This window comes from Diceros bicornis, chromosome 34 (assembly GCF_020826845.1).
Source record: "Diceros bicornis minor isolate mBicDic1 chromosome 34, mDicBic1.mat.cur, whole genome shotgun sequence".
Lineage (NCBI taxonomy): Eukaryota > Metazoa > Chordata > Mammalia > Perissodactyla > Rhinocerotidae > Diceros > Diceros bicornis.
Genome location: NC_080773.1, coordinates 33,008,829 through 33,080,691, shown reverse-complemented (window position 1 = coordinate 33,080,691; position 71,863 = coordinate 33,008,829). Strand labels below are relative to the sequence as shown.

General features: G+C 41.4%; 3 protein-coding genes across 3 annotated transcripts; 1 reads left to right on the top strand and 2 right to left on the bottom strand.

The window, feature by feature from the left end:
* Positions 1-4,441: 4,441 nt before the first annotated feature.
* GP6 (glycoprotein VI platelet) lies at positions 4,442-14,087 on the top strand. The gene is made up of 7 exons (XM_058530777.1): positions 4,442-4,535; positions 4,653-4,910; positions 7,659-7,943; positions 8,843-8,896; positions 11,330-11,389; positions 12,249-12,299; positions 12,847-14,087. The coding sequence occupies exons 1-7, from the start codon at positions 4,442-4,444 to the stop codon at positions 13,095-13,097; spliced, it is 1,053 nt and encodes a 350-aa protein (XP_058386760.1). The 3' UTR covers positions 13,098-14,087.
* Positions 14,088-25,844: 11,757 nt separating this feature from the next.
* On the bottom strand, positions 25,845-50,871 carry NLRP2 (NLR family pyrin domain containing 2). Its single transcript, XM_058530275.1, has 12 exons — positions 50,579-50,871; positions 48,560-48,604; positions 46,818-46,895; positions 45,440-45,514; positions 43,690-45,292; positions 39,986-40,156; positions 37,758-37,922; positions 35,935-36,105; positions 35,423-35,593; positions 33,244-33,414; positions 28,622-28,792; positions 25,845-26,207 (listed from the first exon to the last, which is right to left on the bottom strand). Exons 1-12 carry the CDS (start codon positions 50,856-50,858, stop codon positions 26,069-26,071), a joined length of 3,240 nt encoding a protein of 1,079 aa, XP_058386258.1. The 5' UTR covers positions 50,859-50,871; the 3' UTR covers positions 25,845-26,068.
* Positions 50,872-60,304: 9,433 nt separating this feature from the next.
* Positions 60,305-69,248, bottom strand: LOC131397422 (leukocyte immunoglobulin-like receptor subfamily B member 4). Its single transcript, XM_058530269.1, has 9 exons — positions 69,115-69,248; positions 68,977-69,012; positions 68,509-68,793; positions 67,958-68,257; positions 67,638-67,685; positions 67,506-67,562; positions 65,431-65,559; positions 60,828-60,880; positions 60,305-60,747 (listed from the first exon to the last, which is right to left on the bottom strand). Exons 1-9 carry the CDS (start codon positions 69,146-69,148, stop codon positions 60,607-60,609), a joined length of 1,083 nt encoding a protein of 360 aa, XP_058386252.1. The 5' UTR covers positions 69,149-69,248; the 3' UTR covers positions 60,305-60,606.
* Between the last annotated feature and the right edge of the window lie 2,615 nt (positions 69,249-71,863).

The following is a 71,863-nucleotide window of genomic DNA, read 5'->3' as shown; positions in this document are numbered from 1 at the left end:
GGAGCTTATGGGAACATGGGAACACAGACAATGCCTCAATAGGCAGATGTGGTGCAACACTGGGCTGGTAACAGGAGATAAGTGAGGCTCCTTGGAGCTTGTTTGCAAGTCATTCCACTGAGGGGACGGCTCCAGCTTGATGAGTCTCAATTAGGAAAAGCCAGGGCTGATGGGGGAAGAGAAGAGAGTGTTCTTTGCCTTTATCACATCCTGTGTCCCTGCTCCAGCCCCCCACGGCTTCCCTCCTGGGCTACAGAGCTCAGGACAGGCTGAGGAACCATGTCCCCAACCCTGTCTGCCCTCTTCTGTCTTGGTGAGTCCTTAGGGTCCATCTGGGAAATGCTGAGGGACAGGCAGTGGGCTATGAGACAAAGAATTTTTTATTTTTATTTTTTTGATGTCATACTAGTTTATAACATTGTGAGATTCCAGTTGTACACTATTGTTTGTCAGTCACCGTATAAATGCACCCCTTCACCCCTTGTGCCCCCCCCCAACTCCCCTGGTAACCACCAAACTGTTCTCTCTGTCCGTGTGTTAGTTTATATTCCACATATGAGAGAGGTCATACAGTGTTTGTCTTTCTCTGTCTGGCTTATTTCACTTAACATAATACCCTCCAGGTCCATCCATGTTGCTGCAAATGGTACAATTTTGTCTTTTTTTAATGGCTAAGTAGTACTCCATTGTATATATATAGCACATCTTCTTTATCCAATCATCTGTTGATGGACACTTGGGTTGCTTCCACATCTTGGCTATAGTAAATAATGCTGCAATGAACATAGGGGTGCATAAGCCTCTTTGGATTGTTGATTTCAAGTTCTTTGGATAAATACCCAGCAGTGGAATAGCTGGATCGTATGGTAGTTCTATCCTTAATTTTTTGAGAAATCTCCATATTGTTTTCCATAAAGGCTGCACCAGTTTGCACTCCCACCAGCAGTGAATGAGAGTTCCGTTTTCCCCACATCCTCTCCAACATTTGTTATTTTTTGTGTTAGCAATTATAGCCATTCTAATGGGTGTAAGGTGATATCTTAGCGTTGTTTTGATTTGCATTTCCCTAATGATTAGTGATGTTGAACATCCTTTCATGTGCCTATTGGCCATCTGTATACCTTCCTTGGAAAAATATCTGTTCATATCCTCTGCCCATTTTTTGATCGGGTTATTTGTTTTTTTGTTGTTCAGTTGTGTGAGTTCTTTATATATTATGGAGATTAACCCCTTGTTGGATATATGATTTGCAAATATTTACTCCCAGCTGGTGGGTTGTCTTTTCATTTTGATCCTGGTTTCGTTTGCCTTGCAGAAGCTGACAAAGAATTTTTTTTAAAACATTGCATCAGCGATGAATTTCAAGACAAGAGGGGACCTCCGAGGGCCCCTTCATCTGTTGGCTGGGAAAATTGGGAGCCAGAGAGGTGAAGTGTTTGTCTGAGTTACTCTAGTCTATTCACAGCTGGGTCAGGAAATGAACACAGGTCTCCTAGTACGGCTGCAAATTTCTCCCACAAACCACATTTTTTTTTTTTAAATGTGAACTTGGTAGTTATAGATTAGAGGACTAGATTATAGACTTAATTTGTCAGAATCCCTCATGATACTGGAGCAAATAATCCTGCCATTTTTGACAACATGGATGAACCTGGAGGGCATTATGCTAAGTGAAATAAGTCAGACAGAGAAAGGCAAATACTGTATGATCTCACTTGTATGTGGAATCTAAAAAAATCGAACTCACAGAAGCAGAGAGTAGAATGGTGGTTACCAAGGGTAGGGGGATGGGGGAAATAGGGAGATGTTGGTCATAGCGTACAAACTTCCAGTTATAAGATGAATAAGTTGTGGGGATCTCATGCACAGCATGGTGACTATAGTTAACATTACTGTGTTTTATGCCTGAAATTTGCTATGAGAGTAAATCTTAAGTGTTCTCACAAAAATAAGATAATTATGTGAGGTGGTGGGAGTGTTAATTAGCTTGATTCTGATGATCATTTCACTATGTGTAAGTATATAAAATCTTCATGTTGTGCCTCTTAAACACATACAATTTTTATTTGTCAGTTATAGCTCCAAGTAGCTGGAAAAAGAAAGAGTCTCCCATGAGGGGTTGGTGGTGGGATCAGATGCATTTTTATCGCCTGCTCGTCATCAGGCTTTGTGTGAGGTGTGTCATATGCATGATTTCCTTATTTCTTCAAAAGAACTTTATCACTAAAGGGATAGAGGCTCCAAGAGACCAAGCAGGAAGGAAATAGTTGTGTCACGGGGGATAAGAGGGCATACTATGAACACAAACAGCCTCTTATTCATTCATTCTTTAACACACACTTATGTAGCACTTACTATGGGCTAGATATTATTCTATGTTTTTTTTTCAATAGACACTTATTTAATCCCATAACAGCCTGATGAGGTAAGGCCTATTATCATCCCCATTTTACAGATGAAAAAACTGAGGCCCAGAGCGATCAAGTAACTTGTTTAAGGTCACACAGTTAGGGCTCGAATAAAAACTAAGGAATTTTGGCCCAAGTCCACGTTCTTCACACTAAAATATGCAGCCAGTGTTTGAATCTACCTCCTACCAGCTGCAGGACTGTGAACAAGATACTGTCACAATAGCCTGATGTATAAAATAGGGTTAATAATAGTACCTAACCAGTGGGATTGTGGTGACCCCGAAACCATTCACAAAACTCTCAGAATGGCACATGGAATATTTCCAGTCATGTTGATGGGCTGCGTGGAAACCCACGGAGGGACTGAGGTGGGGTTGTGTTGGGCAGTGGACAAAGACATGGGTGAAGCTTGGGTACAGGATGCGGAAGAACCTGGTGTGGACAGGATGGGGCTCAGATGGAGCTGGTCACAAGTGTGTCACCCTGAGTTCTGGAGTCAGGGATGATCTGGGTTCACCACTTCCTAGCTGTGTGTGCTACAAGAAATTGCTTAGCCTCTTGGCCCAGTTTCCTTACGTTTATAATGGAAACAATAACAGTCCTTCCTTCCAGTGTGTGTGTAAGGATAAGGGTTATCAGATGGAACACGGGCTGCCCAGTTAAATCTAATTTCAGATAAACAACAAATACTTTTTTAAGCCTAAGCACACCAAATATATCTCACAGAACATACTATGCAAAAAAATATTACTCGTTGTTTATCTGATATTCAAATTTAACTGGGAGTCCTATGTTTTTATTTGCTAAATCTGGCAACCCTAGTGAGACAGATAAAGCTACCAACTCAGCAGAAAAGGGAAAGAAGAGTCTTAGTTTGAGAGAAAAAGGACAATTGTTCAACCTAGGGAAGAATTAGTTCAGATAGAAGGAGAACGGGGGGGAGGGTAACTTCAAGGGAAAAGTGGAATTTACAGATTATGCAGTTTAATAGATGTTGTGTGAAATTACAAGGAGAGGCTATTGAAAATTGTGGAAAAACTATGCAGATGGAACTAAATTGGACATTTGTTGATTTTGAGGGAAAAACAATAGGAAAAATACGTGGGTAAAATATTATAATCCTCAGGTGTGAATAATATTTGTAGAGTCATAGTAAGGTAATTACAAAATATTGATTTAATCAAAAAGTTAAAATAGTGGGAAATCTATGATTAACACACCCTGAGCTCTCTTGACTTATGATATAATGCGAGAGACCCCCACCGGGATCTAATGTACAGCATGGTGATTATAGCTAGTAATAATGTATTATATACTTGAAAATTGCCAAGAGGGTAGATTTTAAGTGTTCTCACCACAAAAAAGAAACAGTAATTACATGTGGGGATGGAGGTGTTAGCTAATACTAGGTGGTAATCATTTTGCAATACATAAGTGTACCAAATCAATGCATTGTATACCTTAAACTTACACAATGTTACATGTCAATTATATCTCAATAAATCTGGGGGAAAAAAAAAGGAACTCCATCAGGCACACAGCCTGCTTCTCAAAGAAGAGGTAATTCTCTTTCCAGTTGTCAAAAGTGTGTGCGTGGGGAGTGGTACTGGAGGGAGCTGAGGGGTGGAGCAAGGAATCCCTATTTTTTTCTTTTTTTTTAAATTGTAGCAGAATAATATATTTAACATAACCTTTACCATTAATGACTTTTAGTACATGCACAATGTTGTGCAATCAGCACCTCTATCTAGTTCCAAGACATTCTCACCTCTCCAAAAGGAAACTCCACACCCATCAGCAGTCACTCCTCAATCTCCCCTCCCCCAGCCCCGGGCAACCACTAATCTATTTTCTGTCTCTGGACAGATTTACCTATTCTGGACATTTCATATAAATGAAATCATGCAATATGTGGCCTTTTATGGCTGGCTTCTTTTACTTAAATTATGTGCATGTGCGTCTTTGGGAAAAAAAAATAATTATGACAAAAGAAAGCTAACCCATGCAAATATCTTACCACCGTGCCCAGCATGCAGGGAGTGTGGGTTCGTGAGGTTTTAACGTTTGGTCCTTTTCTTCTATGCTCAGGGTTGTGTCTGGGGCAGGTGACACAAGCTCAGAACGGTGAGTCTTAATCCCTCTTCCGGGTTCAGCCCCTGCGAGGGCAGGAGCGGGTGAGAGGGTCCAGAAGGAGGGGTCTGTTGGGAAGATGACCTCTGCTAGGCTCTGCTTCCTTTCCAGGCCCACTGCCCAAGCCCTCCCTCCAGGCCCAGCCCAGCCCCCTTGTGCCCCTGAAGAAGCCGGTGACAATCCGCTGCCTGGGGCCTCCGGGTGTGGACGTGTACCGCCTGGAGAAACTGAGAACCCGAAAGTACATGGACCAGGCCATCCACTTCATTCCGGCCATGAGAACAGACGACGCTGGACGCTACCGCTGCTCCTACCAGAATGGGACCCGCTGGTCACCCCCCAGTGAGCAGCTGGAGCTGATTGCCACTGGTAACAGGAGGGGCGGAGGTGGGATGTGGCTGGATGTGTGGCCTGAGGGCTACACGGTCCTCAGTTCTGGGCTCAAAGAGGGTGAGAACTGGGATGCCCACGATAGTAAATCTGAAGTCCCCCTGGGGCAGGGATTAGGGTGGGGCAAGAGAGCGCTGGCCTTGAGTGCTAAATTTAGGGGTGGTTCCCAGAAAACTCGTCAATCAACATAAATAATATGCTGAGGCAATTTTTTTAAAAAAATCAAAATTAACTCAAGAATATCCACAATGAACAAATATGACGATTTTCCGTAAAGACAGGCTCCAACAGTGCTGTGCCAAGCCACAGCCGAGCCTGGCACAAAAGGAAAAATGTGCATTCCTCTGTTCACATTCTAATGCATTTTTGTTTTTTATTTTTTGATGGAATAAGACAGTCTCAGCTTATGCTTTTATTTCTAATGAATTTTTTAAATGTTTTTTTTTTTTTTTTTTTGTGAGGAAGATCAGCCCTGAGCTAACATCCATGCTAATCCTCCTCTTTTTGTTGAGGAAGACTGGCTCTGAGCTAACATCTATTGCCAATCCTCCTCCTTTTTTTTCTTCCCCAAAGCCCCAGTAGATAGTTGCATGTCATAGTTGCACATCCTTCTAGTTGCTGTATGTGGGATGCGGCCTCAGCATGGCCAGGAAGCGGTGCGTCGGTGCGCGCCCGGGATCCGAACCGGGGCCGCCAGTAGCGGAGCGTGCGCACTTCACCACCAAGCCACTGGGCCGGCCCCTCTAATGCATTTTTAAATGGTTATTTTCCGCAGCAGATTTTGAAAATATCATTGATGAGTTTTCTTCTGTGAAAGCCAGGAGAGTAAAATGATAACAAATTCTGTGGGTTTTTTTTTTTTTTGGTATAAATAAAATATTTAAACTCAAAATAATGTTGCGTACTTTAATAACTTTCTTTAAAAATTTTCAATATTTTTTCAATTATGTTAATAGTATGGAAAAAATTAACCATAAAAATACATAAAAATGTGTATGGAGGGGTGCATAGATTCCTTTTTGCCTTAAGCTTCAAACAGCTTTGCTGGGCACAGTTGGATTCTGTCTTGGTTTAAAATCTTGATATTTTGGTTATTGTTGTGTTCGCATTAGTTGTGATTTAAAAATTACCTTAAAATATTATTTATCTTCATTACTGACAGTTTTTTTTGCACCTGCTTACATTTTGCCTCCAAGGAGAGTGTCTCCTCTTATTATCTGATCAATTATTATTTGCTAATACTTTGTTGAGGATTTTTGCATCTATGTTCATCAGCAATATTGGCCTGTAATTTTCCTTTTTTGTGTTGTCCTTGTCTGGTTTTGGTATCAGGGTGGCGTTGGCCTCATAGAATGAGTTAGGAAGCAACCCGTCCTCTTCAATATTTCAGAAGAGTTTGAGAAGGATAGGTATTAAATCTTCTTTGAATGTTTGGTAGAATTCAACAGAGAAGCCGTCTGGTCCTGGACTTTTGTTTTTTGGGAGGTTTTTGATTGCTATTATTTCAATCTCATTACTTCTGATTGGTCTGTTCAGATTTTCTATTTCTTCTTGATTCAGTTTTGGGAGGTTGTATGTTTCTAAGAATTTATTTGTTTCTTGTAGTTTATCCAGTTTGTCGGCATATAGCTTTTCATAGTGTTCTCTTATAATCCTTTGTTTTTCTGTGGTATCTTTTGTAATATCGCCTCTTTCATTTCTGATTTTATTTATTTGAGTGTTTTTTTTTCTTAGTGAGTCTGGTTAAAAGTTTGTCAATTCAAATGATAGCTTCTCTCTAAGCATATCCCTCACCACCCTATTTAAAATTGCACCCAGATTTAAAATGGCACTCATCACTATCTGGTATGCCACACATTTACCTATTTATCTTTGTTATTGTCCATTCTTTCTTCCTGATGGGATTCTTGTTTCTTAGAGCAGAGACTGACATTTAGTTGCTAAGGAAAAAAAATTTTTGAATGAATGAATGAGACTTAATTATCAGGCAATGTTTGTTGTTGTGAGTACTGTGTGGCAGGCGTGGATTGCCATGACTGACGATGATAATGCTATCAAATTACATAGTAGTGGAGGTTCGTGTTTAAGAGTGGAGAGCCTGTAGTCAAACTCCACAATTGCAAATTTCAGTTCTGCCACGTACTGTCTTACGACCTCAGACAATTTATTTAGCATTGTGCGCCTTAGTTCCATTTATAAAATAGGGATATGCGTAGTGATGAATTCATAGGTCTTTGTGAGGATTCAATGAATTGACATATGTCATGAGCTTAGAACAGCACCTGGAAGCTGGCACTTTAACACAAGTTTACAATATAAGTATTGTGTTCCCTAATACAAGCTTACAGTGCAATATAACCTTAAGCTATTTTGTTACTACCATCATATTTTGAGTGCTTAGATACTCTGCTAAATGCTTAATATTTATTGTTTCATTCAATCATTCCCATTTTATGGGAGAGAACACTGAGGCACGGATATAGGGGGAATTTATCTCCAGGATCACACTACCCCTAAGCAACAGAACCAGGATTTGCGCCCAGGGACTATGATGTGATCTCAGTCATTCTCCCTCAACCACTCTGAGCTGGTGATGGGGAGAGTGGGCGCTCTAGGATGGACACAGCTGGAAATTCCTTAGCTCTTAAGGAGGTGGGGGGAACTTCCCACTCCCCAGCTGAGACACCAGCCACTGTCTTTAACACCCGGAGTTCTCTTCTCTCCCAGGAGTTTTCAGCAAGCCCTCGCTCTCAGCCCAGCCAAGCCCGGCAGTGTCCTCAGGAGGGGACGTGACCCTGCAGTGTCAGAGCCAATATGGCTTTGACCAATTTGCTCTGCACAAGGAGGGGGACACTGGGCCCTACAAAGGACCGGAGAGGTGGTACCGGGCCGATTTCCCCATCGTCACGGTGACTGCTGCCCACAGCGGAACCTACCGATGCTATAGCTATTCCAGCGGATCCCCATACCTGTGGTCGGCCCCGAGCGACCCCCTGGAGCTTGTGGTCACAGGTAAGGGGGGTGCAGAGCAAATATTTTTCCCCCAGCCTTTGCAGGCCGTGATGCAAGTTCAAGGGGAGGGCCCAATAGGTGTGAAGGATGTATGCCATACAGTTCCACTCAATACACAGCATCTTTTTCCTTACACGTACACACATGCATACACACATATAACATATACATATAGTCACTGGTAGAGCAAACAGTCTTAAATCAAAGCCGCATCCAACACGTGTAATTGTGACTGTGATAAGCATTATGGATTAGAAGTACACAGTGCTGTTAGAACCTAGAAGGGGAGGCAGTTTGGGAAGGCTTCTCCGAGCAATCAATGTTTGATCTGGATCTTAGGGCAGGGTAAGCGTCAACTGGGAGGGTGGAGTAGGTGGGGTGGGCTGCAGGCAGGTGGAATTGTATGTGCAAATGCCCTGTGGTGGGGAGGAGGTTGGCAGACGGGTGTAGCTGCAAGGCCAGTGCGGCAGGAGGGTGGCAGGAGGTGGTGAGGGGCCGTGTTTTATTCCTTATTAGGCATCTCCTTTCCCCCATATGGGACGCCTTCTCCATTCCCCAAACGTATCCCTTGGTTCCTGTCTCCTCATCTACTTCCCAGGAGACAGGAACTGCTTTTGCTCCCAGGGCCAAAGTAAGGGGGCAGGTCACAGAGATCCAGAAGGAGGCACAGAACTGAGGCTCAAAAAGCCAGAAAGGCAGCTGTAGGGCTTGTTATTAATCAGCCGCAGTACGTCCTAAGCGTGCTTTTCGAATGCTGTTGACCCCCAGGACAGTCCAGTGATGTAAACGTCTTTGTATTCATTTTCCAGGTGAGGAGACCGTGTCGTGGAAATGTTTTATTATTTGCTCAGGACCCACAGCTAACAGAACACAGAATTCTCTCCTTTCTGATTTCTCAGGGACCTCTGTGACCTCAGGCCACTTACCCAAAAAACCACCTTCCTCCATCACAGGTAGGTTCTGGAGGTTTCACCCCGGTCTCTGGGGTACAGGCAGACGGGCCGCTTCTCTTCTTTCCCCTCTTCGTCTAGATGTCTCAGTTTAATTCACTTGTCTCTTTCACAAATTTACTTTATTAAAAAATATCCCTAATTTATGCCTAGAAAGAGGGTTGGTATAATCAATAGATAGATTGTACTCTGCTATCCCACAGCCCCACCTCTATCCAGCCTTAGGGGGATGCTTTATAATGTCTAATGTGTAAAAGAATAATCTGAAGGGCTTGTAAAATTGTAGATTCTGGGCTCCATTGCTGAGCCTCTACACCACTGGTCAGTGGTCCTCAAACTGTGGGCCAGAAAATCACCTGGGGGGCTTATAAAGGACAGATTTCTGGACCCCCAGAGTTTCTGATTCAGAAGGTCTGGAGTGGGGCCCAATAATTTTCATTTCTTACAAGTTCCCAGGTGATGCTGATGCTGTTGGTCTGGGGGTGTCACTTGGAGAACAACTGCACTAAATTTTGTGTGAGGCATCGTGTTCCCCCATTTTCAAAGGCATCTCAGCTGATTCTGTTGTGTCGGATGACAGCCTGTGCCTTAAGGACTAATGCGCTAGGCTGTAGCCTCTCCAACATTTCCTGTGTCTCAGGGTAGACCCGAATCCCAAGGAACAAGAAGCATGTTGAAAGAGCCAGGGTTGACAAGAAGGTGGTGACACGTGGGGTTGAGGACAGTATGGGGGCTGTCATGCCGAATGAGGTGCACTGTGTCTGTGTGTTTCTGATTGGAATTTTTAAACTTTTTATTTTGAGATATAGAGTCACAAGAAGTTACAAAGATAGTACGGAATGATCCCATGTACCCTTTGCCTAGATTTCCCCAATAGTTACATCTTACTTGATTATAGTACAACATAAAGACCAGGAATCTGACATTGGCACAATATATGTGTATAGTTCTATGTTGATTTATCACACATGTAGATTCGTATAACCACCACTGCCCTCAAGATACTATTCCAAGAAACAAAAAAGATACTATTCCATTCCCATGAAGATGTTCCTCAGGTTACCTCTTTATAGTCACCCCTCCCCTCCCACTATCCCTAACACCTGGCAAGTACTAATTTGTTCTTCCTCTGTTTAATTTTTGTCATTTTGAGGATATTATATATAAATGGAATCATACAACATGGAATCTTTTGAGATTGCCTTTTTTTCACTCAGTATAATGCCCTTGAGATCCATCTAAGTTGTTGCATATATCAAGAGTGTGTCCCTTTTCATGGCTGAGTAGTATTCCACAGTATGCCTGTACCACACCATATTTAAATCTAAATTCAAAAATTCATTATTGAGGGCCGGACCCATGGCTTAGCGGTTAAGTGCATGCGCTCCGCTGCTGGAGGCCTGGGTTTGGATCCCGGGCGCGCACCGACGCACCGCTTCTCCGGCCATGCTGAGGCCGCGTCCCACATGCAGCAACTAGAAGGATGTGCAGCTATGACATACAACTATCTACTGGGGCTTTGGAGGGGGGGAAATAAATAAAATAATTAAAAAAAATTCATTATTGAAACTCACAGAAAGAGAAACAACAGAGAACAAACAATACTCAAGCTCTGATTATACCACAGGTATGTGAGTGTAAGGTAGGCTTTGATGAGCTGGTTCCACCATCAAAATGTCCTCAGAGACTGTCCCTATACTAAACAGGAGCTACATATTTATAGGCTGAGGGAGTTCAAGAAATATTTTGGTGGACATGTAAAAATAATAGGAGATCCCACATTAAGAAAATGGCCTTAGTTGGGAGGGGAGCCTCTTATGCTCAGAGGCTGGTATCAGCTTGTTGTTCCGTTGAGCTCACACAGACCTGCTGATCCACTTCATATTTTTAAAATTGAGATATAAGTCACACACCATGATTTTACCATACCCACCAGAAGAGCTATAATCATAATAAAAACAAGCACAACAACAAGTGTTGGTGAGGATATGGAGAAATTGGAACCCTCATATGTTACTGGTAGGAATGAAAAATGGTGTAGCTATTGTGGAAAATGGCTCAATGGTTCCTTAAAAAGCAAAACAGAATTACCACATGACCCAGCAATTCCACTCCCAGGTATATACCCAAGAAAATTAAAAATGTATAGTCACACAAAAACTTGTACATAAATGTTCATAGCATTATTCATAGCCAAAAATGTGGAAATAACCAATGCCCATCAATGGATGAAGGGATCCATTTCTTATTAAGCCACTGAGAGATAGAAGACAGCATGTCTTACGGCCTTTTGTGTTTGTCTCTCTTCAGTGTCTGTGCAGTGTGTGTTAGAGAAATGGGTTCCAAGGAGCCCAGATATATCAGAAGGGGTATGGAGAGTAGGGGCTCCCTGGGCAGATCTGACATTATCCACTTCCTTGTAATCCTCCCGCTTAGAATTCCCAGAAGCCTCCAGAAAACTGAACATCTTACTCAGGAACAAAGTCTCCACAACCAGTGAGTAACCAGGCACTTAATGCTCAGCAGAAATGAGTATGAGTGTTGGGCTTTCTCTTCCATCATCTGAGGTTGTAGGCTTTTACTCTGATTCACAAAACCACCTGACTCTTCCCAGGAAAGTCTTTGGTTTGAGGATGAAGATGGGATGGAGGTGGGCTCTGAGTTTGGGAATAGAGGAGCATTCTGGGTAATGTGGCTATTTCCAAGATGGCGGAACCAAGGCTATCATGGGAAGACCATCACTTGTCCCTACACAGTGCTCTTCTGACTTGGCTTTGATCCATGTAAGTAGTCTTGCTCCCATTGCTTCCATGCACAGCCTGTGCTTCAGCCCCATATAGATCAAAGGCACCTGGATGCAATGTACCCTCTTACCACTCCAGCCCAAGGCAATACCCTTCCCTCATCCTGTGGTTCTCTTTGACCTTGCTTTCTCTGGAAAAAGTCTCCATTTCTTTTAAGACAGAAATTCTCGACAGATCCCCCAAGGATAGGTTGTATATCTCCACTGGGCCCACACAACTCCAGCTTTCTTTAGGCTCGTGGCACTAGCAGATTCTTTCTAAGACCCTGAGGGAGTTCTTCTCTATCCTCTCTTCAAAATCTTTCTGGGTTCCCAATCACCTTCGGGACAGATGGGAAAACTGGCTCACAGATGTTAAGTTATTTGCCAGAGACTCTGCATCTAACAAGTGATGGGTCTGGGATTCATATCTGGACAGCTTGACTCCATATTTAATTCTCTTCTTATAGCCCCAGAATTCTGCCTCCCAAGTGCATGTGTTCAGGGTAGGGGCAGGAACAGGGGTAGGAGAGATGGTCTCGTCCCTTCACATTTACACTTTTTGATTCCCAGAGCCTTCTAGGAATATCACCGTCTTTCCAGATGGGTCAGGCACTCCAGCTGGTGAGTAAGTGGTGCTCTCTGGACACACTCCCTTCCCACCTCTGTGTCTTTACCCAAGCTGGCTGCTCTCTCTGTACAGAAGCAGCAGCTCTGTGCTCTTGGGTCCTGGTGTGTAAAGTGTTAAGGGGAGGGGGAATATCAGCATGTGGAGCTCAGATTCGGGCAAAGATCAGGTGAGAAGGTTGAGATTTTCTAAAAGGTCAGAGAAAAATAAATTCCATCTCTCTCCCCACCCCTTTAACAGTCTTCTCTTCCACAATTAGCCAAATAACCAGGTAGTGTCTGTGTGTGGAAAGGGGTTGTATCAGAGGCCTGTGAGGGTGTGTATGGGAGAGGTGATATTTTGAGAATTGGGCTTATCTAGTCCTGAGCCTTGGAGGGGTGAGGAGGGGAGGGACTCTCTAGGAAGGAGATTGACATCCCAGCTAGCAGAGAATAATGGGATCTCAGAGGAGGGACATGGCTATGAGAAACCCAAGATGTGGCTTGAAGTGGGTCCTGGAGATGGGCTTTTATCATCTGCTTCTGTCTCTCTTCACTCCTCAAGGTCTTGCCCACCAGAACTACACTAAGGGCAATCTGGTCCGGATATGCCTTGGGGCAGTGATTCTAATACTCCTGGTGGGACTTCTGGCAGAAGATTGGCACAGCCGAAGGAAACCCCCGATGCGCTGGGTCAGAGCTGTCCACAGGCCACTCCCACCCCTCCCGCAGACCCAGAAATCACGTGGTTGTCAGGATGGGGGTCGACCAGATGGTCAAAAGCACGGGTGCCACCATCAGAATCCCAAGGCTTAAGGGATAGGTCGTGGGAGTGGAGAGGGGACTTGTGTGGAGTGTGAGAGTGAGAGGCTAGAGACTACAGCTGTGGAAAAGGAGGGCCAGGGCCTCTTCTTGGTGCTCCATCAAGGAGCTGTTGAATCAGTGTCTGTTTGGCGCTCTGCCCAAGGACTCCTTTTGTTTGGGATGGAAGGAATCTAGTGGATGTCAAAGTCTCCACATTGATATCTTGCACATTGTGAATTTTATGGCGCCCTAACTGGGCCATCATACTTACCTCTTTCTTCAACCTTCTCTAATAATAATAACCTTCTAGATTGACCTCTCATATTCCCAACTCTCACAGCTGACCCTGTTCTATCCTCTGCACAAAACCTTCCCACATTTCCCCCTTGCCCACCTGTGCTCTTTTCTGGTTATCCCCAAAGCTAACCTCTACTCTAACCCTATCTTAAAAGGCAGTCTGATAAGTCTCCTTTTGTTTCTCAGAATGGACCTGCTTCTTTCAGGCTTTTGGGAATTCTATTCTTTTTCCCTAGAATATGATAATCATAATTAACATGTCAATGGCTTTCCTTCATATTAGAAAAAGTCCAAAGTCCTAAACTTGTCCTACAGGCCAGAATAGGTAAATCCATAGAGACAGAAAACAGACTGGTGGTTGCCAGTGGTTTTGGGGAGGAAAGAATAGGGAGTAATTATTTAATCAATATATTTTTTTTAAATCTTGGGATGATGAAAATGTTTTGGAACTAGATAGAGGTGGTGGTTTCATGACATTGTGACTGTACTAAATGCCACCGAATTGTTCACTTTAAAGTGGTTAGTTTTATGTTATATGAATTTCGCCTCAATAAAAAGAAGAAAAATACCTTGCTCCCTGACATCTATGCATCTCTGCGTGGGGTCACTTGTCCTAGGGAATGTGGGAGATCAAGATTCGGCCACCCTGAAATCTATCTTTTTACCGTGGTTGTTTTCTCTAGGGACATTTGACCTCCCCCACTAACTGCTGATGGTGCTCAGGGCAAGCTACCCCAGGAAGCACCACTCTGGTATGCGGATTATTTCGAGCTGAAGACAATAAGGACTCAGAGAGCTCAGGAAAAATATTTGAGTTTCCCCTCCCAAACTGCCTAAAGAATTTAAAACCAAAAAATCTGTTTTAGGAAGGGGTTATTATCATGACTGCTATAAAAGATAATTTAGGATAGAGGTTACAATAGAAAAGGCACCAACAAGCCCATCTTATCGGGAGTCCTGTCTCTCTGGCCACATTCTTTGGATGGCCCTGCGAGGAGTTGTCAGACAATCATTTACAAGGGAAGTCTCCATTTGTAAAGGTATCTCCCTCTCTGTATTGAGAAAAAGGGGGGGTGAGCTCATTTCTAGTAACTTATCAATGTGGAAGATGAGGCCCTGGGGCTGTATAATAAACCTTACTCTTGTTTACTGTGCTTTAGTGGTAATCTCCTGTAACTGACTCCCCCCACCCCCAAAATCCTCCTCTGTCATTGGCTGAAAATGATATTTAAGACGAGAATTTCTGCTATTGTGTTGAGAAACGCAGTGTCCCTGCTTTCTGCCATGTATACATCTTATTAAACTTGGTATTATTTTCTCCTGCTAACCTGTCTTGTTGATTATTTGGCCAGCCAGAAGAACCTTAAGGGAAAGGGCAGAGGGAGATTCTCCCTCTTCCCCCGACACTGCCTAAAGAGTTTGACATAGTAACTCCTTCCTGGAACAGATCTATCATGATGGCTGTAAAGATAATGTAGGATAAATGTTAGAATAGAAAAGGCACCAACAGGCCCATCTTATTGGAAGTTCTGTCTCTCTGGCCACATTCTCTGGATGGTCCTGCAAGGAGTTGCCAGGCAATCATTTACATTTATAAGGGAAATCTCCATTTGTAAAGGTATCTCCCTCTCTGTTTTGGGAAGAGAGGGGGATGGCCTCATTTCTAGAGGCTTATCAATGTGGAAGTTGAGGCCTTAAATCTGCATAATAACCTTACTCTTGTTTACTGTGCTTTAGTGGTAATCTCCTGTAACTGACTCCCCCCACCCCCAACATCCTCCTTTGTCGTTGGCTGAACATGATATTTAAGATGAGAATTTCTGCTATTGTGTTGAGAAACGCAGTGTCCCTGCTTTCTCCCATGTATACATGTTATTAAACTTGGTATTATTTTCTCCTGCTAACCTGTCTTGTTAATTATTTGGCCAGCCATAAGAACCTTAAGGGAAAGGGCAGAGGGAGATTCTCTCTCTTTCCCTGACAGTTTTGGCGTAGTCGCCAGGAGCCACACTGGCTGGCAAGTTGCCTTCTCTGGCTGGAAGACCTACCTTCTCCCTGGACTACTGCAGATGATGAGATGCGGGAACTCCTGACGAAAGCCGGCAAAAGGTAAGACTTCTTACCACGTCAGCCTCCCGGAATCTCTATCTGTGGGGTCCGGCAGAAGGAAGTGGTGAGAATTTTTTCTCTTTCTAAATTCAGATTGGCAGGAGAAAATATTTGGGAAACTAGTTTCTTGTGCTTTTAGTGACTCTTGGTTTAAATTTGGTAGAGTACTCTTGGTTTTGATCTTGATCCCTTTTCCTCCCAGAGTGGTCTTTGTCTTGTTCTGTGTCCTGAGAAAACTTGGCTTTGTGACCAGTGAGAATATTCTCCTTGGTCTCCACCATACGGAAGGTGCATTTACCGGAGTACACCTTGGTGGCCAGTCGAGTAGACTGGGGTTCCGAACTGTCTCTTTGGCTGTGCCAAGCTCTCAGGGGAGTTTGTCATAAAGGGCCCAGTCCATAAGGGCTTTTGTCGTCTTAACCTTTGTTGCTTGTTAGTGCTGGAAAAATCCCATTCCAGTATTGCCTGCCCGGTGTCACAGATTAGCGGGTCTGTGACTGGAGGCGTCCCACACTATTGTGGGAGACCAGAGACACCATCCTTACCGCCTGTGCAACGAAGGTCTTTACTTTCTCTGAATATCTTTGGGAGTGAATTCTGTGGATCATGGGGGCTACATCATCTGTGCCCTCACCAGGGACGCCTCTTGCGTCCATGGTAAAGATTTATTCTAAGCGTGGAAAGTTACCTCCGGGTCTTTCCTTAAAAAGGCTTATTGGTTCGAGTCACTATTGGAATAAATACACAAATGAAGATCCTACTGGTCAATGGCCAGATGACGGATCCTTTGAATTGGGAAAACTTCTAAATCGGGGAAAAAAAAAATGTTTTGAGAGCTCTCACACAATTGTTTAATTGGTACTGTCGGGGGAAGAGGGAGAATCTCCCTCTGCCCTTTCCCTTAAGGTTCTTCTGGCTGGCCAAATAATCAACAAGACAGGTTAGCAGGAGAAAATAATACCAAGTTTAATAACATGTATACATGGGAGAAGCTCAGAAATGAGCAACTCGTCCCTCTGTCTAAGCTGCTTGCTTAAGTATTGCAGCTAAAGGCGAAGGAATGTGTTGGGGGTGGGTAGTGGCCTGGGACTTCAGAGGGCAGAAGGACAATTCTTTTTAGGGTCATCTATTGATAATTTGGTCAGGGAGAGATAGAGTTTTTTTGATAAAAGGGGCTTGGTGCCCCTCCCATTGCAACATCTATTTTACATTATCTTTATAGCCATCATGATAGAAGATCTGTTCCAGGAATGAGCCACCATGCCAGATTCTCTAGGCAGTTAGTGGGGGAGGTCAAATATCCTTATTGTCTTCAGCTCGAAATAATCCGCATACCAGAGTGGTGCTTCCTGGGGCAGCTTGCCCTGAGCACCATCAGTACCAAAAAAAAAAATGGCCAGAAAAAGGAAGGGAAAAATTTGACTAGCCTTAAGACCTTGACTCAGGTTACAATTGAATTGAGAACATGTAAAAGTGTAAGTGTTGATAAGATTATAAAGGTTGGAATGTTTGAGCTAATTTTATATAAAGAGGTTACATCAACTTTGCCTGAGTATATTTTCAAATGTCTGACTGGGAATGCTTCCCTTGTCCAAAATTAGAAGACCAAGACCTATTGATAAAAATCTTAATAACTATGTTTAAAGGTATAAGAGGTGATGCAATTTACATGAAATTTTGTAGGAAAAAACTGATGTTATTTCTATTACATAACTGGTTAACAAAAATAGTAATTTAAATGATGGCTAATTTTATCTGAAGTCTTATGAAGTCTTGTAGACAATCTAAATAATTATTGGGAATAAGTAACTAAATAGTTGTGAAAAAGATGAATGTTGGATGAACTTTAAACAATAATTATGTGTTATGGTGGTTACAGCTTCCAAACTCTTTTTGGTAACTTAAAACTTTAGAGTTTTGCTAAATTTTATGATAAAAATTCAATTGAGTATCTAGATCGTTTCCAAATAGCATAAGATATTAGACATTGATTGCCAAATGTACATTTGTCTACTTTTGGCTTTTCATTACAGGAAAGCTAAAAGGTGTATTGGGTCTATTGGTAAACACGTGTTTTATTAAAATATTGTACTATAAAGTAACATGTTTCCAGAAAGTTTGAAGTGTTCATAAATTTTCCAAGCCACAAGATACCAATGTAAAAGAAAGTTTATAATTGTTTATTTAGTTTTTACTTATAAATTAAGGTTTCTAAGGGTTAAAATTCCTAATTAGTATATATGATTGAAGCTACTAAAAAAATTAAGAAAAACATGTCTGTGTACAAGGAAAGTTATAGGTTTGTGGAAGAGGAATTCTGGAAAACGAGTTTTTGCATGGTCAAGTTGGCTAAGATTAAAATGAATTTAATTAAGTAAATGAGTTTTAATATCAGAAGTAAGCTGGTACAAAATTACAATTTGGTCTTATTTCTCTTAAAAGGATAATTTTCTTGAACTTGATAAAGAGGTTATAAAAGATTTTTCTTTACCTTTGAGTAAGTCTACCTAAATAAAAACCTGTTAAAATAATTTCCTGTGTTCAAAAGACTGAAGTCTCTCTATTAAGGGTTTTTGGACTGTTAATGCTCTGTTTGCTGTAACTTTTTATATTTTTGACAAGCTCCCCAAAATTCATATCTTAAAGTCTTTTTTTTTACTTTTTTTTTCTTTGGGAATTTTCAAAGGGCCCTGAAACTTCTCAAAGAAATTTGCGCTCTTCCTATAAGGAGGAAGACAAAGAAATTTGCTCTCTACCTATAAGGAGGAAGATACTAAACTTATTAGGCTTATTCAGTATGTTAAACTACGTGAGAAGCATTGTCAGACAAGTGATGATAAGCCTGCTTAGGTGGTATTATGTGGGTAAATGTTATTGATATAGGTGTTTTAAAATTGTATAACATTACTGAAATGCTGATCTGTCCTGATTATCAGTCATAATTCTGGTTATTATTATTTTAAAGTGTTGTATGTCACAAAATTAACCAAATTTGTCTGTCAATTGCCATTTTGAGGTCTTGTTTACAGACATTTCTTTGCTCTAATGCTTTTGCAAAATATGTTTCAACTTAAGAAAAATTCATGAAAAGGACTCTGACATTTACACTGGAGTACAGGTTTCTGACAAACTTTCTGATCATAGAACTGAACTTGGTAAGAAATTACAGAAATCTGTTGGAGAGACTGATAACTTCATGAAGCTGCTAACAAAAAGATTGGGATCAAGAATGGATTACACAGGACTGAATGAACTGATAAGGATGATTATAATTTTTATGATTTTTCATTTGAAGTGTTGCTGAATTTTTAATGTTTTGTTTTTTCAGATTTAAGGAAAACTTTCTCTTTTCTCCTGAGCTAGCTATGACATAACAATTTGGTAAATGATATTTTTGTAAGTAAAATTGAAATATTTATCTTTTTCTCTCTATCTGATCCCTCGAATTTAGAAACTCTTAGTAAGTGAGTATTGTTGTTTTCATGGCAATATAGTTATTTGCGTAAGTTCAATAAGAATCTGTTCTCCTTATAACAGGACACAATTGGAAACACTGGTTATATTACTGGTTATATTTTCTGGATGGCCCTGCAAGGAGTTGCCAGACAATCATTTACATTTATAAGGGAAATCTCCATTTGTAAAGGTATCTCCCTCTCTGTTTTGGGAAGAAGGGGGGATGGCCTCATTTCTAGAGGCTTATCAATGTGGAAGTTGAGGCCTTAAATCTGCATAATAACCTTACTCTTGTTTACTGTGCTTTAGTGGTAATCTCCTGTAACTGACTCCCCCCACCCCCAACATCCTCCTTTGTCGTTGGTTGAACATGATATTTAAGACGAGAATTTCTGCTATTGTGTTGAGAAATGCAGTGGCAGTGTCCCTGCTTTCTCCCATGTATACATGTTATTAAACTTGGTATTATTTTCTCCTGCTAACCTGTCTTGTTGATTATTTGGCCAGCCATAAGAACCTTAAGGAAAAGGGCAGAGGGAGATTCTTCCTCTTCCCCCGACAGGAACTATGTGGGATATGTCAGAAAAGCTTTCCCTTCCCTATTACCAGGCTCCAGCAACCTGTTAGGGGCTGTCCCCTCCTGCTAAATTGAAGCCTCTCTGTTACTGACACTCACAGTCTTTAGATGAAATCCAGCCTGGTTCCTCCATGGATATGACTCTTGTACACACATGGGGTTCCAGATCCTCTTAAAGTGAACCTCAGATGCTGACCTTGGAAGATAACTTTTCCCCAGGGGCCATCTTAAAGATGGGCCATGAGGATATTCTGGGGTTGGTCATGGGATTTTCTAGAGAAAAAAAATAGGTTTATTTTTAATAGGTTAGCATGATATCTCCACTTTTCACCACCAAATTCTATGCCTGGACCTGATGCTGGGGGAGAGGAATCCTACTCCAATCTTAAAACCTTGAGGAACTCAGACAAGTACACCAGAATGTGGATAATTTGGATACTACATGATCCCACTTATATCAGGAATCTAAAATAGTCAAACTCAGAAACAGAGAGTAGGGTGGTGGCTACCAGGGGCTAAGGGGAAGGGGAATGGAGGAGATGTTGGTCAAAGGGCACATAGTTTGAGTTGTGCAAGAAGTATAAGTCCTAGATGTCTACTGTACAGCATAGTGTATATAGTTAACAATATTGTATTATGTACTTAAAAATTTGTTAAGAGAGTAGATATTACGTTAAATGTTCTTATCACCAAAAAAAGAGAGGGAAGAAACTTTCACAGGTGATGGTTATGTTACGGCATTGTTTATGGTGATGGTTTTACAAGTGTATACTTATCTTCAAACTCAAGATGTAAACATTAAATATGTATAGTTTTGTTAATCATACCACAAAAAAAGATAAAAACAACAACAACAACAAAATTAAAGAATGAGGTGGTTCTTTAATCTACCTTGATCAACCACTTTCCACAATAATCTAGCCATTCAATCTGGGATTCTATCTCCAAAAATGAAGGAAAAGAGCAAAAGAAGAAAGTGAAGAGGAGTGGTATCTGATGTTCAATGAACAGGGGCAGGAGGAGGTGTGGGCATCTGAGCTGTGCACAGTTACTCAAATGTCATATTTGATGCTACATGTCTGGTGGGGGCTGAGGAGGGGAAAGGAGGAAGGTATGGACATGTTTCTGCCACCACATCCTGTCTTCTGACTTCGCTTCCTGTCTCCTGACTTCACTTCCTATCTTCTGACTTTACTTCCTGTCTTCTGATTTTACTTCCTGTCTTTTGACTTCACTTCCTGTCTTTTCATTTCACTTCCTGTCTTCTGACTTTACTTCTTGTTTTCACTTGCACAGTAGTGGCACTGAGCTCAGCACAAGGCTGATAGAGTACCATGGCATTCACACTGTCTGCTCTACTCTTTCTCAGTGAGTTGTTAGAATGGAGAAGCCTGGGCCAGGGCTCAGGGAATAAGCAAGAGAGGGAGGGATGTGGTCACCATGAAAATTGTTTTTGGGTCCAGGACCTGGTCTGGGATTGGGGTTCATGAAAATAGACGTCCCTCACGGAAGTCTTTCTTCTAGAGCTGCGGCTGAGCCAGAGGATCTTGGCATAGGAGAGTGAGTTCTTCCCCAGACTCTCTTGCTGGGGCCCGCACAAATAGCCTTCTCTTCTGGGATAGCTGGGGAGTGAAAAGAGTGTGGCTTAGCCTGGGAGGAGCCTGTAGGTGAGGCTTGGAGGTAGAGGAAGTGGTGCAGGGGTCAGGCTTCCATGACCTTCGGCTCTTATTTTCCTCCAGGAACACCCCTGAAGCCCACCATCTGGGCTACTCCATGCCCTGTGATTCCCCAGGGTGAAAATGTGGCTGTCTATTGAAGCATCAGTGAATGGATGAAGTGGGTGGAACTGTGGTCTTTCCATAACCCTATCAAAGAACCCAAAGTGAATTATTGGTTCTAGATCATCAACATGACCAGATGCAGAGCATGTGTGCACTAATGCTGCTATGGAACCAACGCCACATTATCAGAATTCAGAGATGGGCTGAGGCTGGTGGTCACAGGGAAGGAACAGCTGAGAGAACAGTGACAGCTGTACCTCTTTGCCTCCTGACACATACAAATTCACAGACATACATGAACCCTTGTGTCCACATGTCTCAGCTTTAATTTCAGTACTAATTTCAGGTAATGAGGGTGTGGCTGGAACATATACTTTGGAGAAAGATGGTGAATTTAGTTTTGTACATGAGTTTGCATTTTGTGGGCCACTGGGTCATCAATACTTATTAAAGGTCAGGAGGGAATCAGCCCTGGAGATAAACTAGTAATGAATACAATTTCCTACAGTACAATACAATACAATACAATACAATACAACACAATACAATTTGCATGGTATGTGTCAATTAGTCTTTGTAAAAGTATCTTAAAAACAGATTGTCTACTCACTCATTGGTAATGGACATCTGGCTGCTTCTATCTTTTGGCTACTGTGGGTTTCTTTTTGGCATGATGAAAATGTTCTGGAACTATATAGTGGTGATGGTTGCACAACATTGTGAACGTACTAAATGTCACCAATGGTGAATTTCGTGTTATGTATATTTACCACAATTTAAAAAAAGTGAAGAAATGCCATAATGAAATCAGAAAATGGTTGAGCATTTTTTTTTTTTTTTGTGAGGAGATCAGCCCTGAGCTAACATCCGCCAATCCTCCTCCTGTTTTTGCTGAGGAAGACGGCCCTGGGCTAACATCGGTGCCCATCTTCCTCCACTTTATATGGGACGCCGCCACAGCATGGCTTACCAAGCAGTGCGTCGGTGCGCGCCTGGGATCCGAACCAGCGAACCCCGGGCCGCCTCAGCGGAGCGCGCGCACTTAACTGCTTGCGCCACCGGGCCAGCCCTGGTTGAGCATTTTTTAATACTTATATTTAACAAATTAACATTCTTCAAATATTAGGTCGAACCGTATGAAATTGTCATCTGTAGATGCCAATAATAAAGATTTCATAAATATCAACAATTTCATATAGTTCAACCCTACACACACAAAAATAAAATGCACTAGTCACAAATTATGTGATTATAATACTCATGGTTTTCTACAGAGGAGTGGTCCCCTAATGGAACTTAATTTTAAAATGAATGAGTTTTTTCAATGCTGGCAATATATCTCTATGATATATGAATAAATGAATCCTAAGGTAATGTTGAAAGCAAAATAACAACAAACCAGATTGTCAAACTGCAATGAAGATTTATTTGTTCATTTTACAGATGAGGAAAGTGAGACTCAGAGACATTAAATGACCTACCTGGAGCCATTCAGTTGTGGAGCTGGGTTTAACCTAGTTCTGCCACTTGACTCTGAGTTCTCCTAGAGAAATTTTTTTTTGATGGGGGGTGGTGGGTGGTTAAAAGGAAAATAAATCTGAAAGAGGACCATCAGAATTCTTAAGAGTAGGGGATTATGGTCCGTGGTATAAAAAAATGTTACAAAGGATGAGGCAAGATAGGGAAATGCGTAGAGCAGCCAGTGTGAACTACAGTATAAATCGGGTATCGATCAACTCACTATTGCAGGATTAGAAGGCAGTAAATGAAGAGAAACTTTTTGGGTGAGGTTGAAGCTGGGAGGAAGAATGGTGGTTGGCAGAAGAAGGAATACTGAGGACAAAGATTGTATTTATTCCCCAGGCTCAGAATCCAGAGACAGCCTCATCATCTCCCTGTCTGTCTCATCGCTATTATTTTCCTTTTTCTCTTGGTCTTATGTCACTGACAAGCCCAGCACAGTGAGTTTTGGAGGAGTCTATTCTCATTACATTTCTTTTTGTAGGAGCAGCACCTGGAGAGATGGCTGAAAGGCATGGAGATGGAGTTCACCCTTCCAACTCTTGTCTTTCACTCCTGGCAGTGCATTCTACACCCAAACCATGCACATGATGGCACTCACCCACAGCATAGCTGGGTAATTCAGACTGGTACTCATTTCCTGAGCCTATCCAGCCCAACCGCTCTCCATTCAACGTACAGGTTTCTAGTCCAGAGACAGCTGCAAAGATACAATATGTGAGATGGGTGGGAATAATTTGGGCACCCAGGATGCACTGAGGAGATGGACATTCTGTCCATTGGGAAGGGGCTGCTGAGAGAGTTCATTTCCCCTCTCTTCTCCAGATGCAGTCATGGATAATCAGAAACGTTTGGTTACGTGTGTGAGTACTCAGGGCTTGCCCCAGCATCCCTCCCCACCCTGAGGATGCCTTTCTCTTATTCCTTGGTCTCTAATGCCTTTTGGCCCAAGACCTTGTCACTGGTTTCATTAATTTATGGTCACGTCCTTCTCCTATCTTGCTCCACTGTTAATAACCATATTCAAAGAGCCTTTAACTTACATGTAAAATGGGCAGAGTGTCAATCCCTAAATTGATGTACACAGGTTACTCAATTTCTTATCTCTTAAAGGGGGTTGGGCTAGATTACAGTGGTTCTCAACCTAGGGGCATTTTGCACCCCAGGGAATATTTGTCAGTGCCTAGAGAAATTTTTTGCTTGTCATGTAACAGCGGAAAAACTAAAAAATCTTGCAGCTTCTCTCTTGGTGCCAGCCCTGATATCAATTCCCCTACGTTGAACCCAGCATATATGGGGTTAAAAACAAAAAGCATTCATTCCCCTTCCCTGCTTCTCTAAGGTACATTCACACGTAGATATTGGTTGTCTTGGCCTTTGTATCCCTGAATTCCACAAGGCAAATGGAGTTAATATATCGTTACACAGTGAATTTCTGGCTAATTACCAGTTTTTGAGGTTTGTTACAGGGAAACTGACATCCAAGAGTTATCGAGAAGCTGAAACTCCCCAACTCCTTGTTCCTAGTGCTGAATCTGCCATTCATCACGGAGACAGACAAACGGAGGACACCTGCAGCTTCCCTTATCTCTGCCAAATGCAGGCCCATAGGAGGACTCCGGGCTGCAAAGCCACAGCTCCCCCTCCCCTATCTAAAACCATGTAAACTTTGTAATCGTTAATTGGCAGCAGTTTCCTTTCTCGTCCCAGGGTCCAGTTTTGGGTGGTGCAGGAATATTGATCAATGAGGCCCTAAACCTCCTGCCATAGATAGAGCAGCTGTCCATGCACCAGAATGTCGGGGACCCCCAGAATATCCTCCTCCAATAAATAATCACAGTCACTAAGAGTACATTCTTTCCCACGGTCTTTCTTTTAAAAACTCCAACTCCTAATGTGTCAGGAGGACTGTGGGTCTTGGGGCACGAGGCCACTGCAGCCTCATTTTGCTGGCAAAATTAACCATTTTTCTTTTCTTCGGTCCCTTGCCATTATGTTCATTGATTCGGCTACGGTGACAGGGTCCGGGTTTTTCTGGCTCCAGTCACAACTGTGAGGGAGGTGCTGGTATCTAGTGAGTAGAGGGTAGAGATGCTGCTAACATCCTACAAATACACAGGATGCTCTCTCTCTCTCACCAAGAGTACATACTCTTGAGATACACGTAAGGTAACAAGGAATTATCAGCCCTCAAATGACAATAGTGTAGAGGTTGAGAAACCTTTGGCTAGAAGACATCTAAATTATTTTCTAGTTTAAAATTGTGTGCCTCTACTTATTTTAACAACCCCACCCATTCCCACGAAGGGCACTCACCGCTCAGAACTGAGAATGAAGATGCTTTAGGAATGACCTATATCCAGCTGAACAAGAGGCCTTGAGACAGGGACAGAAGGAAACTTGTAGGAAACCCCAGGAACCCAAACTGTGTCCAATGACATCACTGAAATGAGGGAGTATGTTAAAGCATGGTTTAAAGGTGACTTCTGGAACGTGATGTATTTGGTAACAGTGAGGAACTGATGGACCCCAATGAAGAAATAGGAGGAAGTAGGAGGATTGGAAGAAAAATTTAAAAGTTAGTGCTTATAGAAAAGTAATTATTATTTACACTGTTTCTTTAAGGAATTTTGGGATTGTGTATGTCACAAAACATTTTGGGAACTCTATGGGGAAGAGCTATGCATACCATGAAGTTCTTTGTAAGTAAAGTTGGAATTATTAGAAAGTTAATCAGAGCAATGACATGATTATATATGTGCTTCATTGAAGCACCTAAGAGTCCTACAAAATATTGTGGGTTTGGTAGGAGAAATAATCTCCTGAGGAAGAACTATCAGGCAGATATCCATGCAGGTTAAGAAATACCAGGACAGGGCAATGACTGGCAAAGTAATCAGAAATCAATGTGATCACAAATATTTCCATCCCTTTCCTCCCACCCCGGACTAAGTTCTCCCCCAATAAAATACCTCTTTTCTAAGTTTGGTCAGAATCCATTAATAAATACAACTTCACTCATGAATGCTTCCACCTTTATTCCTCTCTACATACTCAAGATACAGACACTTCATTCATAACAGAGTTAAGTGACTTGTGCATGTTTATGTAAGCCAGAGACACAACCACGGCTAAAACAACATCTGGCCCAGAAACTAGGACCGCTGAGAAGGCTCATAGGAGGTTCACCACCACCTTGAAGATCCATGACTTTACTGTAGAAGGAATGACTCCAGGGGGATTCAGAAAATGAAGTCATGAGAAGAAGGTCTGTTGTTTTTTGGATCTCGATGATCACTCTCAATAGTCAGTTGTGGGTTGCTGTCTTTGATTTCTTGCAGCAGCTTGTGGATTCGAGCATCAGATTCATCTATCTTCAATCTGGGGGTACAATGGAAAAAAAGAGTTTCTTGTTGCTTCAAGGAGATTCATTCCAAACAGTCAAGTGTCTGCAAGTCTCATGCTTTAGGGATTTGCAGAGCAGGGGCCATCTTTATTGATTATTGTATGCTGCAAAATAGAGTTCCATCTTGATTTGATAGAGACAAAAAGATATCAGGTTAGCACTGTAATGGTATAAAGCCAATCTGTGGGCGATTATCAAATCATCCTTGGTGTGAGATATGGAATTGATGAATATATCCGTGATATAGCTCCACATATGTGATATAGCTCCAGTTATGTGATATCTACTCCATAACTCACTTTGACAACTTCTCTTACTTGGTGGACCCAGGATGAGGTGCACACACTTGAACCAAGTCAGTTGGACCAGCTTTTTATCCCCTTGGCTATGTGATACTTGCTAACTACCACCCTTTATTTGACCTGCAATGATAGACAGCAGCCTCATTTCTAGGATTCATCTTTTTTTTTTTTATAATTTTATTTATTTATTTTTTCCCCCAAAGCCCCAGTAGATAGTTGTATGTCATAGCTGCACATCCTTCCATTTGCTGTATGTGGGACGCAGCCCCAACATGGCCGGAGAAGCAGCGCGTCGGTTCCCCCCCCCGGATCCGAACCCGGGCCGCCAGCAGCAGAGCGCGCGCACTTAACCGCCAAGCCACGGGGCCGGCCCCTGGATTAGGATTCATCTTTTAGTAACCATATTCAGCCATGTGAATGTGGAAATGGGGGTCAACACAGGAGAGGGAATAATTAAAGCAAAATATGTATAAAAATAAGAGACAAAGGATATTAGCTGCCACATTTCTTGTTGGCATTGCTAGTCCTGGTTTTGCTAGTACATGAATCGATTTTTGTTTTCTTGTTCACGATTCACAATACATCCATGCAACAAATTTACAGTTATAAGATGAATAAGTTCTGGAGATCTAATGTGCAGCATAGTGACAGTTAATAATACTGTCTTGTATTCTTGAAATTTGCTGAGAGAGTAGATCTTAAGTGTTCTCACAACACACACAAAAGGTAACTACGTGAGGTAATGGATATGTTAATTAGCTTGATTTTGGTAATCATTTCACAATGGACACATATATCAAAACAGCAGCCAAAATAGCTGTGGCTAAAATAAGGGCCAACTAGCTTCAAAATGTTTTAAACACGACCCTCCAAGGTCAAACATAATTGCATTTATTCATGATTGTTGGAGGTTGGTCATGTGGTAGGAGAACAAAAATAGTTCCCACAGTAGAACTGTGTCTGGCCAAAAGTCTTGAAGAAATCAGAAATGGAAGGTCCACACTGGAAGATATCAATGTGTTGCTCTAAGGATGAGGAGTAAAGGTGGGTTTCTTTGGCTGCAAGCAAGAGAAAACGACTATAGCAAACTTAAAAGGGCTTATCAGAAGGATATGGTGTAGCTGATAGAATCAAAGAGCTAAAAACCACATTTTGAAAAGGGCAGGGCCAGCGCATCTGTGCGTTTCTAGGATCTATGATCCAGGAAGAAGCCCTCCCCTTAAGCCACCCATCTTGAGATCCAAAGACCCAGGAAAGAACGTCTGACTGGCTGGTCTAGAGAAACAGTTCCAATGTTATCTTTGTGGGGGCTTTACATCTTGATTGAAACTCACCAATATTATCTAAAGCAAGAGTGCTAACTCACAAGAAAGGGGCTAGGAAAGGAAAAAAATTTAGTGTCCACACATCTCTTCTTTCGACTAGCAAGGTACCTTGGGGCCCGAGATTCATGTTAAGTAAATATATAATCTATTTCTTCTACATAATTATCGTTTTAAGCCATTAATTGTTTATGTTGTATCTGAGAATTTAAAGAAGTTCCCACACTCCTAGGAAGAGTTCTGTAGTTCTTTGTTGCCATGGTAGCAAGTAAACAACAGAACTCAATGACAGCTTGCTCAGATGAGCCGGTAGATGACAGACAATTGGTGATAGCTTCTACTGTCACAGACTACTCTCATCAGACAGCAGACACATTCCAGAGAACAGGCTTCTAAGGCTGACATTGACCTGCTAGAACTCTGTAACCAATATAGCCTGAAAACAAATGCTTTCCAAAAACATGACAGGAGAGCTGCAGTTTGATTTCCTTAACACCACAATGGCTGGCCGCGATAACACTCCCTCACTTAGAAGAGCCCCTAAATCCAGCTTCTTGGTTTCAGATCGAGTTTTGGACTTATCCTTTGACTGACCTTACCTGCCAAAGCACAGAAGGAATCGATAGGAGAGTTACCTGGTGACCAAATATCAATGGATGAGAGACCAATGTTAGCTGTGGATGCCTACAACAAATTCCTGTGGTTTGTGCCCCTTCCAGACCTGCTATTGTGGAGAAAACACCCTGGGATGTAGGAAGATCTTACCTGAGTGTCTGGAGGGGGCAACTTTGAAGTTTCAAGGCATCACACAGCACCTTTACTCCACTGTAGCCCAAGGAATTCTGGCCCAGATCTAGAGTGGTCAGGTTCTGGTTGCTGCTGAGGGCAGACGAGAGGTCTTCACAACTGAAAGGAGTGATGGCACATCCCCACAACCTACAGATGAAACACAAAAATTCATTCATTCATTCAACCAGTGCTTACTGATACCATCCTACGTGTCAGGCACACTCTTGGGTTTGGATGTCCAATAGTGAACAATAGAAGTCTCTGCCCTCAGAGCTCACCAGTAATAGGAAACAGATGCCATTGCCAATAAATAGTGTTTCATATCCAATAAAGGTTATGAAGAGTAAGGGGTGAAGGGAGTAGCTGAGGATGGTCACTACAATGGTAGAGAAGATCTGAGGGGGTTGAAGAGAATGAACCATAGAGAGATCAGGAGTGGGAGCTCCCCAGGGCAGAGAAATAGCTTGTGCAAAGGCCCTGAGGTTACACATGATTACCATGTAAAGCAACATGAAGGCAGCCAGCCTGAGAGTGAGCCAGGGAGGGTTGTAAGAGATGAGGTCATAGATAAGAGGGTGCCAGCTCATGTAAGGCCCATTGTAAACTTCAGATTTTACTTGGAATGAGATGGGGAACTACTGAAGGTTTTGAGCAGAAGCGTATTACACTTAGAAGTTATTCTTGCCGCTTGGTTGAAGAACTGTAGGGGAACAAAGAAGGCAGAATACAGATTAATTTGAAGCCTATATACCAACCAGATGTTTCCAGGACGTGTGTGGGGATGATAGCAGATTCTGGATATCTGGAAGGGGGTAGCAGGACTTCAAAAAGGATCGAACTTCATATTTGAAAGGAAAAAGGAAGACACATTAAGAATTTTGTTCTGAGAAAATAAAATAATCTTTTTTTTGAGCTGCAGAAGCAGCAGCTTTAGGCAGGGAAAAAGAGCAACTCAGTTTGGGACAGATATCTAAATTCTGCCTATCCAAATTCTCAGAGGAAGTATAAAGATGGGTATTGGCTGAGTGTAGTAGAGAGGAGAAAGCTTTCTTCCATCTGCAGTTGTCGAATGGGCTGAAGACAGAGACAAATAGGAATCCTATAAGCATTCAAAGGGCTTGCATACATATACACACACATACGTATACACACACATATGACATAAGGGAATAGGTCATGGATTTACATTTACTCCAGGATTTAGAAAAGGCTAAATATTAAACATTCAGCATACTCCCTGGCACATTGTTGAATAACATGCATACATATTTCATTATCATAATCAACTTCTCTGATGGATACAACTAGCTCTATTCACTAGAATGTATAACTGAGATTATACGGCCAGGAAGTTATAGCTGACTGGATAAAGGGCAGCCATCCTTCCCTATGCCGGTAGTATGTGTGATTAAGAGAGCCTTCCATCACCATTAACATTGCCACTCTCCTGCAAACACATACATACCATGAATTGTAACCACCAGTGGTTCCCTACCTGCGATTCCGAGGGTTTGCTCACTTGGCATTCTCACCAATGCAAATTGCAATCATGCTGAGACCTTTAAAAATACTGTTGTCTGGAGATTGGATTGGTGGTTACCACAGGGAAAGCTGGGAGGGAGGAGGGCTAAACGAGGGATTAGGTGCATGTGTGTGGTGATGGATTGTAATTAGTCTTTGGGTGGTGAACACGATGTAATCTATGCAGAAATAGAAGTATGATGATGCACACCTGAAATTTATAGTCATAAATCAATGTTACTGTAATAAAAAATAAAAACCTAAAAAAAACTGTTATCTGGGTCTTACTTTTGGAGATCTTGATCTGAGTGGTCTGGGGTACAGCCTGGGTGTCGGGGTTTTCAAAGCTCCAAGCATTTCTATGATGCAGTAGAGACTGAGCACTACAACTACGCTATATCTTCTTGTACTGTAGAGGCTAGAAAACTGGTTATCTTTCGAAAGTCCTTCACAGGTAGGGCTCCAGGTTCAAGTGCCTCTGACTGATGGTACCTAACTCACATGGGTTTGTGAGACAGAACTGAGTTGAGGCCATTTATCTGCTCGTAGAGGCAACATTTTCTGGTTCAGTGTCTAATTTCTACCTCTCTGAAGGTTGGGAGCTGGGGCAGCAGTGGCTGCTTCTTGATGCCTTATGGCATTGCATACTTGAAATTTTTAACTGCTGGCTTTTGGATGACCCAGACTAGAAGCTATTCCTTTAACCATCCTAGTGAATTTTCTCCCCCAGCTTTATGGAGGTATATTTGACAAATAAAAATGATATGTATTTAAGGTATACAACATGATGATTTAATATGTGTATACATTGTGAAATGATTACCAGAATCAAATTAATTAACACATCCTTCACTTCACATAGTTACCATTCTTAAAAATTAAAAAAATTTTTAATTGATGTCATAATAGTTTATAACATTGTGAGATTTCAGTTGTACATTATTATTTGTCAATCACCATATAAATGCACCCCTTCACCCCTTGTGCCCACCCCCCAACTCCCTTCCCCCTGCTAACCACTAAACTGTTCTCTCTGTCCGTGTGTTAGTTTACATTCCACATATGAGTGAAGTCATGTGGTGTTTGTCTTTCTCTGTCTGGCTTATTTCACTTAACATAATACCCTCCAGGTCCATCCATGTTGTTGCAAATGGGATGATTTTGTCTTTTTTATGGCTGGGTAGTATTCCATTGTATATATATACCACATCTTCTTTATCCAATAGTCACCATTTTTTATTTGTGGTGAGAACACTGAAGATCTATTCTCTTAGCAAATTTTCCCTATTTTTCATTGTTGAAAATAGAAGTTGCTGGAGTTTTTCATTACTCTTTATGGAGATATAATTGACATATAACATTGTGTGAATTTAAGGTGTGCAAACACGTTGATTTGATACATTTATATATTGTAAAGTGATTGCCACCATAGCAGTAGCTAATACCTCCATTCTATCACATAATTACCATTTCTTTTTTGTGGTGAGAATATTTAAGATCTATTCTTTTAGCAACTGTTAAGTATATAACACTGTGTTATTAGCTATAATCACCATGCTATACATTATATCCCCAGAACTTGTTAATCTTTATAACTGGAAGTTTGTTCCCTTTGGCCAATGTCTCCCCCTTTCCCCCAGCCCCTGGTAACCACCATTCTACTCTGTTTCTATGAGTTCAGCTTTTTTAGATTCCACATATAAGTGATATCATATGGTATTTGTCTTTCTCTTATTTCGCTTAGCATAATGCCCTCAAGTTTCATCCATGTTGTCGCAAATGGAAGGATTTTCTTCTTTCTCATGGCTACTATTCCATTGTGTATATGATTACTGTATCTTCTTTATCCACTCATCTGTTGATGGACACTTAGGTTGTTTCCATGTCTTAGCTGTTATGAATAATGCTGCAATAAACATGAAAATATACCTATCTCTTTGATATCCTGTTTTCATTTCCTTCAGATATATACCCAGAAGTGGGATTGCTGGATCATATGGTAGTTCTGTTGTTAAGTTTGAGTAACCACCATACTGTTTTCCATAGTGACTGCACCTATGTACATTCCCACAAACAGTGCATAAAGGTTTCCTTTTCTCCACATCCTCACCAGCACTTGTTATCTATTGTCTTCTTGATGACAGCCATTCTAACAGGTGTGAGGTAACATCTCACCGTAGTTTTGATTTGCATTTCCCTGGTGATTAGTGATGCTGAACACCGTTTCATGTATCTGTTGGCCATCTGTATGTCTTTGGAGAAATGTCTATTCAGATCCTCTGCCCATTTTTTATTTTTATTTTTGCTGTTAAGCTGTATAAGTTCCTTACATATTTTGGACATTAACCCCTTATCAGATATACGGTTTGCAAATGTTTTCGCCCATTCTGTAGGTTGTCTTTTCATTTTGTTGATTGTTTCTTTTGGTATAGGAAGCTTTTTAGTTTGATGAAGTCCCATTTGTTTACTTTTGCTTTTGTTGCCTGTGCTTTTGGTGTCATACCCAAAAAATCATTGCCAAGACCAACGTCAAGGAGCTTTTGCCGTATGTTTTCTTCTAGGAGTTTTATGGCTTCAGGTCTTAGGTTTAAGTCCTTAATCCATTTTGAGATAAATTTTGTGTATGTTGCAAAGGTTCAATTTCATTCTTTTCCATGTATTGAAGAGACTATCCACTCCCCATTGACTATTCTTGGTGTCCTTATCAAAGATTAGTTGACTGTTTTTGTGAGGGTTTATTTTTGGGCTCTCTATTCTGTTCTGTTGGTCTATTCATCTGTTTTTATGCCAGTACCATACTGTTTTAATTACTCTAGTTTTGTAATACAGTTTGAAATCAGGAAGTGTAATGTCTCCATTACACTTGATAAAGATCAAGGTTGGTTTGGCTATCCAAGGTCTTTTGTGGTTCCCTAGGAATTTTGGGATCTTGAAAAAAATTTTTTGTGAAAAATTCTACCCCAGTGGATTTTTAAAATACTCAGTTGAATTTATTCCAGTCCTTTGTATTAGAGCTGGGGGGATTTGCTCCAATGATATTTCATTTCAGATATAAAGTTCAGAAAAACATAACTCACCATAGACATCTCAGGTTACACAGTGGTTTCTTCAAAGCCTCGCACAGAAACTTCAGTCCAATAATTCCGATGTGATTCAGCCCCAGATCTAAGTGCGTGAGGCTTGAATTTTGTTGGAGAAGCGTTGAGAGATGATTGCAGCCTTCACTGGTTATGTTGCAGTACCATAGCCTAGAAATCAATCACATGATGAAAAAAACCCTGTTAGTCCCTTACCGGTGAGAGGCACCAAAACCATGATTGTTAACCTCAAGCCTCGGGTTTTAGATGAGCTTGGAGATAATGGAGACATGGAAATGAAATCATGAGATGAGGCTGGCTTTCAGTTTGCAGCCAACAAGGGCACAGGGACCCCAGTCCTACAATCACAAAGAACCAAATTCTTCCAACAACCTGAATGAGCAAAGGAATGGATTCCTTCCTCGAGTCTTCAGAAAGGATCACAGCCCTGCAGACATCTTGGTTTTATCCCAGTGAGATGTGTATTGGTCTTCTGACCTATGGAACTATAAAACAGTTCCAGCAGCAATAGAAGACCAACACAGCTGCCCTTTGATTTTGATGAACTCTAAGTGATTGTACAGGCATTGGCCTCCACAAAGGCCCCCTGTGACTTGGCCAGACCCCAGGGAATAATGGTCATGTGATATATCTAGGGATGTGGGACCACAGGCAGCCTCAGCACCTGTGTTCCCCAAGCTGAGGGCCATAGGACCTGGAGGGACAATAGGAATGGATGACAGATTTGAGGGTGACCCACATGGACAGAAAGGAGCTGATAGACACCCCCATGGCTTGGTAAATTTGTAAATTTGTAGAAACTTCCATGACTATGGGGTAATAGAGGAAGGCCCAAGCAAATTAAGTTTTGACAACTTAGCAAAATAGGGGCATGGATAAAAACACTGAGTTGAGGCTTAGAAAGAAAAGGACTTGACCTATATTTTCTGAGATTCATACCTTCTACAGGGATGCCAACTTGGTGAGATTTACTGTCTAAGTCTCAGTTTTATCATCTGCAAACTGGGAGAGATAAGGATTTTATAAGGCTGAGAGGATTCAATGAAACAATCTCTGGCAAGATGTTAGCAAAGTATCTGGCATATATTAGATGCTTAATACGTGTTGACTGTCATTATTTTGTTTTTCTGTTTAGATGTCTAGGATGGCAGCAATTTCTAACATAATTTGATTTGAATTTAGGACTAGTGGGTGGGGAACATCTTATTCCCTAGGGAACTTTATGTTATTTTAGTGTTTGGGGGCTTAGATAATGGGGAAAAATCCTTTCCTTCTACCTCTCTCCAACCATGAACTAAATACTTCATGAAATTTTAAGTGAATGAGTGGTTTTCAGATACTGGGTGCCTTAAGGTGTATCCTAGTTTAAAACTAATTTATAGGAAAAGCAGACAGTTACTAACTGTCAGAGGCAATTTTGTAGATAGCAAGAACCTCAGAGATGTTAACGCTGAATAGGATATACGAATAGAAATAATCAGTGCAGCCCCATTCATTTCTAAAAATTTGTCCTATGATTTTAGTATTAACGGGATTATATTGAGCTTGTTGGCGAATAAACACATCTACATCCAACTGCAGGTGAAGTTTGTTACATAGCTCTAAAAACACACATTAAAAAACTACTACTCAGCCATAAAAAAAGACAAAATCGTCCCATTTGCAACAACATGAATGGGCCTGGAGGATATTATGTTAAGTGAAATAAGCCAGAAAGACAAACACTGTATGATCTCACTTATATGTGGAATATAAGTCAGCACATGGACAGAGAAAACTGTATTGTGGTTACCAGGGGCAATGGGGGTAGGGGGTGGGCACAAGGGGTGAAGGGAGACATATATATGGTGATGGACAAACAAAAATGTACAACCCCAAATTTCACAATGTTATAAACTATTAAAACATCAATAAAACAAAAACAACAACAAAACAAAAAAATCAAACCTGGAAACCAGCTACTTCTCTGAATCCCTGATAGAACATTGACACCACTTGTTGTAATTTGTTCTCTCACCCTCTCCCACGTCTCACCAGATCTCACCATCAGCATCACACTTGGTATATTCAGAGGAATTATTAAATGCTTGCAACTGTCCTACTTGAATCCAGTATGTGTGTGCACACACACATGCACACAGAGCCAGCAGGGACTTACACTAGGGTCTGTAGTTGACATTCAGGGTAACTCAAGCCCTCACACAGAAGTTCCACCCCATCATCCCCCAGAGCATTCTTTGCTAAACACAGGTGTGTCAGCCTCTGGTTGACAATCAAAGCAGAAGACAGCTCCTTGCAATAGGCTTCTGTAAGGTGACAGTTTTCCAACCTGCAAAAGCACCACACAAGTGGTAAGACAGTGAGAACATTTCCAAAGTTCAACTCTCTTAACTGTCTTCAAATACTAGAGTCCACAGCTACAGCCCTTCTTGTTAATTCCCCACCCTTTCTCAATCACGTGCTAGTGTTCACAGTCATGAAGGACCAGGGATGAGAGAAGGATAAGATGTATGAGACATCTTCCTGGGACCAAAAATGGGAACCAAGTGTTGACATCAGTAGGAGGTTCCACACAGAGTGCCCAGCAAGTCCAGGTGTTACCATTGTTCTTCTCTATGTGTCCCCAGATCTAAAACAGAGATGCTTCGTGGGAAGAGAGGACTGACTTACGACAACCTCTGCAGGAAGCACTTTGGGTGTCTCAGAGTCAAGTACAGCAACTTGGCATCCTCATCCAGGAGCTCATTTGCTGTAAGGTTCAGGCATGTGAGGGACTGGTTGATTTTGAGGGAAGAGGAGAGATCAGCCCACTGCTGAGTGGTGGCAGAACAAGATACCAAACTGCAGGAGAAATGGGAACAAGTCATTCTTGAGACCAAACACTGGAGAACTGTCTCCAGTTTTATCTCTCACTCCACTGCATTATGCTACACCCGGGACTAAATTATCTGGGGCACTGGTTGTCAAAGTGGGGTCCCTGGACCAGCTGCATCAGCGTCATCTGAGGGCAACCAGATAGAAACACACAACCTCAGAAACTCTGGATGTAAAGTGATCTATGTTTCAAAGTGTCTTGCAGTCACTTGGAAGAGGTGTTAAGACAATTCCTGGGCCATACACTCAGAATTTAATTCAGAAGATCCAGGAGAGACCCCCAAACTGGGATTTTAACAAGTTCCCAGGGGTGCAGCCACTGCTGGCCTGGAGACCACACGTTGAGAACTACTTATTTAGAAATCCAGTCAATCAAGCAGAGCATGCGACATGGCACCCGTATTCTATTCCTGGAGATGGATAGTCTTATGGGCAAGTGGAACTTCTTTGGAACATTATGTGTAACATCACGGCCTTCGGGGTGAAGTTTCTAAAAAAAATCCTGATTCTACCACTTACTATATAGGAAAATGTAGTCAAATTACTTAACTTCATTAAACCTCGTTTCCATCTTTAAGTTGGAAGTAAATCATACCCTCACAGTGAGCGTTTAAGGTTGATAATTCCCATGAAGTGCCAAGTGCAATATGTGTAACATAGCTAAAATTCACTAAAATTCAGCTGAAACACTTTCTTCTTAGAGTGTAAACTATAATGGAGGAACCCAAGTTAGCTAGGGGTTGGAACACCAAGTGGAATGTTAATTGCTTCCAGTAAAATAAGCCAAACTTATATGGGCCCTCCTCCTTCCATTTTGGGTATCCTTTTACTCTTCGAGAAACAAATTAGTGACCCAAATCTTCGAATCACACAATATATGTTCCTGCTGAATCTCACAGGAAAAAGAAAGCAAGGTCATTATGAATGGTTGATAATGATAGCAGCTACTATTGAATGCATGTGTGCTTGGACTTGGTTTCATTCAATCCTCAGATCCTTGTGAGATGTGCAATATTCCATTTGCTTGATGGAGAGAAGAACTAGTTAAATAGTCCAAAATCATATGGGTAGAGGCAGAACCACAATTTGAGACAAACTGATCACCTTAAACTGTGTTCCTGTTACTACTCAAACGTGGTCAATTGAGGATCGGTGGAACCCCGTGATCAATGATGGTAATCATCACCAGAGCAACTTCCCAAGGGGAGATCTCTCAAACCAGAGGAGATCTCTCATATCAGAGGACTACCAGGAAAGGGAAAACCTGATGCTCCTGAAAGGTCCTTGCCTGGAAAGATGAAGCCAGTAGCCGGTATTGTGAATCAGGACATAGGAGAAACGTGAACCATATACAAATTATCTCTGACAGAAGATGATATCCTATTTCTGGGAGTTTCTTTGGACTCAGGGCTGTTATGTATGGTTGTCCAGGTTGTTCACTGATCAACACAAGTGGAAAACCAAACTCTAGCCCATTTTCTATTCTGGGACATGTGCCCTGGCTAGTACTATTTCCAGTTAGAATAAGGAATTATTTTTTCTAATTTACGCAGAATTGTTGTATAGGCTTGTGGCAGCTCTGTTTATATGCTGAGGACTTCAGTGATGGTGAGCTATACCTCAGATATTGCAGATTACATTTCGGGTGCCTCAAGACCATACACAAGGGGGGAAGCATATCGTCCTGGTCATTTCCTTGAAGCGTCAGATGTGTCAGAGTCTCATGACCATCAAAAGCGATGCAGAAGTTCCGATAAGCATCAGCTGGGGAAATATTTTTGAGGCTAGGGAAAAGAAAAAATGATGAGGTCTTGAGTTTCTATACCTGTATAGCATGTAAGTAGAAACATAGGACTGTCATATATTTAAGCTTTAGACAGAACTAATTTTTAATATTTTTCATCTTTATTGAGGTATTACTGACAAGTAAAAATTGTGTATATTTAAGGTGTACAACTTAATGTTTTGATATACGTATACCTTGTGACATTATCGCCACAATCAAGCTAATTAACATATCTATCACCTCAGGTAGTTACCATTTTCTGTTGGAGTGGGAATACTTAAGATCAACTCTCTGAAAATTTCAAGTATGCACTACAGTATTGTTAACTGTCGTCGAATTGCTGTACGTTAGGTCACCAGGACATATTCATCTTTTTTTTTTTCATGGAATTTTTTTCCAGTAACTTTGAGATCATAGTGTTTATAACATTGTGCAATTTCTGGTGTACATTATTGTTTATAAATTTCTTAGCAGACTTCATTGTAGTCACCCCAAGTAGTCTAATTATTGTCCATCACTGTACATATGTGTTCCTTTACCCCTTTCACCCACCCTCCAACCCCCTTCTCCTCTGGTAACCACTAATCTGCAGAACTTATTCATCTTGCATAACTGAAACTTTGAATCCCTTGGCCAACATCTCACTTTAGAAACTATTAGAAGCTCCACATTCTTTAGTTATTGCAAACTTTTGCAAAGGGGAAGTCGGTCATCAACGGTTGTTTCAGACAAAAGCTGTTCTTCTACGGCTTTTTGAAAATAAGGAAGGGTGGTATCTCTTCACTGAAGTGTCACCAGTTGGCACATTTTATGAGCACTATTTCTTGCTGCATACTTTGACTCTAAGGAATGCTCTTGCATTTAGAATTAGGATCACATGGCTGATGTAACCCTAAGTGGGCAAAAGCTCTTATTTTTCTACACTGAGAAAGAAGAGATACCTGCAGCTAGAGAAAGTGTCCTTTATCAAAGCTCACTTAGCTGATGAAGTGTGTTTACTCTCTTTCCCCAACCACCTCCCATCCCGCACAAATGTAAGCTTGCAGGACTTCACCAGCACACTATCCACAGAAATGAAACTGAGGTCCAGGGAGATTCTGAAACGCTGTCTTACATGGCAAAAGCGTTCTGTTCTGAGTATGTGTAAGTTATATAATTACCTTTTTCTGGTGTTTCTTAGCCTCATCTTTTCTTTCCAACTTTATTCAACTACATAATTTTTTAAGTTGTATTCAGACAGACATATATCCAGCCCAAGTGAATTTTAATACTCAGTTCTCAGGCCTGTTTCAGCACATCGATACTATCTCCCTATATCAGTGGTTCCCAGTCAGGGGTGATTTTGTACCCCCTGGGGATACTTGGCAATGTCTGGAGACATTTTTGGTTGTTGCATCTCAGAGTGTGTGGCTGCTCCTGGCATCTGGAAGGTAGAGGCCAGGGATGCTGCTAAACATCAATGCAAAGGACAGCACCCCCCCCCCAACAAAGAAATATACAGCCCAAAATGTCAGCAGAGGTTCGGAGATCCTGCTCTACGCACAGCCCTATGGTTGTCATAATAATATTAAAACTGTCCCCAGGATCTTGATGTTCCTCATGGTGTTTTGTGGACATCCAAACCATATTTCACATTGTGTGAAAATTACTTCATAAAAAAATAAAATGGTAGTTGCCAGGGCCTGGGGAGAAGGGGTCATGGGGAATTATTGTTTAATGGGGATAAAGTGTCAGTTTTGCAAGATGAAAAGAATTATGGAGATGGATGGTGGTGATGGTTGCATAACAATGTGAATACACTTAATGTCAACGAACTGTAACTTAAAATTGGTGAAGATGCTAAGTTTTATGTTATACGTATTTTGACACAATAAAAAGTTGGAAAAATTACTTTAGATGGTTCTCTCAGTACACAAATTTAAGGACTGGATCTCAATTCCTTGTGTATTGAGTAACCTGTTGGAGTCTGGGATAGGAATTCAAATATTCCTCCAATATTAAAAATGTCAGAAGCTTGGTCATGCCCTTGGTGTTTCAATCCAGGGATTAGCTTCTACTTACACCACTTTCTGGAGATTACAGGTAGCAGAGGCTATTTTTTCACAAATAATTCTCACTGATGTGGTACTAAGGAAGCTCTGACTGATGTCCAGAAATATCAGATTCTTGTTTGAGCCAAATACAGAACAAAAGTCCATCCAGAAAGGAAGCACGTGTTGATCATTTTGGGACCTACAGGGAAGAGACAATTAGGGTTGTTCTGGGTGTATATCCCTCATAAATAAGTATAACTCTAAAAGTTGGACGACTTAATCATTTAGCACCACTATCAGAAAACTCGTTACCTAAGACATAACACTGGAGAAAGAACTTAAACTTCTTGCACAACAATCTAATGAAGGGTTAGAATAAGTAAAAATTCCAAGCATATCATTGATAAAAGATTGAGAGAAGTATACATCATTGATAAAAAATTGAGAGTAATATACATATCAATAGAGAATATGTGAATATCTAATGTTGTATCCATATACATAATGTTTTCAAGCTAATTTACAACTATATTTGCTAACCTAAAATGACATCCATAAAAACTTGAGAAAATATAATCTTTAAGTAGTTACATATTCATATACACTGACTTCTCAAAGAATATTTATTTTTGTTCTGGTGGTTGCTTCTGGGTGGTAGGATTTGTGTGGGTGACATGGCTTATCTTTTTCAATACTGCTTTAACTTTCTATTTACATATGGGATATTTGTAATCAGAAAAAAATTATTTTGATTTTCAGGAAAATGGTGCAGGCACTTGAAACCAGGATGTGTTGGAAAGTTAAAATATTTTAGTTATTGACTAGGGGAGACTGTGAACCTGGGGAGTAGTCTAATATCTGAAGGTTTTCATGGAGGAAGACAAAAGAGCAAGTGTGCAAGGAATAAAAGTAACCTAGTAAGTTAAATATAATAAGAGATCAAAATGTAAGTGAAAGCAGCATCTAGTATTTAAGCTCCTGTATGCCAAGCACCTTGAATAATTTTAGAATTAGACTTATTTAAAACATACTACTCTGAGCCAGCCCCATGGCTTGGCGGTTAAGTGCACGCTCGCTACTGGTGGCCCGGGTTCGGACCTGGGGCGCACACTGACGCACCGCTTCTCCGGCCATGCTGAGACCGTGTCCCTCATACAGCAACTAGAAGGATGTGCAACTATGACATACAACTATCTACTGGGGCTTTGGGGAAGGAAAAAAAGGAGGAGGATTGGCAATAGATGTTAGCTCAGAGCCAGTCTTCCTCAGCAAAAAGAGGAGGATTAGCACGGATGTTAGCTCAGGGCTGATCTTCCTCACCAAAAAAAAAAAACAAAAAAACAACAAAAACAAAAAAACAACAAAAAAATACTACTCTGACGTAGATACCATGGCTACTTGGAGATAATGAGATTGAGGCATAGAATGTATCTGATTCACCCCACATTTACATAATTAGTAACAGAGACAGAACTCAAAGGCAGACAATCTGACCCCAACACCTATGCTCACTTCCTACCATCTTCTACCTCTCAGCTTATAATTGAGCTAAGCGGATTGCAAATAAAGGCAGTCAGTTTCCAGAGCATAAAATTTTAACTGAATGATCAACTTATTATTTTCAACCCTGCCTCTCACCCTTTTGAGGTTGGTCACTTAGTTACTCTATCTTCTGAAGAACAATCGTCTTTCCTCCTGCAGAAGGGCAAGGCGATTATAGAAGACCATGTTTTTGAGATGCTCTTATCAAGGCACTAGATGGAAGGGTTAATTTGAGTCAATGTGAATATCTTCCTAAGATTCAAAAGAGCCTAGAGAAGAAACAAACAGTCTCAGGAGGTGAGAAGCTATATTAGTAGACTTGATTGAATAGCAAGTCTCACAAAGTAGACATTTTGGGATTTGATATAGAAGAAAAAAGAAATCAGACAGAACATATGTTTTCTCAGCTCTAGTGTCCCTAGCTATTTAAGACTAGATTATACCTTTGATTTTACTAGTGGTCTTTGCCTTGATGAGAGGCACACTCAAAATATATGATCTTATTGTACATCTTGAGACAACACGAGGAGGAAAAGCTATTATCCACATAGAACTTGTGACTTTTCAAAGAGCACAGTTGATATGCTCTGGGGAGAAAAACTGAAAGACTCTGTAGGGTTAGTGTTAGCAACTGTCTTAGCAAGATAAGATAATGAAACCACTAATTCCCTCCTTATGACTCTGCTACTGAAGGAAGTGGTCTAATCAGAGAACATCTGTGATTTAATCACCTTGGGAGTTAGAGACCAGCAATGCTGTGATGGGTAGAACAGAAATTCTGGAAAGTGGCAAAAAGCATATGAAAGGAACTTTCATGAAAAGCATGAGTTTGCAATACAGATCAGAATAGTCAAAACTAAAGACGCCCATTGCCTCCTTCTTCTCAGAGAGGAGCTCCAAGAGCCAGGCAATCAAACTAGGGTTAATAACTGCCATTAACTATGGTTAATTAACTGCCATTAACTAAAGAACACTGGCACCTTCATTGGTCTTAATCCTATCAAGGTTAAAAAGAAACAAAAAGAAAAATAGAGACTGTTTGACTTGGGATCTTGGATGGAAGAGAGAGAGGAGGTTATTGGTGCAAATTTTCTTTTCATTCACAGCATCTCTTAAATAAGTCTCCTGCAGAGTAAAGATTTAGATAAACTAATATGCAAGTCTGTGTATACATTTGAATGAGAGAAGAAAAAATAAATTAGGATCTGGATGAAGAAATAAGGTCTGTGGACTGCTGATTATCCGTACAGTAGAGAAATGTTCATGCCAAGCTGTCACAATCCTAATGCTCCCTGGGGGTAACTCAAGTTTATGACTCATTACTAAGTGATGAAGGAATGTGAGGGGATGTGTCAAGCAGACACCTCCACCAGGAAAGAAATGAGGGTATTTTATTCTGGCCCAATAAATATGCATGAGGATTTCAGATAACCTAGGGATGAGGAATAGTTGAGTTGACAAGATAAACATCAGTATATTGGAGGACACTACACATCACCACGAGGTAGTGATTTTGGATTGTGAGCACAGGTCTTTATAAGCCAATAGACTTGAGTTCTAATCCCAGTCAAGCACTTTTCTGAAGCCAGTATCTTCATCTCAACATGGAAGATTACACGTCTCCAGTAGCCACCAGGTTAGAAACAGTATTTGGAAACTCTGTATGAGCTCAGTTGATGTTACTTGAGCCTAAATCAAGAATAACAAAGACTCATAACTGATGGGGACCATCTCATTGTCTAAGTCTGTTGGACGAGGTGCCTGTGAAGAGAATCTCTACGATCATGGATGAGGTGTAGCTTTCAGAATCCTTGTTGATTCCACCTCTGACTACACATCTTTAATGCTTTCCACCAATCATGCCAAAATTGGAACAATCACTTCATACATCTCCTGAAATCTACACAACCAACATGCAGATTGGAACGGGTTGAGCCACTTGTAAAAATTGCTCAGCTAAAGAAAAAAGGAGACAGGTCTCAAAAGAAGGTCTGGTTCCAAAGCTCCCATTCCTAATCACAACATCGTACCTCCTGCCTTGATTGTTAAGTCAACAGGATGAAAGTCCACAAGAGGGATAATACCGACCTTAAGCAAGAGATGATGGGAGACCCTTTCCTCTTCCTAATGGAGCATGGGATGAAGTTGAAGATAGGCAGATCTAGCAGAGTAAAAAGTCAGAGTTCTTACCTCTCAACCTGAGCATCTGATTCCGATGCAGTATGATTCTCCAGGAATATTCCCTTTTCTACCTGCAGCGAAAATTTCTGCAAGTTTTGACAATGCTTGAGGCAGAATGATGCGTGTATGATGTCCATTTTATTTTTCAAGTGCAGGGACATTTCCTTGATGCAGGCCATTGCATCCTTCACAAGCTGCTCCTCCTGAGATTCGTAAAGACAGTACAAAAACTCCTTCATGTCCATCACTGAGGAGAAGGGTTTACCCTCATTGGACTTGATTGTGCATTCCAGCAATTCCTGCTTGACCTCCAAGGACACTCGGCAGCCAAAAGTTGTCTCCAGCTCCCTGGCTCTCTTTTCATTCAAGAGGCCAAATAAGAAGTGCCCCACATGGGCCAGGGTGGTGTTCTTTAGTCTTTCTTCCTTGGAGAGCAGCTTCTGCACATCCCCGATGTCCCACCTGTGGCTATCCCCATCTTCCTCCTCCTCCTCTCTCTCCAGGACATAGAACAAGGCAGCAAGAAACTGCTGGACACTGAGGTGGATGAAGGAGTAGCAGCCCTCACAGTCTTTGCCCTTCTGGAGGATATTCCTGTCCAGGAAAGGATGGAGGGCAGACTCCTTTACCCCAAGTCTCTCGAGGTCTTCTCCATCAAACACAGACGTCTGTGTCCAGACGCCCTCAGCAGCCAGGAGACACAGGGCCTCCACTGGAGCTTGGAGGCCCTGACTGGGGCAGCTGCCGGGAGCTGGCGTGAACTGGCTGCACAGGAAACGCAGGAACAGTGATGTGGTGGTCTGGCAAGTCAGGGCGGGGTCTTCCCCCTTCTCCATCTGCAGTCGCAGACAAGTGCAGACGATCCAGCACACGGCGGGGGCCGCGCCCATGTGGAACAAAGCTGCGTTGCTCCTCATCGAGTCAAAGGCTCGCAGTGCTTGAGCCTCCTCTGCAAAGTGTTTCAAGAAATACGCCTTCCTGTCCAGCTCTAAGAACCCTTCGATTTCTATGAAGAGTGGCTGTTCAACCAAGAGCCGGAGCTCTCTCAGGGCCCCCGGTCGAGTAGTGATCAGTAAAGTGGCCTTGGGTAACATTTTTCTCTTCAGCAAACTCCCCAGGAGGATGGGCACCGGCTTCTGCTTCTGCCAGTCGCCACATATGTCATGGATGAGTGCCCCCGGGGGGACTCTCAGCTCGTCAAAACCATCGATGATGAACAGGATCTTCTGTGCTTGGGCTAGGATCTCTGGAATGGCATCCTGCAAATCTGGCCAGCTCTCGGATATCAGCTCTGCAAAAGTGCACGCCCCCTTGTGGTTGAGCTCCTTGCAGCTCAGATAGAAGGTGGAATGGAACGTCTTTGCGAGGTGGTCCTGTGTCCAGTCCAGCATCAACTTCTTTGCCAGCATGGTTTTCCCTACGCCTGCAGGACCATGCAGCACCACCGTGTGCGGAAACGGCCCTGTAAGCATTTTAGGATTGCAGAATGGGATCAGCATCTCATATCTCTGGGCGACAATATGGATGTTTTCACTGGCCTCAGGCCAAAAGTTCTTCTCCCAGATGTGCCAGAACTTCTTCTTCATTATATTTCTGTATTTGTCCTGTTTACCTTCAGTGATATGAGTTGGGGGATAGACAGAATATAATTGATTATTCATTAGGGAAAAAATACCTTGTGTTAAGTAGGAAAGGAAAAAAAGGAGAAGTGGGGGTTTATGAAGAATCAGCTGACACTCGAGGAAGATATGATACAGACCTGGCTCTTCTCTTTCCAAACTTTCTTTTGCTTCTCCTGGGTTTGTGACATCCTCTCTCTGTACTTGTGTAAGCTCTGCAAAATACAAATTAAAGTGAGCTTGACACGAAAATAGGTGTACTTCTTTCATCAAAAATATGATGTGAAAGCAGGCTCCGAGGAATCCAGAATCTAATCTAATTTCTTTGTCCATATTATGTGCTGGGAAGTGCAATGCCTGAGTTTATAGAGAGGAACAGAGCAGATGACTCCTGAAATCAAGTTACATGCCTCTACCCTATAGAGCCATAACAAGAAGTACTTGCTCTATCTAAACTCAAATGATTTATTGAAACTCCTTATATATCTTTTCCACTGGACTGGAACAGGCACCGGGAGATCAGGAGATACACCTTCACCATAATAGCCTCAACTCATTATAGCCACTCAAGTATTTGAGTCAATAAGTAGTGGCATGCCACCTGTCAGGAATCAGACAACTCTAAGTATCTACCCAAGATAAATAAAAATATGTCCGCACAAAGACTTGAACATGAATGTTGATGGCACCGTTATTCAAGACAGTCGAAAAGTAGAAACAATTCAACGTCCATCCATTGATGAATGGGCAACCCAAATGTGGTATATCCATACAATGGAATATCATTCAGTGTTAAAAGGAATGAATTAGTGATACATGCAACAACATGGATGAACCTCAAAAACATTATGCTAGGTGAAAGACAGACACAAAAGACCACATATATCTAGAAAAGGCAAATCCAGAGAGTCAGAAAGTAGATTAATGGTTGTCTGGAACTGGTGGAGAGAGACCAGGGAGTGACTACATATGAACATGAGGGATCTTTTAGAAAGTGTTGTAAAATTGGATAGTGGTGATGGTTGCAAAACTCTGTAAATTTACTAAAAATTATTAATAGTACACTTAAAATGAGTGAAATTTATAATACATAAATTGTACTTCAATAAAGCCATTTAAAAAAATACTACCAGGCAGACTTGAGAGAAAGACTAATGTTAAATTGACCACAATGTCAGTTGAGGCAAGCCACCTACCTACAATAGGTCTCAATTTTCCCATCTGTGAGTTGATATTGTTAAAGTCGTCTGAGCATCCGAAGTGGAAAAATCTAAGAGAAACTATACAATGTACTCCTAATTTTTAAGAACTGAATTTCATATGAAGTTCTATGAACTGAATTCTCTTCAATGTTCATTTCCTCCCTTTCTTCTTATATAAGGGAGGAAGGCATTCTCCATGAGACGGTTGGTGATTATATATAGTGGAGAAAATGAGGTTTTAGAGAGATGGGAGAGGACAGCAAGGAGGGGTATGTTTCGCTTAGCTTTCTCCAACAGTGGACGTTCTAAGACCAACCTGGCTCCTTGTCGTCTTCTAAACGCTGCTGTATTTCTTCCGGGTTTTCACATTTTGGTTCCCGAGTCCATGTGATCTCTGAAGAAAAGAGGGGACATTATAGGTTTGTCATTGTGCTAGTATTGAAACTTCTGTTTGGGAGAGAGTGGGACTTCAAGATGGCTCAAGTTCAGTGATTGGTTCTCAATATTTAAGGCCATATTTCATAAAAAGTATGTTAAAGATGTACTGGAGATAAAATTAAAGTGTGTCAGGCCATGGTCTCAGGCTTCCATGCCTTTCCTGGCAAGTGAATTCCTATGCAGTTCAGAACACATGGTGAGAGAAATGGACACATATACACAATCACTCTTTCCTAAGGGCATTAGAAAGACTTCATTGATCAATTCTCTGTTTCTGATGAGGTAGATATAGTTACATTGTCTTGGGAAGGAATATAGGAACAGAGTGGAGTCATAACAGTGGAAGAAATATTTCAAGCTCAATGTTGGGGAATGAAGACGTGAGCCTGTGGAATTTCTCTGAAAAGATATCCAGGAGGCCGTTGGACATGAGCATTTGAAGTTCAGGGAAAATGCTGGTTTGAAGATATCCTTTGGAAAGTCTTTGGGATATCAATAGCCGGTAAGCCTCCAAGTGATATCACCAGGACCAGCATGCTGAGTGAAGAAATGGCCAACCAGTCACCCATTTTGAAGATTGGGTGGAAGAACAGGAGCTCTGAAGGAACTGAGGAAAAATGATTATATGCAAGTGATAGAACACAAGCAACAATGTCATGTTGCCAACAGCAATGTTTTAAACAAAGAACTCTCCGGTGCTAGTTTACTCAGAACATTTGATTGAAAACCAACTTCATGGCAGATGCTATTCCTTAAAGCATTGCCAAATGTCAGATCTACTAGACCATCAATTTACCTTTGAGATTTAGGTCGTCATTGTAGGACATTTAACATATTTGTGTATCGGTAGAAGCAGTCAGATCATCTGGGGTTTAGGTGTGAATGGTGGTGCCTTTATTTTTCAAACCACTCCTCCATCTACTGTTACCTTGAGCCCAAGTCACATTTTTAAGGATATTGGTGATGTCAAGAGAACAGAATGTTGAAAATCTCTCACTCAACAATCCTTTTGACTAGGATTAGCAAACTTTTTTCCCCCCTGCAAAGGGCCAGATGGTAAATATTTTCTGCTTTTTGGGCCATACAGGCTGTTGTAACTACTCATCTCTGCCCTTGTAGGGCAAAAGCAGTCACAGGTTGTATATAAGCAAATAAGTATGCTGTATGCAAATAAAACTTTGTTTATATTCACTGAAATTTGAATTTAATATGATTTTAATAGGCCATAAAATATTCTTTTGATTTTTTTTCCCAATCATTTAAAAATGTAAAAACCGTTCTTAGCTCGTGGGACTACAGGAGCACATGGCAGGCTGGATTTGATTTGTGAGCCATGGTTTGCTAACCCTTGACTTAGGTCAGACTAAAATCCAGCTTATCAAGACTCCAAGGGAAAGCTCACGCTCTTTCCCACATTTGTGTGTATTTACTGATTTCTAGTCTAAATACTACCTCGTTTTAGCTCTCCATGTCTTACTACTGCCCACCTGCATGACAGCAGAGATAGGTCTTATATTTCTGTGCATCTCTAGTGCTCAGAACGTTATCTGATCTAATAAAACAAGTCCCTGAATTCCAAAGTCTCGTATGACAAAAAAGGTTGTAAATGAGGTAACTTACCTAATGATGGAGGCTTATTTTCCTGAAGTGACTTCAACGCTGCTTCTGAAAAAGGAGGATGTGGAAGAAAATTGCACTTTTCAGACCCAGACCCTCATAGGTATACAACTCTGAGTTTCTTTTTTTTGTGTGAGGAAGATCAGCCCTGAGCTAACATCATGCTAATCCTCCTCTTTTTCCTGAGGAAGACCGGCTCTGAGCTGTCAGTAGACAGTTGTATGTCATGGCTGCACATCCTTCTAGTTGCTGTATGTGGGACGCGGCCTCAGCATGGCTGGAGAAGCAGTGCGTCAGTGCGCGCCCGGGATCTGAACCCGGGCTGCCAGTAGCGGAGTGCGTGCACTTAACCGCTAAGCCACCAGGCCGGCCCCAACTCTGAGTTTCTTTATGCTATTTTCAAATTTGTAATCTCCAGAGCCCAGCTAGGGTCAAAAATCCTCACTCACTTATTGAAGACAGGGAACATGAATCTAAAAACAGATTACTGGCTGGAATAAAACTGGCAATTAAAAAACATCATAGGATAGGAAGTAGAGATGTTTTAAAGATCCTTGCTGAGGAGCGAGAGAGAGAAAAAAAACTCTGTAGAGTAGTGCTAAGACAAATATAATGCCTATTACAAAAGCAGACTGCCTATGTAATTAAAAAATTTCTAGTAGCCACACTATAAAAGATAAACAAGGTGAAACTATTTTTCATATTTTAGTAACTCTATCTAAAATGTTATAACTTCAACATGTAATCAACATAAGAGTTATTGATGAGATAGTACATAAAACAATGCAGTTAAAAGCTGGTTCATATTTTAGTCTACAGCATACCTGAATTCAAACGAGACATAGTTCTTTTTTTTTTGTGAGGAAGACCAGCCCTGAGCTAACATCCAATGCCAATCCTCCTCTTTTTTTTTTGCTGAGGAAGATTGGCCCTGAGCTAACATCTGTGCCCATCTCCCTCTACTTTATATGGGATGACACCACAGCATAGCTTGACAAGCAGTGTGTCGGTGCACGCCCAGGATCCGAACCTGCCAACCCCAGGCTGCTGAAGCAGAGCTCACGCACTTTAACCGCTTGCACCACTGGGCTGGCCCCCATGAACGAGCCACATTTGAAGTGCTCAATAGCCACATAGGCTACTGTGTTAGGCAGCAGAGCCCTAGACGACATTATAAAACCTTGGAAGCACATTGGAATCACTTGGGAAGCCTTTAAGAATCTCACGCCCAGGCGGAACCCTAAATCAATTAGTTAAATCAGTGTCTCCAGTGACAGGTCCTGAGTATCAGTATATTTAAAGCTTCCCAGGAAATTCCCAAGAACAGCCAAAGTTGAGAACCACTGACCTAAAACATGGTTCTCTACTCAGGGCCATTTTGCCCCCAAAGGGACATTTGGCCGTGTCTAGAGACATTTTTGGTTGTCACAAGTGTGGGGAGTGTGCTGCTAGCATCTAAAGGGTAGAGGTGCTGGGATGCTAGCATCTGGGTACCAGGGATGCTGCTAAATATCCTACAATGCACAGGATGCCCATTCCCTACCAAATAAAGAAACATCCAGCCCCAAATGTTATTAGTGCTGCTGAACTAAAGGAGGGAAGGGGTTTGAATTTGTGAGGGTGTATGAGAGTGTGTGTGTAAGAGATAGAGAGATGTTTACAGACATACTATATGGGGGAAGGAAACTTTATAAGTGGGAGTTGAAAACAAAACAGAGGGTCTATAATAGTTTAACATCTTGGAAGACATATGAAAGAATGGGATCATGAACACTTTTCAGAGAGTCTTGAACAGGAGAAGGGATGTAACGTGAGGAGGCCAGCATAGGTATATAACACTTGCAAGGAGTAGAAATAGCTAGGAACTAAGAACCTGGAGAGGCACCAGACTTTATGAAGGTCTAGCATTTGTGTTCAGGACAGGTAGCGTCCCCAAGGCTCAATGTTATTTCTGTATTTCTAAAACCGTGGAGACTGTTATTCCTTCCTCTCAGGACACAGTGTGGACTCATTTCTCCTTACCTCTGAGTTCATCCTTTGCTCTCTCAGATAGATCTGTTCTGTTCATCTTGTCAAAGACCTGGATGGTCACCATCTCTACCCAGTAGCTGGGGCATCGGTTGGTGAGAATTTCTGCCAGTTGCTTCCCATCAGCCTGTTCTACCTCCATCTGGGGAATGTGATGTAACTCATCTTGCAGGGAAAGGGTCCTCAACAGAGACTTAAACTTGCTCAACTCATCCTGGTCGAGCTGTTCCAGAAGAGGCTGCAGGTTGAAATCCAGCTGTGCAGAAGGCACCATCTTGTCCTATGTGTGAGATCTGAGCTTTCAGCAATAAAGAATTAAGGGAAGAAATGGAAAGAGACAGTGAATCGGTATTCTTATCTGAAATGCCGGCTGCCTCTGTGCCAGGAACTGGGCTACTCTCATTGCCTAACCTGCTACTTTAAGGACAAACTCTCCAGTAGAGATAAAGCTCACACAGAACTCTCTTACTTCTTGGATTGACATAGTGGTTCACATTTTCAGAGTCTAGGGCCCTTTTGAGAACATGCAAGTCCCTGAAGGTAGGTAGGAGTCTATGCTGATGGATGTCCTGTATCTAGCAGATCATCTGTTTTCAGTAAATTTGATGTACAAAAGAGCTAGTGACAACGATTGACTTTAGCTCTCAGTAATAACTTGACATGTAGTTATCTTAGGATGTTTATGGAGATTGACTACTAAACAAAGATCTTGAGTTGAAAATATCTTAACAGACACTCGCTGTGCAGTTGAATAGGATGCCTTCCCAATTCACCGTTGCTTGAAAAGAGTCACTTCCTGACCTCAATATACCTGGATTTGAAATCCTGTTCATTTAACAGTTGAGTATTTGAACCAACAGTCCTAAGCCCGAATTTCCAGTTGTAAAAGCAAGCATGGCATCACCCACCTCATTAAGTGGGTGTGGGCATTCCTTTATTCAAATAAAAGGTCCCATTGGATGCCAGGAACAATTTTAGAACTAAAGTGATAGCTGTAAAGATGGGTAAGAACCCTGCCCACTTGGTGTTTTTCCTTAATTTGGGTACACATATGGGGTATGGGGGAAAACAGACATTTCATAAATAAATTTGAGCAGAAGCAGGTGACATAAAAATATGAAGACAATGAGATAGGGCAGTAGAATGACGGTTATTTTGCCTCATGTGGCCATGGACGTTTTCTTAGAGGAAATATCATTTCAACTGAAAACATGAAAAGTGGGAGCTGACAGTTGTGGAAATTTGTGGGGGCTAAAAATCCCAAGCACAGTGAACAACCACTATAAAGACCTGGGGCTGAAATGAATTCGGCATGTTTGAGGCAGAGAACATAGGTGTGTATTGGCTGGAACAGATGGACACCGGATGCTATTTATACCCTAGGATCGGACAGCCTATCCAGGTACCAGTTGCAGGTTAAATTAGGATTTTTTGATTTGATGCCAACTACAGCAGGAAGCTGCTCCAAGCTTTCCCGCAGGGTTACCACAAGATCTGATCTATATCAGAAGCACTTTCTCTCGCTGCTTCGGCAGAATGGCGAGTCACGCCAAGAGGCTGGTAAAGAAAAATTTCTCACGACACTTGTTGAAGATGGTAAGGAAGACATGATTGGAGAGGGACTCCTACAACAGGGGTTTTGAAGTAGAGGAGAAAGATGAAGCTCAACTCTGAATACAATAAGGACAAGTGGACATTGATAGCCGAGGAGCAGGTAGGGGTCAGTGAATGGAAAACTACTAAGAGGAAACATCAAGGCTAGGGAGATTCGTGCCAGATTGACTCAACAGGATTCTTGCTGAGGGCAGGCTGGGTGATCAGATATCACCCTGGGGGATGGGGAATTTGATCTGATATTGATGGTCATCAGATACCCAGAGTGGAGGATTTGTGCTCAACTGACTCAACAGGACTCTTGCTCAAACTGGACTATGTGGGCCAAGGAGAGAGCCGGAGGACAAGGTCTAGTGAAAAAGAAGACTCAGAACGCTGACTCGAGTTCAGTAGAGGAAAGAGCCTTTCTCAGTGCCTACTTAGGATTCTGAATTCTTCCAGGCGGCAGTGGGGTCAGGGAACAACTTGATAGTCCCTGCTAGCTGTCAGGCACTGCAATTAGCCCTTTAGACTTGGCTCATTTAATCCTTACAATATTCCAGGTGCTATATTCTCATTGCAGATATTGATACTGAGGCACCGCAGAATTTGGACATATCACCTAAGTTTTTGTGGCCACAAAGCGGCGGAACCGGGCTCTGAAGCAGGTATAATAACTCCAGAGTCCACGTTTCAGTTGGTCACTCCTCCATCATGGCTGTTTGATCTCAGGCATAGTCCTGGAGAACTAATTGAATTCAGGTTGCATCTTTAGAGAGAAATCAATAGTTTGTGGTTGATTGGACATGGAAAGAGTGAGAACAGAACAAGCACCCATTTGAGCTGTGTTCCTTCCACCTCTGGCTGCTTGGGATTCCCAGATACCTTCACAGTGAGGAAGGGATGGGGTTTAGGGTTACGGTCAAGAACAGGCTCCTCTGCTGTGTTCCTGAGGTGCACGCCCACTCTACTTCATTTTTGTTGCCAACTCCACCACAAGACCATATTTCAGCTAAGGGTGGTCATAGGATGTTGCTGCCCAATGAAATTAGCCAAAGTCTTTTTGGTGGGGCTTTTGAGAATGTTATGGCTGTCCTGATAAAAAGGGGCAGAAACAGCTGATGCCCTTTGACCTTTCCCCCTGCCTGGCAAGCAGAGATGATATCTGTAACCTTGAAGGTACAAGCCTCTGCTCAAGGCAGCAGAGCTGCAAGAGGGAAACTGGACCTTGTGGGGGTTAGGCTGCTGCAACTGAGTATAGTCCCGAGGTTGGTATGAGGGATAAAGACAGCTGAAGCTTCCCTGTATCTGAAGTCTCAGGTGTGAACATCCTACCCTAAAAACAGGAGACTCATCCCAGCTTCCACACACCAAAACTACTCAACCACATACCTCATAATTCTATTTGTATTGGGGTTTGAAACAAATCCTGTGGACCACCCAATTTTTTTTTTTTTTACATAGGCATATATTTTTTTCATTTTTCTTAAAATTCACATAACATAAAATTAACCATTAACCATTTTAAGCAAATAGCTCAGTGGCATTTAGTACATTCACAATGTTGTGTAACCATCACTTCTGTATAGTTCAACATTTTTCAGCACCCTAAAAGGAAATCTCATACCCATTAAACAGTTGGTCCCCTATATCCCCTCTCCCAGCCCCTGGAAACCACAGACCTGCTTCCTGTCTCTATGGACTTCCCTTTTCTAGAAGTTTCACATAAATGGAGTTTCACATTATATACAAAAGCTAACTCAAAATGGACCAAAGATCTGAATGTAAGAAGAAAAACCACCTAACAAATTAAGGTACTCACGAACTGCCTCAAGTTTTATGCAGTCTTAAGAGACATGACTTTTTTCTAACAAGGCCTTCTTCTCATATTAACAGAGGCAACTGTAATTCTCCCTTTCTCCCTCAAAAGGCAAAGAACCACTGCTTGGGATCCTCAGTGCTTCATTTTTTTTCTAGTTTGCAGAGTTCCTCTTGGCCCAATGACCACCTCAAATTTAACTTCGGGTCTCATTTACCAGCAGATTTCGTATTTCTTCCCTTTTTAAAAGAAAGGATGGCAACTACCCACCTCCCAGTGCCATTTATATGCCAATCAGGTGTTCAGCGTATAATTTAGCCCTTGTTGAAAGAGTTGAACGAGGTCATTGTATAAAGTTTATCCTTTAAAACATGGAGAGGGGAAATTTAGAGAGGTTAAGTGAGTGCCAATTTTTGTTCAGATGTTAAATGTTGAGTCAATATTCTAATCAAGCAGTCTTATTCTGGAACATGTGATCTCAATTCCTCTGCTAATTGATTCAAATAGATACCATCCTAACATCCCCAGTAATCATACGGAAAAATAAGAGGAATTTAGAAAAGTCAACTGATTAAACACAGAATAAAGTGTTCTGCTAAGCTAGGAGACAGATTAAGGAAAACGTGTCAAAACTTGATGGGTTTGCAAGGCTAGCAATCATTATACAATACTCATTGTAGAACTACAGTGCAAGAGAGAAAAGTTATATATGCAGCACGATTCCAATCACAGCGACAAAAAGAACCTTACATGACATAGCATATGTATACCCAAGCATTTAGTGATTGTATTTACATTGCAATGCAATGGGCGATTCTTATTACTAGTCTTGACCTTCCTGTCTTTAATTAGCCTGCATTTTATTTGTATGAGGACATATTTAATAGAAGAATGATTCAGCTACATTATGGAGACCTGTTAGAGAAGGACCAAAAAATATCCTTTGTATTTGGCAGACAAGATCTTAAGAGCAACTTCAGAAGAATGGTAGAATAAGAAGCTAGACTGCAGAGGATAGAAACATTCATGAGATGTCTTGACTTAAAGACATGGGCTTAAAATGCTACTTCTAGAAACTCAACCAAGAAGAGAGAAATGAGAGATTAGATACCAGCTTTAGGAAAAATAAGAGACTGGGTACAAGCTTCATATGGCAGCACATCAGCCCATTGACTATCAATGGTCTCTTAACCCTTGATAGCATGAGATGTTTACACACAAAACATGTTATTCTATGTTGTTCTCATTTGGGCAAAGTTAATCCAATTTACATTCATATTCCAGTGACCTCAGGAAGCTGAGGTTCAGCGAGAGAAAAAAAAAAACTGTTCAAAGTTAGAGAAGGAGTGGTCGGTGGAAGCTCCCCTCCAAGACTGTTGCCACCTTTGCAAAAAGGGGAGTTTGATTGGAAACCTCAGTAAATCCTTTGAAGGCATGACATCCAAACAAAGAAAGAGAACAGGAATTTTTATTGTAGAGACTTAACAGTTGAATGAAGTAGAGAAATGAAGTAAAGAAGCAAGGATGTTACTCACCTCTCTGATGCCAGGACCTACTGCCTGACTATGAGGGCTACAGGTATAGCAAGCCTCCTATAAAAGAGTTTCTCCTTCTGCCCAAGCTCTGTGATTGGTCCTTGGGACTCAACCCCATTGCTGAGAACTTCCTGCATCCACCATGATTACTAACAGCTGGAGACCATTTCCTCAACTCGAGTGTCATGTTCTCCCCAGACCAGTGGTTCTCCACCTTGGCTGCGTGTTAAACTCACCTACCTGGGGCATCATTTCAAAGTATCAGCACAGAGATTCTTATTTATAGGTCAGATCCAGGCTGCCTAGATGCCAGGTTCTTTAAAGATTCCCAGATGATTGTAATTGCAGCCAAACTTGAGAACCACTGCTTAGAACCTTCAGCTGTGATTATCTGCCTCCTCCTGTAATACCAGCTACATTAAAATTTACATTTCATGTTATATGTAAGTGGCACATTAAATACAAGAGGTGCGCCAAGAGCTGGGTTCATCAGGTTTATACTGGCCATGTTAATTTTTGTACATATAAAAAAGACTTCAAAATTTTGAATTTTGAAGTTTTCATGTTTTAGAACCAATATGCCAGTATCTACATCTCCCCCTGTCTATCTGCTCAAACTTCAAGGGTCTCTAGACCAACAAGGTACCATACAATAAATTGAATACAAGAAAATGATATAAAAAGTGTGTACTATAAGCCACATATGTAATTTAAAATTTTCTAATAACCACATTAAACAAGTAAAAAGGACCAGGTGAAATATAATTTTTACAATGTATTCAATCTAATATATCCAAAATATTATTTCAACGTGTAGTCAATATAAAAACAATTCAGATGTTTTACATTCAACCTTTTGTACTAAGGCTTCAAAATCTGGTCTGTCTTTCACACTTACAGCAGGTTTCAGTTTAGATTAGCCACATTTCTGGTACTCAATAGCCATGTGTGTTTAGGGGCTACCATATGGGTTAGGTCTAGACTCAAGGACAGGAAAGTGATCTTTGGCTTTAAAAGGGAGGAGGGTCAAGGGATCCAAAGTGTTGGTCTCCTGGCATGGGGCTACTGCCTTGAGTCTCTTGATATCAAGAGTCCCTTAGCAAGAGGGAGATAAACCATGAGCCCTCAGACCTGAGAATCAACCCACCAAGAGCTGCTGTTCAGGTCACAGAACTCAAGGACAGTCATCCCTCTGAGCCTTTCTGGGCTGTGCAAACTTGGTCGAGTTACCTAACTTCTGTGCCTCAGTTTCCTTATTTGTAAGATGGAGACAACAATAGCACCTGCCTCATAGGATAAGATTATTTTAAATGACTTACCAATTGTAAGGGATTTAAACAGTATATGGAAGAAAGGAACTATTATCAATTTCTATTTGAAGATAAACATTTTCCCATATGCCTCAGAGGAGATGAGATGTTTATTGGCAGACTTTAATTTTCCTAGAGAGCAGAGCTCTCTTCTTACCCAAACCTCAAATGTTCCATGTCTGAGCCTCACTTTTCTGAAGTGGGCATTCCCTTTACCTTAAATCCAAAAGATGAGGTATTTGACCTTGCATCCTGCGCAGGCTCTGAAACACTACAAGCAGAGGCCCTTCCACACAGGCAGCAGGTAAGTCATCTTAGTAATATTATATGTAGTAATCATTTTAATGCTAAATATTTTAGCTCTTATAGATACTGTGAGTTAGCCACCCTTCAAAAAATATTTTTTTTCCTGTTCTTATGGAAATTTTCCTAGACACAGAAAAATGAGGCAATGAATATTTTAAAATAGATTTATTTTGATAGAAATTTTACATCCTCCCGATTCAAATGGCAGAGAGTAGCACTAAGAACAAAGTGGAAATGTCCTTCTTTCCTACCATCCAGAAGTAATCATTGAACATGCCCTTCTGCGTCCTGCTGTTTCCCCTTAAAACTATATCCTGAGCATTTTCACTCCTTTCTCTCTCTCTCTATACATAAGGTAAATGACCATGATTATATATATATGTATAGTGTATATGAACATGAATTGTATACATAATTATGTTTATGACCAAGTGGAAAGTTGTTCAGTCATTTAAATCATGCATATGTATAAATATATTATATAATATGTAGTAATAAAATATATATTACATGTATAGTATATTATACATAATATAAATATATAAATATGCACAGATACAAATATATCATATGCATAGATAATTATAGTATGTATAATACAATGTTAGTATATATAGCATGTATAATATACAGTATATTAAATATTACATAAATAGAAATATGATTTAGATCATCCAATAGTTTTCCATTTGGTCGTGTGTTTATCATTGATAATTGTCTTTATTATTCCCACAGTTTATTTTTATATATATTTTTTGTCTTTGTGTGTGTGTGTGTGTATTATTCATATGGCTATTTAAAGGACACTGAACTGACAATTCCTAAGAAAAGAATTCCACATTGTGTACCCATCTCTTGATGTCAAGTTTCCGAAATGGGTTTGTTGAGTCAAACGTGACCCATATCTTATATTTTGAGACACGTGGCAAACTGCCTTCTAGAAATTCTGCACCAACTGACGGTTCCGCCAACTTCTTCCTCTGACTCAACCCCAGCAGCTAGTCAGGCAATCCAGGCTCTGTGTTGCTACCTTCTGCGTAGCTCTAAAATCTGCTCCTTCCTTCCATGCCCATGACCTTACTGACTCAGACCTGACCTTCTCTGCTGGGGACTCTTTCACTAGTCAGCAGAAGGACTCTCTTTTCCTCAGTCTCCTCCCTTCCAGTCCAGTCTCCACAGTGGCCTCCAGGGAGATCTTTCTCAGACACAGTCCTGATCCTGTCAGTGCTCCATTCAAAACTCCTCCTTGATTCCCACTCCCTTTTCTATAAAATCCAGACTTAACATGATTTTCAAGACTCGTTTGAATCTGACCTCAGCGGATTCCCAGCCGTCTTATCTCTTTTCATGTTTCTCCTCCACTTGGTTCTCAATCCAAGCCAGAGGCTTCTGGTTCCTAACACACGGGGTGATATTTATTTACAGTGTCTTTTTGTTGAAAGAGATGGTGCACTTTTTAATTTTATTTTTAAATAAAAATCATATATATTTAAGGTGTACATGATGATGACTATAGCTAATAATACTGTTTTGAACTCTGGGATTGCATCTTCTCCTGGATGCATCTTATGCCCACGAATCCTTTGCTATGGCCTCGATGGCTGGTTTCTGTTCATCTGGTTAATTCCCTGTGTGCCATTGGTTATTGCTTCCAGATAACTTGACCAACTGCATTGTTACAGAATATTCTGTCTACCTAACTTTCTTCACCCACTAGACCAGGGGTTGGCAATGTTTTTGTAAAGGGCCAGATAGTAAATATCTCAGGCTTTGTGAACCACAGTTCCTGTCTCAAAGACTCAGCTTTGCCACTGCAGTGCAGAAGCAGCCATGGACAATATGGAAATGAGCATGGCTGTGTTCTAATAAAGCTTTATTTATAAAAAACAGGCGATGGGCCAGATTTGGCCCATGGAGTGTGGTTTGCCAATCTCTGGTCTGGTGTAAGGTCAGCAAAAGCGCAGGCTGAGGGTCAGTCTCCTGTTTCTGTAAATAAAGTTTTATTGGAACATAGTCACGCCAACCATTCATTTACCTATCAGCGGTTTGCTGACTTCTGCACATCACTGGTTCTCAACCTTGGCTGCACATCAGAATAACCTGGGAAGCCTTAAGAAATGTTCCTGCTGTGGTCCCATTCCAAGAGATTCTTATCAATCAAAATGGTGGTAGTGGTGGTGGGGAATCTTGGTTTCCAGGATTTAAAAAATTCTTTAGTAGATTTAAATATGCAACCAAGATTGAAAATCACAGCACTAGAGACATATCTCTTAAGTTGTGGTCTCTTAATTGTCTGAATTAGAAATAATGGGATTTTATAAATAATACAGTTTCCTGAGTACTGTCCTTGGCTGGGTGAAGAAGCCATGGAATCAATCTGTAACCTCTCTTCTCCATCTTTCCCCCAACAATTCTCATTCAAACTAAATTTTGGAAACTATTGCACTAGACCAGGGGTTGGCAAATGTTTTCTGTCAAGGGCGAAATAGTAAATATCTTAGGCTTTGAGAGCCATCTGGTCTCTGTTGCATCTCTTTAACTCGGCCAATATAGTGTGAAAGCAGCCACAGGTAGTACGCAAATGAACATACGTGGCTGTATTCCAACAGTGTATGGACACTGAAATTTGAATTTCATATAATTTTCACATGTCAGAAAATGTAATTCTTTTTTGTATGCTTTCATCCTATTTGGGGTCCTTTGGGCTTCATGAATATGGATATGTCTGTTACCTTGATTGTGGTGATGGTACCACAGTGTTTGTATATGTTCAATCTCATCAAATTGTACACATTAAATATGTGCAGTTCTTTGCATATCAATTAACCTCAATAAAGCTCTTAAAATGTTATTCTTCTTTTGATTTTTCCAACGATATAAAATGCAATGGTGGTGACGGTTGTATAACAGTGTGAATGTACTTCACGCCATGGAACTTTACACTTAAAAATGGCTAAGACGGTAAATTTTATGTTATGTGTATTTTACCATAAAATAAAGCCAGAAAAAGTAAAAGAGTGTAAAAATGTAAAATGTTGGGCTGTACAAGAACAGGCGGCTTGCCAGATTTGGCCCACATCTACGCTAGACAAGAGGGATGGTTTAAGGATCTTTTCTATGCCTCTAGGCTGTAACATAAAACCTGGTACCAAGAGGATTTAAGTATATTTGTTTAATTGATGAATAATGAGAACTTATGAAAAATTACCCTATCATTCTTCCGATAACTTTGGAGGGTTTTGGGAATTGCTGGGCAATTATAGTAGAGATTCTGGAACTGATTGGGTGATAATCTTGAGGTCTTGAGATTCAGGAGGGCAGCGGGGACTTCTGAGTCACGTGGGTCCCCTCAGCCAGGCTGACGGCCTCAGATTTAGAATCAGTGAGTCCAGAGGAGGGACCTCCCAACGGGCAGCTGTAAGTCCTCCTGCCCGTGAAATGCAGGCACCGGCACGTGGCTTATCTCAGGGCAAGTGTTGCATACTCACTGGTCTGGGTCTGTCTGGGCAACAAGGAGGGTGTGGCAGCTGTCCCCTGAGTGGGGACACTGGAGGTCACCTGGGAATAGGTGACATCCTGTGGATCTCTAGCTTCAGAGGCCTGAGGAAGGAAGGGAGAATATGAAATGGGGGTGCAACATGGGGGATTACTGGGGGCAGGATAGAGGAGGAGACTCTTACCTGTCCGTCCATCGGTCCAGCTGCCTCTAGCTGTCTGTCACTCCTAGCAGCATCTAGATGGAGGGGGGGTTGTTATGGACTGCATATTTGTGCCCCCTCAAAATTCGTCTGCTGACAGGATGGATTAAAAAGCAAGACCCAACAATATGCTGCCTTCAGGAAACACATCTTAGCACTAAAGACAAGCACAGGCTCAGAGTGAAAGGATGGAAGACAATACTCCAAGCTAATGGCAAACAAAAGAAAGCAGGTGTTGCCATACTCATATCAGACAAAGTAGACTTCAAGATAAAACAGGTTAAGAAAGACAAAGAAGGGAAATATATAATGATAAACGGGACACTCCATCAAGAAGACATATCACTTATAAATATATATGCACCCAACATAGGAGCACCAATGTACATAAAGCAACTATTAACAAACCTAAAAGGAGACATCAACAACAACACAATAATAGTAGGGGATCTTAACACCCCACTTACAACAATGGATAGATCATCCAGACAAAAAGTCAATAAAGAAATAGTAGACTTAAATGAATAACTGGATGAGAGGGACCTAGTAGACATATACAGAGCACACCATCCAAAAACAGCTGACTACACATTCTTCTCAAGCGCGCATGGAACATTCTCTAGGATAGACCATATGTTGGGAAACAAAGCAAGCCTCAATAAATTTAAGAAGATTGAAATCATAACAAGCATCTTTTCAGACCACAAGGCTATGAAACTGGAAATAAACCATGAAAAAAAAACTGGGAAAGTGACAAAAATGTGGAGATTAAACAACATGTTACTGAACAACCAATGGATCATTGATTAAATTAAAGGAGAAATCAAAAACTATCTGGAAACAAATGAAAATGATAATATGCCATATCAAACCATATGGGATGCAGCAAAAGTGGTCCTGAGAGGGAAACTCATAGCGATACAAGCCCACCTTAACAAACAAGAAAAAGCCCAAATAAGCAACCTTAAATTACACCTAACAGAACTAGAAAAAGAAGAACAAACAAAGCCCAAAGCCTGCAGAAGGAGAGAAATAATAAAAATCAGAGCAGAAATAAATGAAATTGAGACCAAAAAAACAGTAGAAAGGATTAATGAAACAAAGAGTTGGTTCTTCGAGAAGATAAACAAAATCGACAAACCCTTAGCCAGGCTTACTAAGAAAAAAAGAGAAAAGGCTCAAGTAAATAAAATTAGAAATGAAAGAGGAGAAATTACAATGGATACCATGGAAATACAGAGGATTATAAGAGAATACTTGAGAAATGATATGCCAACAAATTGGACAATCTAGAAGAAATGGATAAATTCTTAGACTTATACAACCTCCCAAAACTGAACCAAGAAGAAATGGAGAATCTGAATAGACCAATAACAAGTAAAGAGATTGAAATGGTAATCAAAAACCTCCCAAAAAATAAAAGTCCAGGACCAGATGGCTTCTCCAGTGAATTTTACCAAACATTCAAAGAAGATTTAATACCCATCCTTCTCAAACTATTCCAAAAAATAGAGGAAGATGGAACACTCGCTAAATCATTCTACGAGGCCAACATCACCCTGATACCAAAGCCAGACAAAGACAATACAAAGAAAGAAAATTACAGGCCAATATCGCTGATGAACATTGATGCAAAAATCCTCAACAAAATATTGGCAAACCGAATACAACAATACATTAAAAAGATCATACACCATGATCAAGTGAGATTTATACCAGGGACGCAGGGGTGGTTCAACATCCGCAAATCAATCAACGTGATACATCACATCAACACAACAAACAATAAAAACCACATGATCATCTCAATAGACGCAGAGAAGGCATTTGACAAGATACAACATCCATTTATGATAAAAACTCTCAATAAAATGGGAATAGAAGGAAAGTACCTCAACATAATAAAGGCCGTATATGACAAATCCACAGCCAACATCATACTCAACGGGGAAAGACTGAAAGCCATTCCTCTGAGAACAGGAACGAGGCAGGGCTGCCCACTCTCACCACTCCGGTTCAACATAGTACTGGAGGTTTTGGCCAGAGCAATTAGGCAAGAAAAAGGAATAAAAGGAATCCAAATAGGTAACGAAGAAGTGAAACTCTCACTATTTGCAGATGACATGATTGTATATATAGAAAACCCTAAAGAATCTGTTGGAAAACTATTAGAAACAATCAACAACTACAGCAAAGTTGCAGGGTACAAAATCAATCTACAAAACTCAGTTGCATTTCTGTATGCTAATATAAACTAACAGAAAGAGAGCTCAAAAAGATAATACCATTTACCATTGCATCAAAAAGAATAAAATACCTAGGAATAAATCTTACCAAGGAGGTGAAGGACCTATACAATGAGAACTACAAGACATTATTGAAAGAAATCCATGATGACATAAAGAAATGCAAAGATATCCCATGCACGTGGATTGGAAGAATAAACATAGTTAAAATGTCTATATTACCTAAAGCAATCTACAGATTCAATGCAATCCCAATCAGAATCCCAAGGACATTCTTCACAGAAATAGAAAAAAGAATACTAAAATTTATATGGGGCAACAAAAGACCCCGAATAGCTAAAGAAATCCTAAGAAAAAAGAACAAAGCAGGAGGCATCACAATCCCTGACTTCAAAACATACTACAAAGCAATAGTAATCAAAACAGCATGGTACTGGTACAAAAACAGACACACAGATCAATGGAACAGAATTGAAAGCCCAGAAATAAAACCACACATATACGGACAGCTAATCTTTGACAAAGGTGCTAAGAACATGCAATGGAGAAAGGAAAGTCTTGTCAATAAATGGTGTTGGGAAAACTGGACAGCCACATGCAAAAGAATGAAAGTGGACCATGTGCTATCGCCATTCACAAAAATTAACTCAAAGTGGATCAAAGACCTGAAGGTGAGACCTGAAACTATAAAACTCATAGAAGAAAATATAGGCAACACACTATTTGACATTGGTTTTAAAGGAATCTTTCGGATGACATACCTACCCAGACTAGAGAAACTAAAGAAAAAATAAACAAGTGAGACTTTATCAGATTAAAGAGCTTTTATAAGACCAATGAAACCAGAATCAAGATGAACAGACAACCCACCAGCTGGGAGAGAATATTTGCAAAACATACATCTGACAAGGGGTTGATCTCCGTAATATATAAAGAACTCACACAACCGAACAAGAAAAAAACAAACCTCCCGATCAAAAAATGGGCAGAGGAAATGAACAGACACTTCTCCAAGGAAGATATACAGATGGCCAATAGGCACATGAAAAGATGCTCAACATCACTAATCATCAGAGAAATGCAAATCAAAACAACACTAAGATACACCTCACACCCATTAGAATGGCTATAATCACCAAGACAAAAAACAACAAATGTTGGAGAGGATATGGAGAAACAGGAACCCTCATACACAGCTGGTGGGAATGCAAATTGGTGCAGCCTCTATGGAAAACGGTATGGAGATTCCTCAAAGAATTAAAAATAGAGATGCCCTATTATCCAGCCATCCCACTACTGGGAATCTATCCAACGCACCTGAAATCAACAATCCAAAGAGGCTTATGCACCCTTATGTTCATTGCAGCATTATTCACCATAGCCAAGAAGTGGAAGCAACCTAGATGTCCCTCGACTGATGATTGGATTAAGAAAATGTGATATGTATATACAATGGAATACTACTCAGCCATAAAAAAAGACAAAATCGTCCCATTTGCAACAATGTGGATGGGCCTGGAGCGTATTATGTTAAGTGAAATAAGCCAGAAAGAGAAAGACAAACAGTGTATGATCTCACTCATATGTGGAATATAAATCAACACATGGACAGAGAAAACTGGACTGTGGTTACCAGGGGCAGTGGGGGTGGGGGGTGGGCACAAGGGGTGAAGGGAGTCATATATATGGTGATGGACAAACAAAAATGTGCAACCCAAAATTTCACAATGTTAGAAACCATTAAAACATCAATAAAAAAAATTCATCTGCCCAATCCCTAACTCCCAGTGTGACGGTGTTTGGAGGTGGCGTCTTTGGGAGGCAATTCAGTTTAGATGGGGTCATGAGGGTGGGATTCTCGGGATGTAATTCATGCCCTTCTAAGAAGGGGCCAGAAATCTAGCTCCCTGTCTCTCCACTGTGAGGACACAGCAAGAAGGTGGCCATGCAGACGAACCCTCACCAGGAACTGAATCACCAGCACCTTCCTCTTGGACCACCCAGCCTCCAGAACTGTGAGAAATGCGTGTTGTTTGAGCCTCCTGTCTACGGTATTCTGTTACGGCAGTCGGAATGGACTAAGACAGAGGTGGTCACGTTTTCAGAGAGGGCTGTAGTACATTCCTCCGGCCCTGTGTTCTGATTTCACAGGTAGGCGCTGGGTCACTGGAAGTTATCACAATCACAGCAGGAGCCAGCAAACCAGCCCACACCTCCTTGTCTCTGGACTCCTTCACGCCCCTTCCCCGCCCCCAGCAAATGCCCTTCCCCATTTCTTCTGTATAATTTGCAGCACCGGGGGCTCTGCGTAGGCTTCCCTCCCCCTCTCAAGGACATACTGCTTTTGGCTTTGCGACGGTGGATGATGAAGAGGAGGAGGAGGACAAGAAGGAGGAGAGCAATGGCCACTGGGACTCCAATCAGAACGTTCTGGTGTTTCTCCAGGGAGTTTTCGTTGGAAGGTGGGGCTACAAAAGAGGGAATAGCGTTGGAGCAGCTGTCCTTTATGAGGTACCGTCACACAGGGCACAGTCTCTGGGCACTCTCTCAGACCGCATCACAATCTCAAAGCACAGAACTGTTGACCCCGTTTCTTAGAAAAGGAGAAAGAGCTTTGATCACCTCATAGCCATAGATGATGGACTCAGAAATAGAAATTTGTATTAAAATAGAGATCAGGACCTGATGGCCTGTGGACCAAACCTGGCACATCGCTATTATCGTGTGGCCCTCGAGCTCAGAATGGATTTTACATTTTTAAACTGTCGACACAAGTTGAAAGAGGAACAATATTTTGCAACTCATATGAGCTATCTGATATCCAAATTTCAGTGCCCATTCGTAACGTTTTGTGGGAACATGACCTTGCTTGCTGGCTTCTGTATATGGTCCGTGGTGGCTTTGGTGCTACAAAGTCAGAGCTGAGTAGTTGCGAAAGAGACCAGACACCCACAAAAATGAAAACCTCTACTATCTGGCCTGTTATGGGAAATATTTGCCCACCCATGAAGTAGAGGAAGAACAGCACAGGAAAAAGCTAGCAGAGATAAACGCAGAGTGTGATGATAGCAGAGCCGAGGGGAGAGCTCATTTCAAGAACCAAGAATTCAGCAGTTATATTGAAATTTGTGGAAAAAGTATGCATTTGCACTGCGAAAAAGCAGCCACAGACAACACATAAAGAATTGCGTTGGCTAGATTCCCATAAAGCGTGGCTAGATCCAATAATTTTTTTTTTTAACCAAATAGGCAGTGAGCTGGATTTAACCCTCAGATCACAGCCTCCCAATCTCTATTCTATCAATCTCTTACGTATTTTGTCCCCAATAGATTTTGTTTGCATGCATATTTGTGTTTTCCTTTAGGACTCCCTCCTCGCTCTATCCACAGTGCCTGGATTATCTAGTCTACTTGCTTTGTGATCTTTAGGCTCAGCAATTCCACATCTGTATCTCCAGTCCTGCACGCTCTGGCTCAAGAATTATAAAGCTGACTTCCAGGGGTACATTTCCCCTAGGATGATGCCCAGCCAACTCAAAAGCAACAAATCCAAGCGGAAACCTCTCACCTTCCGCGCCACCCTTGGAAACTCCTCATGTGTCTATTTCTCCATGAACAGTCCCCCAATGCAGCCACATCACAGGCACAGATAGAGATGTGACTTGGGACTGGAATCAAGTTCATAGTAAATTCTTCTCAGCACATAGGCAAGGAGTGACAACGGCCACACCACAGAAGGTCTTGTCTCAACAGTCCTTAATCCTGTACAGAATTTGCTTCTATATATGTGGGGAAAATGATGCTCAGAGGGGGGAAAAGACTTACCCAGGGGGACACAGTGAATTAATTGTAGAAACAGCTCTCATAATTTTTGTGTCCTCAAGCCCAGTGTAGGGAGGAAGCCTCCAGAGAACCAGGTTGAGTCCAGAACCCCCTAGAACAGATATCCTGAGCTGATACTATGAGTATTTGTCCTTCTGGGAGTAGGGCGCAGTGGGTGAGTGACTCATAGCCGCTCTCAGAAATATTGGGAATGTGCATCAACGACGAATGGTATCTATGGGCATTATTGATTTGATTTGCAATTCATAGACCCTCTAACCTTCTGCTGATCCTTGTGGAGAGCAACCTCCTTTATCTGTTTGCTCCCTGCCTCCAGCCATCAGAAGCCCTTTGAAAAAGCTGGCTCTATCTCTGGTAAATAATCCTTTTACTCCAAATCTGAGAGAAGAGAAAATGGAAAGTCTTTGTTTCAGTTTTGCACCTAAACTCGGTTACTCACCAGTTGAATGTCTGGGCTTCGTGGAGTACAGATCTCCAGGAGCTCCTGAAAATGGGATGAAATCAGAGTGGTTTTCTTCCTCTCGTCTACCTGAATGTTTTTTCAGTTTTCCATCTAAACTCAGTTACTCACCAGTTGAAGGTCTGGACGTCGTGGGATCAGGACCTTCAGGAGCTTCTGCAAATGGGGCTGAAATCAGAGTGGTTTTCTTTCTCTCTGTTACTTGAATGTTTTTTAGTTTTCCATCTAAACTGAGTTACTCACCAAGAAAATATGTGGAGTTCATGGGATCAGGAGCTTCTGCAAATGGGGCTGAAATGGGAGTGGTTGTCTTTCTCTCTGCTCAGGCTCCCTTCTACCCAGATTCCCCATGACTACACTCTCCTTCCCTGGCCCCCGGGCATGCGGTAGGAGGGCTGCATTGTGGGTGAGGAGAGTGAGCTCCTCAGAGCTTCCTGTCTAAGCAGATGGTGGTGACACCGCCTTCCCACCACACTGTCCTCCATTTCCCAATCACTGCTCCACCTGGACAGTGTCGGTCTCAAGGAGGGGACATGAGGATGGGTGCACTGGGGCTTCCTCACCTCTGACCTGAAGCTGCAATGGGTCACTGGCATGAGACCACACATAGGGGTAATTATGGAGGGCACCGTAGCATCTGTAGGTCCCTGCTAGTGTGGAGGAGACGTGATTCAAGAGGAAGATGGCCTGATGTCCACCATCCTGGGGGGTGGAGCTTTGGTTCTGGATGGCGTGAACTTCATCTTCTTCGATAAGAATAAATGCATCAAACTTGAATCTTGAGAAACACTGCAACTTCACATTCTCCCCTGAAGCCACCCGGGTGCCAGTCATGCTTGAGAGGGAGGGTTTGTCATAAGCTCCTGAGAAAGAAGGAAGTTTGGTGACAAAGGGCAGGACCACAAACATGCATTGTCCCTTTTTGTTCCCCAGGAGCAGACAGGGCTCTGGTTTCTATCCCCTTGTCCCGCCCTGAGGAATCTGTCTTTGCATCATCCTTGATTCCTTCCTAAGGATAGGAGTTGTTGTCCTGTGTGCTTTTGTGTCTGCAAAGTCTGGTTCTTCCCTCTGTAAAGGAGTCAGTCCTGGCTCTGCTGCCTCTGTGTACACTCACCGGTCATCACCAGCTGCAGGGTGTCACTGAACTGGGACCAGCTGTCTCCGCTCTGATAGGAGCAGTGGTACAGCCCTGTCCCGTCTGGTGTCATCTGTGCAATATGCAAAGTATTGGTAGTCTTAGACAGCAGTTGTTTCTCTGTGTGTGAGCGCTCAGGGCTTCCCACTTTAGATATCACATATGCTGTAGCTTCTGCAGGCCCTTGGCACTGGATACTCACTGGATCCTTGGACAGAACCATGGATTCAGGCACAGCTGTGATATCAGGTCGGGGGAGATTTCCTAGAAGAAAGGGAACAGATAACAGAATTACAGGTGGGACTGTTCTTCACACCATCCATCCACTTCATCCCCTCTTACAGCCACTGGTCAGAATGCTGAGTCCCTTCTTCTCAACTGCCAAGAGAGCTGATATCTGGCCTAAATCAGGAGAAGGGACTTGGGCGTATTAAGAGGAATGCTTACTGTTCTGTGACTGAGTGCAGTGGCCTGGATACAACCCTGGAAGGAAACAGCAGGTGAGACAGCTCCGCCTTCCAGAACCGGCAGCCCTGCCCCCTGTAGCCTTGTATTTGTAGCTGGGCCCCTCTCTCCCAGACTCACCAAGACAGAGCAGGGTGGGAAGAACCAGGGACATGGTCCTGTGTCCAAGTTGTCCTGCTGGCCCCAGTGATGTGCTTTTATGAGGAACAGATAACTCTGCAAGTGACACAGACCTCCAGGAAGTGTGAGTGACCCCACTCTCACCACCAGAATGAAGACAATCCACATCCTCTTTCCTCCTCCTGGGTGGGGCTTGCAGAAGTGCCTGACATCATGAAGATGTAATTATCTGAACTCCAGACTACAATCAGTCCAGGCTGATCCCTACTTTCTGTCCATGGTTCCACATGAGCACTTTAAACTTTCTGTATAAAGTGAGTGGTAAGAGAGATCACAGGCAATGAGCAGGATGGAAATAATTTCCTGCCTGAGATTTGCTCTGAAATACCAAGTGAGCTCATGACTCTTGCTTCTTAATGCTGATCTTCTGTCTCTTTCTGTACAGCAGGGGACAATGATAATGAATTTCTGAAAAGCTGTACTCACAGTGTGTGCACATTGTCCAGAACAAGCGTTGCTAGAGAGACAACAGCATAATTGTTCATTCTTCCTCGGCCTCTATCAATAGTCCCCACATATTTTTGGCAACTATTCTGTCCAAGGGTATAAATGATGAACCTAAAGAAGGTACTTTCATGGATGTTGTCACACCTTGATTCTTAAACTATCACACCAGCTGAACCTTACTGAGTAGCTGTGCCATCCAGTCTTCTGGATCAGCATGTAATTTTGATTTAAAATCTTTCCCTCATTCCACCTCCATGAGGTGCTCTTCTCCACAAATCTGAAATAATTTATTCCTAACCCTTACTTCGTTTACGTTTTACAAAAATTACGTGGCAGAAGATTGCGTATGTATAACCTTCACAAAAATGGTGGTAGGTTGAGTCATTGCTCTTGTTATTATTATATGTGTTTTCCAATTATTTTCTTCAGGTCGTAATGGTCTATAACATCGTGTAATTTCAGGTGTACATTATTATTTATCTGTATAGACTGCATCATGCTCACCACCCATAGTCCAGTTTTTATCCATCACCATACATATGTCCCCTTTACCGCTTTGCCCTCCCCACCACCCACTTCCCCTCTGGTAACCACTAATCTGCTTTCTTTATCCAAGTGTTTGCTTATCTTCCACATATGAGTGAAATCATGTAATGTTTGTCTTTGTCTGTCTGGCTTATTTCGTTTAACATCATACCCTCAAGATCCATCTATGCTGTTGCAAATGGGATGCTTTGTCTTTTTTTATGGCTGAGTCGTATTCCATTGTTTATGTATTCCACGTCTTCTTTATCCATGGGCACTGGGTTACTTCCACGTCTTGGTTATAGCTAATAATGCTCAAATGAACATAGGGGTGCATGTCTCTTTGAATTGTTGATTTCGAGTTCTTTGGATAAATACCCAGTAATGGCTCTATCCAGTTGATACCAGTATTGTATAGTATTTCAATTTTTAATTTTTTGAGACATCTCCATACTGTTTTCCATATGGCTGCACCAGTTTGTATTCCTACCAGCAGTGTATGAGGGTTCCCTACTCTCCACCTCCTCTCAAACATTTGTTATTTTTTCCTTGATAATTATAGCCGTTCTAAAAGGTATACAGTGATATCTCATTGTAGTTTTGATTTGTATACCCCTAATAATTAGTGACATTGAACATCTTTTCAAGTGCCTGTTGGTCATCTGTATATCTTCTTTGGAAAAATGTCTGTTCATATGCTCTGCTCATTTTATGATCGGGTTGTTTGTTTTTTGTTCTTGAGTTGTATGAGTTCTTTATATATTTTGGAAATTAAGCCCTTGTTTGATATATGATTTGCAAGTATTTTCTCCCTGTTGGTTGGTTGTCTTTTCATTTTGTTCATGGTTCCTTTGACTTGTAGAAGCTTTTGAGTCTGATGTAGTCCCACTTATTTATTTTTTCTTTCGGCACCCTTGCCTGAGTCGACATGGTGTTCGAAAAGATACTGCAAAGACCAATGTGAAAGAGTGTATTGCCTATATTTTCTTCTGGGTGTTTATGGTTTCAGGTCTTACATTCAAGTCTTGAATCCATTTTGAGTTAACTTATGTGCTTGGTATAAGATAATGGTCTACTTCCATTCTTTTGCATGTAGGTGTCCAGTTTTCCCAACATCAATTATTGAAGAGACATTCCTTTTCCCGTTGTGTGTTCTTGGCTCCTTTGTCAAAGATTATGTGTCCATAGATGTGTGGATTTATTTCTGGGCTCTCAATTCTGTTCCATTGATCTGTGTGTCTGTTTATCTGCCCCTACTGTGCTGTTTTGCTTACTATAGCTTTGTATTTTATTTTGAATTAAGGAGGGTGATACCTCCAGTTTTGTTCTTTTTTCCCAGGATTGCTTTGGCTATTGGAGGTCTTTTGTTGTTCCATATAAATTTTAGGATTCTTTGTTCTATTTCTGGGAAAGATGTCATTGGGATTCTGAATGGGATTGCATTGACATTGAATCTGCAGTTTGCTTCATGTAATATGGACTTTTTACCTGAATTTATTTTTCCGTGAGCACAGAATATCTTTTCATTTCTTTATGTCATCATTGACTTCTTTCAATCATGTCTTATAGTTTTCAGTGTTTAGGTCTTTCACCCCCTTGGTTAAATTTATTCCTATTTATTATATCCTTTTTTGTTGGGATCATAAAGCGGATTGTATTCTTTTTTTTTTTTTAACTGAGCATCCTGTATTTTTATTTATTTATTTATTTATTTATT

Excerpts from the sequence above, each read along its gene's own strand:
- GP6 (XM_058530777.1), top strand. The coding sequence starts at position 4,442 with ATGCAGGGAGTGTGGGTTCGTGAGGTTTTAACGTTTGGTCCTTTTCTT. Across the intron at positions 4,536-4,652 it reads GGTGACACAAGCTCAGAACG|GCCCACTGCCCAAGCCCTCC; the intron begins GTGAGTCTTAAT and ends CTTCCTTTCCAG. Across the intron at positions 4,911-7,658 it reads GCTGGAGCTGATTGCCACTG|GAGTTTTCAGCAAGCCCTCG; the intron begins GTAACAGGAGGG and ends CTTCTCTCCCAG.
- LOC131397422 (XM_058530269.1), bottom strand. The coding sequence starts at position 69,148 with ATGTCCCTGGTTCTTCCCACCCTGCTCTGTCTTG. Across the intron at positions 67,686-67,957 it reads ATTGCAGCTTCAGGTCAGAG|CCCCATTTGCAGAAGCTCCT; the intron begins GTGAGGAAGCCC and ends CTCCCATTTCAG. Across the intron at positions 67,563-67,637 it reads GAACTCCACATATTTTCTTG|CCCCATTTGCAGAAGCTCCT; the intron begins GTGAGTAACTCA and ends CTCTGATTTCAG.
- NLRP2 (XM_058530275.1), bottom strand. The coding sequence starts at position 50,858 with ATGGTGCCTTCTGCACAGCTGGATTTCAACCTGCAGCCTCTTCTGGAA. Across the intron at positions 37,923-39,985 it reads TGTAATCTCCAGAAAGTGGT|CCTCAAAAATATTTCCCCAG; the intron begins GTAAGTAGAAGC and ends TCTTTTCCCTAG. Across the intron at positions 33,415-35,422 it reads TGTCAACTACAGACCCTAGT|GCTATGGTACTGCAACATAA; the intron begins GTAAGTCCCTGC and ends ATTGATTTCTAG.